Here is a 72,089-nt window from a genome sequence, read left to right on the forward strand (position 1 = left end):
AGCGCCAGCGAAGGCACAGCTTTTTGGGGGTACCTAGGCCCCAGAGCCAGTGGGGGCACAGGATTTTGGGGTGCTCTGACACCAGCACCTGGAAGCATGATCTTGAAAGGCTGGGGAGGCCTGGTGAACCTGAGATGTGATTTTTGTTTTGTTTTTCTTTGGACAGGAAGAGGGTGAGTTCAGGGCCATCCCCTGGCCTTGAACTTGCGGCCCCCCGGCTGTGGGGCCAGTGGCCTTGCCTCAGGGCCAGTGGGGGCTGGGCTTCAGATTAGAGCTTAAGACACTGGAAAAGGCTAGAGCCTCTGAGTCAAACCCTGTTTGGTGGGTTTTAGACGGGGAGGCCTAGCTAGAGAAAGACAGGAGTCAGGCCTGTGTAGGCAAAAGGCCCCAACATACAAAATACAATAGGCAGTCTCCCGCTCGCAAGAACATCAACAATAATTTCCATCAAGACGTGGCAGGAAAGTAGAAGGTGGGACATAAGAACTCCAAAGAAGACTCCAAGGGCGCCCCACGTAAGGCGCGGATTACTAGGGAATATGGTGCTGGGGGGGGGGGGGCAACCTGTTACACCACCTTATCCCCTTCTGCCAGAATGTGTCTTTCTCAGGTGGATGTACTACACTACCGTCAATAGTGCCTCTTCCTCATATGCTTCTCACGGAAAGCATGAATTTGACACAGGATACGCTTTATCTTCTTAGGTACTCAGCTTTCTTAGGTACTCAGCCTTAAAATCCTGTTAAACACATAACTAAGTTTGGGGAGTGTTCCCCAAACCTTCAGGGGTACTCACTGGCTTAAGATTGAGCCAGTGTGCAAGTGTCTTGTTTGACTGGAGCTAGTGTTCATAACCTGGAAGGACTGAGCCTAATTATGATTGTTCAGAAAGCAGGAGGCTGGGCTTCCGCCCAGCAGCTGAATCCAAACACAGAATCTGAGCATCCAGCTCACCAACCATTCACCAACCACATTTCTCAACCTCAAACAGTAAGAAACCTCAAGACAAAGCTGCCAAATCTCATTCAGAGTTGGAAAGAGACCTGTTTACATGGACTTAATTTTATGATGGTTTTTAGAAGTATTTCATTATTGCAAAAAAAGGACTTTGCAATGTATTTTGCTTAGACTTTCAAAATCACATTTATATAAATTGTCCAGTGAATGACACTTGTGAAAGGTTTTAGTAATAAATAAATACAAATGAATTTAAATGCCTTGATTCCTTTTAACTAATTAAACACAAAACTATAGTACTTGTGAAGAAAAGAATGTTCCAAAAATCAGAGGAGACCAGCATAATGTATGATCTTGTCTAAGTTAGTTAGATCAATGCCTCAACATACTCATCTGCATAGAAGAAGTGACAAAATGGATTCAATTTAATGTTAGGTTTACTGAACCGATTAATAATGGTTTGGTGATATTTAGGAAAAGAATTATAAATACAAAATATGTTAGTGAGATAATGAAAAATGTCCCTCAAAAATCTCTCTCTTAAAACATAATAGTCATTTTAACTCTGATCCAAAATAAATACCAATTTTAAACATGATCTTAATATACAAAACCAGAAACCCTTCTGAAAATTATATTTATCCACTAATGATACATACTGATCAGACTAAACTGAAGGTTCACAGATGTATATAATATTACCCACTTACATAGCGTTACATACTTTTTAATAAAAATATATATACAAAAATACTTTCATGAAAAAAGCAATTACTAAAAAACTATTTTAAAATATAATTTTTAAACATATGAGCTAATATAGGGAAACTAATCCAAATAATAAGTATTTAATGAAAATCAACTGTCTATGTCAGAGATAAAGTTGATTATGACAACAGGCAATATGAAGATTTTTCTTTTTAGGAGGAGATAAGGGGGACCGAAATCCACGTTGTAATAAGATCAAGTTGAAACCTGGCCTGCCCCCCATCCTGTAAACAGTTATAAAGATACAGTGTATATGTTCTTCTAGGATCATGATCCTAGTGCCACCATCCCATGTCAAAAGGTACACCAACCATCCAAGGTGGAACAAGAACTCTAGCACTATACCTAAAAATGCCAACTCCTACCATTGGAAATAAAAAAATACTTGTTAGTTATAATCTGTAGAGTACTCCTTATATTCTAATTTTTAACTAATCAATAGACCAAAATATATGTAGAAATGAGTGACCATAGCCCCTGCTGAAATCAATGACATTGATTGCCATTGTGTTGGTACAAGAATGGCTCTCAACTATCTGCAGGAGGTATCATTAATAACTGTTTAATCACAAATTCTACTCTTTAAACATTTTTACATGTATATTTTCAAGGAAATTTAACTGCATGAAATACTTCAATAGACAATAACAAGGCATCTTTTAGCTAGAGGGAGGAAAAAATGGTTAAACAAAAGTCAATCATTTTTTTTCCAAATCAGAGCAATGTGGAGAGTCTGAATTTCCTTGGATGTTGCAGAAATATGGTCCTAAGTCTTTCTATTACATCTTGTAATTTTCAAGCCAAAAGAATTTTCTAAGTTGAAACTATGAGGGTTTAATAATAGAAGCTAGTTGCAACCTTAACCATGGACGGATGATGACTGCACCAGAATATTTACGTGGAAAAATTAAATGGCCACTATATAAATACAAGTTTTGGAGAGAACATGATGCGTAAGTGGACTTTCAAGATGTGCCTGTGGAACAGATGGCAAAATCCTGTAACAATACAAAAGAGATACTTGTAAGTTGCCTTACAATCAACCTTGAATGTTAAGAAATTTCTAAATTAGAGTGAAGCTTGTACATCAAAAGCAACAGCAGCATACAGAAATAAATGCTTTCTGGTCACTGAAAGGGACCCGGAGGCTACTGAAAACCACCTGGTTAACAGTCATTTAAAGTAAATCAGGAAACATCACAGATATATATGTATTTTAACTATTTTATTGAAAGATGAAGGGAGGAACACTTAACTCTCCTCTCCGAAACAGCTGAATGGTTTCAGGAGCCATAAAGAGAGGGGGTGTCATTCAGCAAAGTGTGTGCAAACAAGTGAATAGTTGTTTCACTATGATTGCTCATCTGCTGAAGAATTATGCGGGTGCTTGGGACGTTTTGTTGGACTGGGTCCTGAGGTGAATCAGGCAAAGTTTGTGTTTAGTGAAGAGGCAACGGGCAAGGTCCTAGGCCTGCCCACATGCCCAGTTCACTGCTAGGGTTGCCAACTGTGTTGGAATCTATTCCTGGAGGTTTCTGGAACACCGGGATGCCCGCGACACGCAAGGCGAACATGGTACATCAGTTACGGATTGCGGTGCGCAGATTTGATGCCAGGAAGCCAAATACACATTACTATTACATTTTAAAAACCCCACTGGACTACTGTATCAATTGGATTCAATGTGCAATATTTATTTTAATGAACGCCCTATCATTTATATCCTGGGTGATCCAGCAGTCTCCCGAAAATTTCTCTCTCATCCTGGAGACTCCAGGCCAATCCTAGGGGGTTGGCAACCCCTATTCACTGTGTTAATGGGAACGGTCCCTTGTAATTGTGAACAGGCTTGTGATGCTAGTGTGGCTCATGCTTGTAAGGTCCTTACAAGGCCTGTCAGGTTCAGATGGAGGTGAAATCGGAAGGAATTTGACCCCTGCGTTCTGGGGCGAGCTCAGCCATGGAGAAGCAGGGCCTGCCCAGGCAGTCAGCGCAGCGCCAAGCAGCCTGTCCACGAGGGCTGTGACACAGGCTGTTTCCGTGAAGTGAAACCAGAGGTAACCACAAAGAGAGGGGACAAGCCCCGCGTGTGATTTAGTCCCCGTCACCTCCGCGCACGGCTCTTTTAAGGGAGCCGGGGCTGCCAGGACAAAAGGGCCCGCGATCCTGCGGGCGAGGCCGGCGGCCTCCCCGGCACTGACACGTCCTCACGCCTTTAGCACGCCAGGCCCGTCTCGCCAGCGCAGCCCTCGGCCGCGGCCTCACCGCGGGAGCCCGGGGGCGAGCTCGGGGCTTGTCCCGTGACGGTGCGCGGCGCGGGGCGGGGCGACGGGGGAGTCGCAGGCCCCCGCTGCAGCTGTTCCCGCGGGGTCGCTCCGCGCCTGCGCAACCGGCCCCGCCGCGGGGAGGGGCCTGCAGGGGGCGCGTGACGCTGCCGGGTGCGCGGGCTGCGTGCGCGGCAGTGGCCGCCGCCGGGGACGCGCCTCGCTGGCAAGTGCGCGCTCCCGAGCGGCGCGTCCTGGGCCGGCGGGAGCGGGAGCGGGAGGCGGCGGCGCGGGCGGGGCCGGCGGGGAGGGGCGGGCGCGTGCCGGGCCGGCTCTGAGCGCGTCCGCAGCGACTCGCCGCGCCGAGCAGGGAGGGGGAGCGGGACTAGGCCGCTTGCAGCGGGGCCGCGCAGCCCACCCCGGCGCCCTCAGGTGAGTGTGGCGGCCCGGCCCGGGGCCGCCTTCCCCTTCCCCTAGCGGAGCAGGCCCCGGCGCGGCCTGGCGGCTCGGGGCGCGCGCGCGCTCGCTCGCCGGGGGGGTGCGAGTCCGGCCCGGGCCTTTGTGCGGAGCCGCGGCCACGTGCGGCCCGGCCCCGGCCCCGCCGCTTTGTGCTCGGGCCCGGCCGCAGGCGGCGCAGGCTGCAGCGCGGGGAGGCCGCAAGCAGGGCCTGGCCTGGTCCGGCCCGCCAGGCCTCCTCTCCTCCGGCGCGGCTGTAGGGGGAGGGAGGGAAGCAAGGGGAGCAGCCCCGCAGCTGCGCCACCCCCACCCCGGCGGCCTCCCGGCGCGTTCCCGCTGGGGGGGGCAGCCCGGCCTCTTCGGGCTCAGCATCTCCCCGTCTGGCCCCGGTCCTCTCTCTTCCCTCCCCTCAGCCGCCCCTTCCGAGCCGCAGCCCCGGCCCCGGCCTGCTGCAGCCTGTGACAGACCCCGCGGCTCTGACGCAGCTGATCCCCCGGCGCCACCGTGTCCTGCCCGCCCGCCGAGGTGTCGCGGGGGGAGGGCTGCGGGGACGGGGCTGGGGCGGTGGGTGCCGGCAGGGCTGAGCTGAGGAAAGGTCCGGGCAGGGAGGAACTGAGGGAGGAAGCCCCCGCCTTGAGGAAGTCTTGCCTTGCTCCTAATCTTGAATCCGGGTCTGAGGGGCCTGAAGGTAGGAGGCATTTGCCTGGTCACCCTCCCTCTCAGTGCAGTTCTTGCCGCAGGACAAGCTGCGCTGTGCTGTGGACATCACTTGCCACTCCTTTGGGGGTGGTATTTGGATCCTGGCTTACTTGGTTAGAAAATAAGTTGAGAGAGTAGGAGGGGCCATTTCCTCGTGTGGGCTGTTGACTTTTTTTGTTGTTGACATTCAGTGAATAAATCCAAGGAGTGATGGGTTTGCTGTTTGTTTTTATGGTAAAACATTGGGTGCAGAAACTGACCTATAGTAAGATATTTGCATTCATCTCGGTGGAAGCTGACTTACCCACTTGTAAAGGTGGCTATAACAATGGAAAATATAGAAATCTTAACTTGGGCAGTTAGTAATTCATGTCTTAAGATTGGTTCAGGCCTAAAACTTTAGGGATATCCCCCCCCACCCCCACCCCCTTTCGGGGGGGGGGGGGCAGAGAAGATTTTAATACATGGAAGAACTGGCTGTAAATTACGATGACTGTTTTGATTGTCAGATCTTAAAAGTAAAAGCAATATGTTAAGTGTGTGCTGTAAGTGAAACTTCATGCTTTTTAGCTGTAATGAAAGGTTTAATTAGCAACTAAGGCTTGTCTCTTAGATATATCTAACTGTAATGACTATTTCGCATAATTTTCTATTGGAAAGCTGCAAACTTCTGAGGTATACATGTTATACCTTTCAAAGAAATGTTCACTTGTTTCATGAGGAAAACTTTAATTTTTTGCCTTACAGATCAAACAATAGAACTAGACCATGCAAAACAACACTGGGTAGGTGCATTTCCAGGTAACAGTAAGGTTTACCTGAAATGTCATTCTTTTAGCATGCAGTTGTGGCAAAATTGCTTTTAATTCAGTGACTCGTAATGTTCCTTACCTTTCTGGAATACATCTTAAACTCTTTTGTTCTGGTTACTAGATAGTGTCAGTGCCAAAATAATGGTGATGCATAATTATCTAATATTTATGTAGCATTTATTCTGTAGCAGTTGCCCGAGTTCTAATCCTGACTCTCCATAGTGATGTTCTTCATGGCCTCAGGCGAGTCATTCCAACTCTGTCTTATTCTTTGTAAAATGGGGAATCTTAGCTCATCTAACAAGAATGACGTGAGACTTGGTTAACGTTACTACAGTGTTTTCTTCAGATAAAGTGCTAAATAAATACAGTTCACCCTAGATACAGACATTCACTAATGTGAATAGTTTGTTTGGTGGTGGTATCATAATATTTTTCGGAGTGCATATTGAATTTGAGATTTCTTTATTTCTCCAGTGAAAATGTGTTCAACATCAAAATGGCAGAGTGCAACTTGCTTTAAAACTGGAATTGCTTTAAATATTGTACCTACTGCTTTAAAGCTGGTGCAAAGTGTGTGGGGGAAAGCAAACAGTCGGGCAGTAGTTGTTGAGCACTTCTTTTTCTGTGAGACCTGAAGTGAGAGTTTGTATCTGTGCCTGCAATAATTGATGACCTTGCTAAGGCACAAAATAAGCACAGTGGTAACACCTTATATTGCTTAGGTGACATTGATGATGTCATCTGCTTTTAAAAAAGAAACAGAACTTTGATCTTGGCAGGTATAAAGCCTTTTAGTTTACCTTTCAGGGTTCATTCTTTTGTTGTGGATGTGTTACTAAATGGATTTTAAATGTACAAGGGATCCTAAATTGGGTTCTGGGAGTGTAAGACTGCTACAGGGATTAAAATTGGTCTGTTTGAGTGTTTGTTTTGAATATTGCATGCTCTGTGTTTTGGATAATGTTGAAATAGAGGTCTCCTTTTGAATGGCATGCCAATGTTAAGGTGTATTTTCATCAATTGATGTAAGCCAGTTACAAGCCCGTTGGAGAAACTGCAACTTGTAGGTGGCCAAGCCTAATTCTATTATTTTCCTCCCCCTCAAAAGTAGTAGTGAAATCGTTTTTTGGTAAGTAATAGTGAAAATGGTAATAGGTTTGATCGAAAGATTTGATCTTTATAGACAGCTGTTTATTTTAATATATTGATTTACCCTTTCATTTCTTCTTGAGGCTGGAGAGCCAAGACCTGTATTGGTTACATTTGTATAACGCCATTTTACAGCCATGGTTACACAAGTAGAACTGAGGATGTAATTTGAAGACAGGTTGCACAGGTGTGACAGAGGGATAATTTGGCTAGCAGAGTAGTTGTTATACTGGTATATTTTAAGGTTGCAGTGTGACTTTCAGAGCTAAGGTTGAGCATAGGGCTGGCAGTTAGAAGAAATATTTCACTTGTAAAATGAATGCATTGGATGAAATCGTGATAGACATGATGTCTTGCATACACAGTCTTTGTCATTACTTTTAGGGCAGAATTCTTAGAAGATATGTCAAGCATTTAGATGATAAATATTTGTAATATGTTGTTCCGTGTGTAGCCTTAATTCTTCTCCTAATGCAGGGGCAGGCAGAATATGGTCCACAGACCAAATATGGCCTGCCAGGCCATTCTGTATGGCCTGTGGGATCTCTAAAAAATTTAGAGGCAGATAAATATTACCTTCTCTAGCTGCCTGTCAAAGTTGACAGAAGATGGGGGCAGTAGGACCCAGGGGAAGCCACTAGCAGGATCAAGCAGCTGCAGAAGCAAGGCCCAGCAGCTCCCACCCCCCAACAGAAGCCCTGTGGGGAGCAGAGGCTTCTGGCCTCGGCCCCTGGGTCTGTTCCTGCCTCCCTGTGCCAGAGGGTATTCAGGTAAGAAGTGGGGGGAGGCAGGGGAGGACTGTAGGCAATCACCCCAGTCCTCAGTGTTGGGCCAAGCCAGTTGCTGCAGTCCCGGCACTGTATCCAGGAGCCATGTGGAGCAGATCCTTCTACGGGTGGAGAGGAATGGCAGTAGCTGCAGGGGGGGAAACTGTGAAAGAGGCAGCAGGCAAGGGGGAGGGGCAACGAACAGGCACACTGAGCTCAGCGATTGCTGGGCAGAAGTGTGGGGTCTGTGTAGTGTGCTGGGGCCAGGCCAGGGCCAGCAGGGCCCAGAGTAGGGCGACAGGAGTGGATGGCTGGGCTGGATCCCCCTCTTCCTGCTGGCACAGCCTGGCCTGGCTCCATAGAGCCCTGCTGGCCCCTGCCACCCAGCTCTGGGCCCTGCCAGCACTGCCCCGGCTCACTACATGGGCCCCATGCTCCCACTTAACTGTCACTGCATTCCACGTGCCTGCTTGCTGCTACTTCCTTCTGTTTGCCACAGCTGCTCGCCTGCTGCTGCCACCACTCCCCTCCACCACCCTGCCAGTCAGTCTGGCACCACATGGTTCTTGGCTGCAACACCAGGCCACAGGACGCAGCAGGAGCCGGCCCAGCTCCTGCGATTCTCTGCTGGCTCCGTGCCGTGCTGGCTGGACCAGGCTGGGCCCTGCTGTGTCCTGCCGTCTCGGTCATGCAGCTGGAACATGGTGTCGGAGCAGCGAAGGGGAGGATAGGATGGACAGGGAAGTGGCAGAAGGGCAGCTGGGGGGGGGGGGGGGGGGAGAGCGTCTGGGAGCGGGAGCATGGGACTGTGCCAGTGGCCCAGGGCCTGGAGCCCAGAAATTGGGCTTGGAGCAGCACGGGGGTGGGGGGTGGGGGGGAGGGCTCTGCCTGCTGTGGAGGGGATGTGTGCAAATCCTCCCCTTCTACATGTGCCACAACCCTCCCCCAGCACGCTTTCCCCACACTCCCAGCACCCCACAAACCCCAAAGCCATCCACACCACATACACCCCTATAGTATACAAGACTAAGACTTCATTTTAAGCTGTTGTACTATCACGTCTATGTACACTGCACAAACGCGTGTAAATCAGGCCAAAATATTTTTTGAAATTAAATTAATGAATGTTGTAGGAAATGTTTGATTTTTAGAATATAACTTTGGTATTTTTCTGGTTCCGAGATGACAAACCCTTGCTGAAAGGAGTACTTCTGGGGGGCAGAAGAAGAGGAACTTCTGGTGGCAAAGGTCAGGGGTTAAAGTTGGGACTTCCGGTCATAAAATGGTGACCAGGGGGCAGGACACCTGTCAAGGGGCTGGGCTACCCTTGTGACCCTTGATGGCTTGCCAAAACTTGGTAAGTGGCTCTCCACCCAAAATAATTGCCTGCCCCTGTCCTAATGTATCCAGCTAGTGTATTCAATAGAATAGGATCCTGGAAAAGAGCAGTGTGTGATTAGTGTAATTAAATGATGTATTATAATATATATGCATAAGGGAGAAGAATTAAGGTTTCCCAAGTATTTAACTTGTGGCCTATTCAAAAGAAACACAAGACTATTTTTAAAAGTTTCTATGCTCCTTAAAGGAAAAATATATTATTCATATCTATAACAGCCTGGCAGTTATACACATGTCTATAACAGTCTCTTGCATGCATCATTGTCACAGGGTTTGAAATCTGTGTTAGCTATTACTAGGCAAAGGTTGTTGTCCCAGATGGGAAGATGGTTTTTGGTGCCACGTGCTGTCTGTGAAGAGTTTGGCGTGAACGTTTTTTTTTTTTTAATTTTGCTACTATATCTGCTATGGCATCTTCTAGATGTTCTTGGCTTGGCTTGTCTGCCAATGCTGTGGTAATAGGGCTAGTCTCTTTAGAGGGGTTGCGCTCAGTTTTTACTTTGGACATGTTATCAACATTTTCCTGAGCATTGCAAAAGGAATTAAACAGTAACTTTGGACAGTTGATAATTCAGCTAAACCTGAGAAAATTAGAGGAGACCAAAATAAAACACTTGCATAGTCCCACACCTTTCTCCCTGCTGAACTTAAAGGGCCTGCTTCAAACAGTGCAGATGTTAGAGCTTCACAAAGAAAACTGCAGTTATCTTTTGGAGTGAAAAATGTTAGGTGACCAAAATGCCAAGGATACTACTCCTAGTGTTTTGTAAGAGAAGGTTCTGAATAGGCAAACTTGGCAATTAAAAATCTTTTTGAAGTGGTATAGTTGGTAAGGAAGGAGCTGCATGATGCCTATTTCCCTAAATTGCCTCATGACTTGAAGAGATGCCTGTTTAAGGCTGGACGTAGTTCAGTATCCATCACTATTCAGGTCTTGGCTTTTTTCCTGCCAAGGGGTATGCCAGCTTACAGCACTTGTAATGAGGATACCTCATGTAACAGGATAAAGACCATCAACTAATTTAGCATAAAACTGGCTGCACCAGCAGATCACCCCTAAGGGAGGAGAAGAGGCAGCCAATGTTGCAATAGGGGGGGAAGGAGCAAGAGAACTGCCTCCAGTAAACAATACCTGCCACTGATGACAAAGAGAGGGAGGGGGAGAGTTAGCAGTACCTTCTGTAAGGGAGGGAAGAGGGACAGCAGGGAGGGCTGTGGGGTGAGGATCAGTGACATGACATAGGGCAGGGGAAGGGGATGCATTGGGTGTAGTGATAGAAGCTACAGTTTAGAGATGTTCCCTAACGGAATACTGAGGGAGTTTGGAGATGCTCCGTCACTGAGGGACTATCTGTTTAGTGAGGTTGAAAAACTGAAGGTCTGCTATTCTGTGATAAACAGGAATCCTAGTTTTCAGTAATTAAAAAAAAAAATGGCAAATTATCTTATTTAAAAACCTCAAAGTACATGATTAAAATGAAAGCCCTCCTACTCTCCCCAAACCCTCCAGCCTTATTGGTGCCCCTTACTCCCCCAGCCCTACTGGTGTCCCTTGCTCCCCACCCACAGCCCCTGCTTCCTCAGCCCTGCTGGAGGGGCCCCCAGGTGCCAGGGCTATGGGGCCAGGGACCTGGGCGTGCAGCCCCCTGCCTGTGGCAGGAGAGGGCAGCTGCTGCAGCTGAGCGGAGCCTGGCATGCTGTCCTGTTCCCTGTCCTGGGCCCCCCCCCATGGGTTTGGGTGTGGTGGGACTGGCTCCTCATGGCTCTGCACACTCCTGGGGGGCTGGAGGAACCCATGCCCCTCAGATCTATGTGTGGGGTGTGTGCATGCTGCCTACTGCAGGCTCAGGTTCCCACCCTTGGTGCCTCCAGGGCAGACCTGGTGCTGCAGGGCAGAGTGGAGCCACTCAGGAAAGCTGCTTGCTGCTGCCAGTGCTGTGCTGCCCTGGCAAGGTGTCCCCTGCATGTGTGGCAGCAGTGAGGGGCCCAACTCTGCACTGCTCCTGCTGTGCATAGAGCAGCGCAAAGCTTGCAGCGGCAAGCAGCTTTCCTGTGTGGCTCCACTGCCCTGCAGTGCTGGGTCACACCTGCTGGGCTGTGGAGGCACCAAGGGAGGGCAGCAGGGCAGGAGCCTGCAGCAGGCAGTCTGTCTTCACCCTGCGTGCAGATCTGGGGGTCATGGGTCCCCCCTCCCTCTCTGGTGTGCGCAGCAGTGGGGAGTTGGCCCTACCCTGAAGCCCCCCGAACAAACTGCCTGCAATCCTGTCCTGCTCTGTACTGGGGCCCTGCCATCATGCATTGCAGCCCTGGGCCCTAAGCCCCACACACTGCCTGGCTGGGCAGTAGCCCCAGCTCTGCCCAACTCCCTCCCTTCCTGTGGGGGGCCTTGATCCCCACCCCAGCTTACCCATGGGAGCTGTTCTCCAGGCTGCCTGATATGGTGTCCCCCTGCCTAACTGCCCTCCTCTTAGTCCCTCCCAGCCCTTTGCAGGCTGGAGCTCTGCCATCCTGTAGAGGGCTGTTGCAAAACTGCAAAATCCACAGGTTTCTCTGCTAAAATGAGAAATCTGTGTTTTACTCTGGTAAGGTGGGAAATTTGCGTTTTACTCAGTTTTCCCATGGGAAATGGAAAACCTGGATCCCTGGTGATGAAACTTGTTAGTTCTTCTCATTCTTTATGTGTTTGTTTGTTGAACTTGGTGATTACTACCTGGTATCAGGAGTGGCAAATGAGACAACTTGAAAAAATCTGAGAGCTAAGCTGAAAGCAAGGGGAGCAGTTTAGCCCTGTAGAAGGACAAGGGCCTCTGTAAGTGATCTTTCTGCTGTTAGTTTAAGGACATTAAGTCATGTAAGTTCTGCAACCTCCACCTGCTCTTCTGATGTCCGGCAATATGGCAGAGACCTGGAGGGTGTTCAGACAAAGGTTTGAATGGTACCTAGCAGCCACAGGGGAGAAGAGAGAAAGTAACAAGAGAGTCAAATTCTCTGTCATCTTCCATATTGTGGGGGAGAAAGCCCTGGGTGTTTATGACATGTTTATCTTTGAAGAAGGCCAAAATATGCAGTTAAGTGCAATACTGTCCAAATTTGAGGCATACTGCATACCAAAAAAGAATGAGACTCCTGAAAGGCACAGATTATTTTTATGTGCAAATAAACAACAGAATGAAGTACAGTTCAGTATGTTACTGAGCTAGGAAGAGCTGTGTTCTTGGGAACTTGACAGAATTTCTGATTAGAGATATGATTATTTGTGGCATTGCAAACACTGTGTTACAAGAAAGGCTATTGTGTGAGGGAACCTTACCCCTAGAAAGACTCTCTGAATGTACAGCAGAAATTGTGAAGACCCATGCTGCAGAGCTGAATGCACCAAAAGGAGTTGTCTATATCATAGGTATGAAAGAATGTTGCGGGAAGAAGTGGCTCATCCGTAGGTCGCCCTCTAAGGGAGGGAGAGCTCACAGGCAGACACACAGCAGATGTGGAAGGCAGCATGGCTCCAAATGTTGTGCTGCATTTGGAAAGCTCTGTTTCAGCTGTACCGAGAGGAGCTGTTTTGCCTGGTGTGTTGCAGATGCCAAGCGCTAAAACCTGAAGTGCACGCAGTTGAGGGCATCCCAGAAGAATTTTATATCGATATGGTAGAATCAGGCTAAATCAATGAGGGGACTGAATTTTGCCAGAGACAGTGGGATGAACAGTGGTGTCATTTAAATTGGACACTGGAGCTTACGTTAATGTTTTTAGCAGAGCGTGAATACAGGAAATTTTAAAATTTAATCCAAAAGTGAGTCCAACAAACATTGACAATAATTGTCTGTTCAGGAACAAATGTAACAGCCAAAGGGATATTGAATTTTCTGTATTCATGCTCTGGTAAAATACTGATCTGACCTCCAGTGTTCACTTTAAATGAAACCATTGTTCCTTCTTCCATTTTATTCTACTACATCTATATAAAGTTCTGGCATTGTTACTATCCAGTATACAGTTTTGGATCTGACAGCTTGCGAGAAAAAACCTGGTTAAGTATGTGCTTACAGTAGAAGAAGACCCAACATCCATGTTCTTGATGGTCATCCTCTTGAGCATCACAGCTCAAATTTGGGGCATCTCCTAAGAAGAAACCAGTTGTTCCAGAACATTAGAAGCACCCATGTCCTCATGGAAAGAAATGTACCTCTGGACACAAATGGAAATACTATCATAAAAAAAGAGGAAATTGGCCTTGGTGGCCTGCAGCTAATTAAGTTTGTGCTATGTGTAGAAGCACAGCTGCCAAAAGTGCAAGTCTGGTGGATGCCAATATAAGGACTCAAGTCTATCTAGACTTGGAGGAAAAGCTTCTCACCAAAAACAAACGAGAAACTAAATCTAATACTTCATTGGTCTGAGAAGAAAATGAAACCTTCTGAAAAACTCCAACTTGTTAGGAGCTGCAGAAGAGGGAAAATAGGAAAGTGAGTGGTGAAGACTCACTCCAGGGTGAAGTGCTAGTAATCTTTCTGTTGGGGATTAATGGATTTGGGGGTTAATTGATTTTTGTGTGAACTGACATTTGTAATTATTGTTAAGATGGCAGTTGTAGTGATAGATGCTGCCTAACAGGAGACAGAGAGTTTGCAATCTGGAGGTGGTCCCTCAGGTATCACCTAGTTAGAGAAACTAAAGGGCTGTGGAGGCTCGTTTACTGCTTTCCAGTAAAACTTGGTAGTTCTTCTCATTGTCTGTGTGGCTGTATTTATTGAACCTGGTGATGGCTACACTGGGCTGAGCTGCTTGCCACTGATTTTACCCCAGATTCAGGCTCTTCAGGAGCTGGCTCTGGCCCGTGGGCTGTAGCTTGAGCACCACTGGCATAAACTATCAAATGGCAGTAGCTTTTGGTTACTGCTCAACTGGGCCTGTTTTGAATAGGATCTAAAAAGTTTAGAGATTCAGTTTTCCAGTTTGCCAGTATATTGAAACATGTAGCCTCCTATACTTTTGTCTTACAGTTCCAATTGCTCTAGCATCTGAATCTCTTACAAGGAGGTTCAGATATATAAGAAAGACAGGAAAGTGTCTCACCTGTATTTTATAGATGGGGACCTCAGGTATAGCTGCTTGCCCAAGGTCACACAAGAAGTGTGTGATGGAGATGCATCCAGGTCTCACAAGCACTCTTATCATTAAATCATACTTTTTAATGCTACTGCAAGAAATTTGTCTGACTGCATGACCTTTAGGTTTCAAGAAATCCTGAAACTTTTCAGATAAGGTTGGTGGTCTTAAGAAGCCAGCAGTTTAGTTTTGTCTCCTCTTATTTATGAGGAAATGCCGTATTTTTACAGCATTAATTTATGGGAAGCATGCTCTGCAAGCCAGCAGGCACTAGAAGAACACTTTCAGGACTTAGAAAATCATAGTTACCTCAATAACCTCAGTCTAGTGAGTTAAACAGCAGCCCTGGTAATTCAGAGACAGGCAGCTAGAAATACAAGGTACATGTATGTAGACATTTTTAAAGGAATGAAATGCTTAAGAATTTAAAACTATCTGGGATGTGGAAATACCAGTATATCCTCTCATCTTTATAGCAGAAGTGTTCATTTGTTAAAATAGGAATTACTGAAGTGGTCTTGATATTCTACTTGTTGCATATCAGCCAGATATAAAGTGTGCTATTTCTTTTTGTAAGGAAGTATTTCTCTTCATTTCACAGCAAATGCCAACAGTTTTTCTGGTATATTTAGATGTATTAAGAAATGTAGAAACTTGTTCATGTACAGCTTAGAAACCTGTATCTTAAGAACAAGACATAAACTTGTATTTTAAATCTTTCCAAGTTGTCTTTTATTTCCCCTCTTTCAGTTGTATGAAAAAAAAAAAAAGATTTTTAACATTACTTCTAAACTATTATTTTTGAAGAATAAATGCTCTTCTGAATTGTTATTTTGAATTTATAGGCATCTCTAAAATTATCAGCTAATTTGTGTTACCTTGTTTGGTTTAGATTCTTTTTGTATTCTGAAGATAATAATAATGGCTAATATCTTTGATTAAGAATAGATGTTAATTGCAAATGTAAAATATTTAAATGACTTAAAATATTGTAATTTAGATTAGGCTGTTATACTTTAAGCTTGTCTTATGTTAATACCAGTCTGTTGCTGTTGTTAGGTTTATCTGTCCCATAAATCTCGGGGTCTGAGGATTCGACTGAGCACTGTTCCTGCTCTGTGGTGCTTGGGTCTGATGACTCTTAGCACCCGGGACCGCACCATCCAGCCATCCAGTTAGACCTATGAAGCAGTGCATTAGTCATCCCAAGTCCCCAGTTCCTTCATTACACTCGTCTCAGTGCTCCCTTCACTCTGGAACTACGGTTTATATTTTAAACCTTCAAAGGTATGTGATGCAGAGAACCAAAATAAGGAAAGAGGGTTGGCAAAGGAGCTTCTTAAATGCACACCCACTTCATTTTTAGACAATACAGGACAGAGATCTCTGAAAACTAGTAACACCTGTATGTAGTCTTGTTCTCACTTCTGCCTGAGATTATTCAGGGTTTTAGTTGGTATTATTCAGGGTCAGGTCCTTCAGTTCCCCCTGCTTAGCTGTCTGATTCTGGCAGTAGTTCCCCTCCTACACTGCCATTTCTTTGGGCTGGTATGTATGTGAAAAGTACTTGGAATTAATATAGGCTAGGTGTTTAAAATGGAATAGATAGTCTTGAATAACTCAATTTATTCCATACTGAGGTCTTTTTTTGGATTAAGATAGACACTCCTGTGCCACACCCTTAGCCCAAACACAAATATGATGATGCAATACAGTATGGCAGTTACAGCATACAGTGAAGGACATAATCAAGGTTACCATCAAAATGGCACATTCACTATGATTTTCACAAAATGAGACTGGGAACACACAGTTCCCAAACTTTCACATCTATTCAGTTTTCTTAAGAAATACAAGTTAGAAGTTTTAATTTTATTTGTCAGTAAAGAATAGCTTTATGGCTTCTAATTGTGACTTCCAAGAGCAAAGTTATATAGGTTGTTCTAAGGCTTACTCTGATCGCTAGTTTATTAGAGTGAATAAGATTCATGTTTCTTTGTTTTTTTTCCTGATAAGCTTATTCTACTTGCAAAATGCTTAAGATTCTTAGTTAAAACTGGGTGGAATCATGGTTCATACAATGATATTGGGGAATCTTTGTTTTGCAATTGTTGCCTTTATACATCATCACTGTGTACAGATACCCTGTATTGCAACCAACACCATGCCTGGCACTTTGTGTGGTAACTGTCTGCCTTTGTTTACAGAAATTATTTGATTAGATTTGCTACTGGAAGGTTATCCTGATTTTAATATTGTTATAGCTCTGTGTGTGCTCAGTGCATACAGGGGAAATGAGCTATTATGGGGAGGAAGTTTTTTAAATGTTTTGGAACAGTCTTTTATATAAAACTCAGAAGTGTATATTTTTCTCCCTATCAAATTTACCTTGATTTTGGCAAATTTTGTGTGGGTGGGTTCTGGCATAGCATATATGGTGAGATCTGTGCCTTTTAGTGTTTCTTGCCAAATAGTGTGGCGGCTGAAGATTATTTCTTTTAATATGTATATCAGATTGAGTGCAGAGTATTTGAGTTGAGCACATTTCTAGGGGATCAATAAGTTATGAACTTTTTGGCTGTACATTAACTTTTGACCAATATAAAGCTTTCAGATTTAAAAGTTGACATAACTTGTCTATTCTTTGTTATGGTTGTCACATTCTCAAGAACTTGCAAATTGGTTGTAAAGCGTGTTCTTGTATAAGTAGTAAAAAAAATAGACACACAATCTATTACAGAGCAGTGGGAGAGGGGAGAATGGGTGAATTTTTATGTTGATTTTGAAATAAACGTGTGCACAAATAAGCTTAAGAATAGCAAGGCATCTTTTTAGATATGATTTGGTAATGTCTTGATATAGAAATTCCTCAAATGAGACAAGGTATCGTCTCAATAAATGTATTGGTCTAATTAAGGTATCACCATAAGAAATCCTTGCCTCTCACAATGTATTGTGTTAGAGTTCATATCAAAGGATAGGGGAACCTTCATAGAACTGTTGATATAATAGAGAAGCTTTTAAAATGCTAGAGGTATGAACCTGTGTTCCCTAAATTTTGCCAGGAGATGCTGAAGAACAATAGAAAAATAGGAAATGGATATTAATATACTAGCTGTCAAGCTGCTTGGCTGAGATTTTATGAAAACATTCTAACCGTAGGCTGTAATGAACACTTTTAAGAAGAGTATGCACCGTGGAGATGTCAGATAATGGCAGTGTCCTCACTCCTCACTAAGGTAGTAGGAGAAATACAAGGTGAAGGTAGGTCAATTTATTTAACCTCCCATAACATACTTTGAAGTGTTTTAAAGGAAGTCTTTAATAAGTTCTCTTGAATTTCAGGTTGTGAAATAAATTTAAACTACAATGAATGAAAATACATTTTCCTTCCTCCCCCCCTTCTCATTTTTTTAGTTGTATTGCTTTTACTGGGTGTGGGATGGTAAATTAGTCAGGTCACAGACAGTATGGCAGCAGATGATCCATAATAACTTTGGGTGCAGACAGAAGTGACAATTCTTGCCTGATCTAGCCACAGAAAGCAGTTTATAGTTGTGACCAAACACAAATGAACAGCTTCAAAAATGGCTAATGTGGTGAAAATCTGATCCCTCTTTGCACGAGATATCAGATAGACGTTTCAAAATGTAGTGTCTTTTGTAACTTGTCTAGGGAGTTCCCAGCCTGTTAGTGTTTTCAGAATGGGGGGGGGGAAGGGAGCAGAGGGAGTTCAGTCTGGGGTTTTTTCAGCTCCTCTGGAGGGTATGGCAGGTGTATTGGAGCCCCTCTGAAGTAGGGAAGGAGGAGGGCTCCACTTCACCCACCCTACCCTTCAGCACCAGCTGTGGAGCCCCAAGAATAAGCTCCCTCTGCTGCCTTTTTCCCCCCTTCCATTCTGCAAACTGAATTCTGGCAGAGAGACCTGGCTGATGCTGTGGCTCCAGGCTCCCAGCCCACAGCTAGATTCTCCTTCCCCCTGGAACCAACAGTGACGTTCTGTTTACTCTGGGGTAATGTTACTCGAAATGCTTTGCAAAAATTGTTCTGAGTTACAGCTGGGACCTGCACTTCTGTCTGCACCCTCTGTGGGTGAACTCTCTTCTTTTGGCATAGAGGGCCACCATATTCCTTTTTGATTTAATCCACTTTAAATGGAGTAGGTGAGGCCAGGTAACTACTTATGGTCCTTAACTGTTTGTTGAGTAAGTGATATAAACAAAGGCTCTTCAGCAATCATAGTAGTGCTTCAAAATTTATATCCCAATAAAATAATGAAAATTCTTATCTTTCTGAATGTGGGGTCATTTTTGCTGCAGTTGTTAGTTTGTATTTCCTAATATCATATCTGAGCCCCATAAAATCTTGTGTGAGCTTTCACAATTGGTGTATTTTGTCCCAGTGAGAGAAATTTTCATTAGTAAAGCATGTACCTTCGTTTGACAGCATTGCAGTTGAAAGTAATTTTTAGTTAGCCATCTTGCCTATATGTTCTCTCTCTACACATAGTTGGTCACGCATAGGAAATTATATAGCTAAGAGGTACATGTTGTAGAAGTGACAAATATTGATTACTTTAAAAGAAATATGTAATAACCCATTAGCAGGGATGCATTTCTCTCAGACAAGGGAGAAAATACTTTTGAACCAGGGTAACTTCGTCACCATTGAAAATGAAGAATGGAAGTAGTTGGTTAATATTTATTGGGATTGAATTATAGAATTTGTGTACCTTATTTACATATGTAATCTGGAGTCGTCACATTTTTTATCAGGTGTCAATTAGCTTGCCTGCCAGGTGCTGCCACTCCCAAGGCAGTGGGATGCAGAGCTCAGCCCGCCTCCGCCCCACACACAAATCCAGGGAGCACATGCCCTCTGTGCCTCCCCTGGGGTGCACATAGTGGCAGGATCCCCTTTCCTCCTACCCCCTGTGCCCGTGGACGAGCCGCCCCGGTTCTCACTGTCCCACAACTTACTCTGGGGCCCCATTCACCCTAGCCTCTGCCCCTGCCACACTCCCTTCCTCACTGTGGGGGCTTTGATCTTCCTCTTTCCCCTTCACAGACTTGCCTGCCATGCTGGGCAGTGCTCCAGAGCCACTGGGCTGCAATCCTGGCTGCGTGTCTGAGTCTGTGCACAACCCTCCCTCCCTCCCTGCTGCAGCCACCTAGAGCCCGTGCCTGGGCTGCTCTGCGGCCCTCTGTACTGCCCCATTAGCCCTGGCCTTCCACTGCCTGTGGTGTGGGGTTTGTAGAGGGGGTCGGGGGGGTATAGGGTTTGTGGGTGGCAGATGCTTGTGGGTGTGGGGTATATGGGTGGGGGTGTGGGGATTGTGGGGGGGCTGGGGGTGGGGGAGGACTGCTTGGGAGGGGTGGGTCCTCCACCTGCCCCCTGTACAGTGCACAGCCTCCCCAGAGAAGCAGTGGCATTTGGGCAATTGGGGCCTGCTGCTACCAGAGCCCCTCTGCAGCGTAGCCCTGGCTGCCTGGGACCCAGCACTGCCTGTGCCACATGATGCAGATCTGGCCTGGCCCAGGGGTGTGTGCGCCTTCAGGCAGGACCAGGGTGCGCTTGCTGTCATCTGGGATCCCGGCACCCCATACAGGGGCTGTGCGCTGGGCTGTGTTCTGCCTCTAAGTGTCCCATACACTATTGAGCTGGGCAGGTTCCATGGAGGCAGGACTTGGCCTGGTCTGACGCACAGCCCGTGCATGCAGTGCCAGGACCCTGAATGACAGTAAGAGTGGCCCGGTTCTGCCTGAAGACACATGCCCCCAAGCCAGGGTCGGGCCTGTGATGTGGCACAGGTGGTGCTGGGTCTTAGGCAGCCAGGGCCCTGCTCCACTGCAGGGGGTTCTGCTAGCAGAAGGCTCTGGGTGCCCAATGGCCTCTGCTGGGGGTGCGCAGGCTATGCGCTGTGCAGACGGGGGACCCACCCCTCCCAAGCAGTGTCTGATTTCCCCCCCTCCGCCACCCCCCTCCATGTCCCTATTTAGTGGGGACAGTCCCTGGATCTGGGTCACTGCTGCAGCCTTGTGCTGCTCCTATTTGCTCCAGCACTGGGGCAGCAGGGAAAGGGGGCAGGTATAGAGATGCTCTGGCTGGGTGCCAGACTGTCTCATTGGAGGACCTAGCCTCCAGTGCTTCAGGATACGCTCCAGGGCACCCTGCTCTGCTTTTTTTTCAGCAGGGTTTTTTTGTTGTTGTTTTGGGTGTTTTTGGTTGGTACTGGAATTTCCTGGTATCAAATTTAGAGTCCACGCTGCAAATATGCAGCACAGGGAACATTTTTTTTCATTCTTGGTGTGCCTCTTGTGACATCTCAGACTTCTTTGAGTTAATGCAACAGTTGCATGTGGGCTCGTGTGGATGCACCCTATGACATGTTAATTTAGTAGTAATGGTAAGGTTTTGCCCTTTGCACCTTGTAAATTTTAATCAAGTTTGTTTGCTGCTTTTTTTTTTTTTGTAATTCAGTTACATGGGGTCATATTAACTGATTTGTGTCATGCTGTTCAGTTTGTGTTCACACAGCACTTTTTGTGCATCTGCACTTACCATGCAGCTGTGTTTTGCATGTGTGCATTCTGGGAAAATCTGGATGGTTCTCTAATTGCATGTCAACAGGATATAATACCTAGAGGAACTATATATAGTAGTGTCATCAGTCCATAGCGCAATACGCAGAACTATATGCTATTGGATAGGCAGCTGAGAAGGGTAGGAGTAGCCAAATCAGTTAAATCTGGTGCGGTTTTTCTGACCACTAGGTAACCTCCCTTCCCCTGCAACCGCCACCCAAAAAAAAATGGAAGAAAAAAACCCAGTCCTAGTTGCATTATCTAGGTAAAAAAGATAATGCACTCTTAGGCAGGCTGAAATAGCTGGCGTGGTTACTAGCTGATAACTACATAGGTAAGGTTTATCCGTGCAGCACAAGTAATCAGCCACACTTAATTAAAAATTGGCATGGAAAAGGAGTTACTTGTTGGTCTTTTCATTAATCTGATTAAATGGATGGGGTAAAGTTTACACTTCTGCTGTTGTTTTGTTTTGGTGTGTCTGTAGAGTTAGTGAAACTGTTGACATGTTTGTTGTCCACATTTAAAGTTAACTCCCATGAAGAAAATTTTCAAAGTTGAGATTTTGTAACAGTTATTTGGTATGGGGGAGAGTGGTGGGTCAATTTCTGAGTCTATGAAATTGCAGGATACACTGGTCTCAGGAGCAGGTAATGGACCACTCTTTATAACTGGATGACAAATGTAAGTGTGTAAAGTAAATTGGGTAGGTGGTGTGAAGAGGGTGGGAAGTACGTTTAACTCTGGATTATTGTGGATTTTTTTATATGTGGTAATAAGGAGGCCATGAGGTTTTTTTTAGTTATGTGGGTTTTAAGGGCAGAAAAAGTGATATCCTGAAGGACTGGAGAATTGGCACAGTACACAAACAAGAAATAATTAAAAATGGCTATGCAGCCTAGATATTATTATATGATTGGTTAATAAGGCACATTTTGATTGGTATTGTTCTGCTCAGTTTGGTTAATGTGTGGTCAGGTTTCCAGGAAGCCTCATGAACTAAATCTCTTTCAAAATAGTTTGAGACCAATGCAGTGTTTATGGCAGACCATGAAAAAAGGCAGTCTCCTTGAGTCACTACTGTCTGATGCACTAGAGCAGGGATTTTCAACCTTTTTTTGGTCAGGGTACCCCTGGCAGCCGGTCGAGAAGCGGAGAGTCCCGTGGCGGCCAGTCGAGCTGGTGGGGGCTATGTACCCCTGGTCGAAAACCCCTGCACTAGAGCAGTGATGCTCAACCTCCAGCCTGTGAGTTCCTTAAGGGTCCGGAAATTTGGTGGTGGGTGAGCAGTGGCAGCATTGTGGTGACTCTGGAAGTTGCCAGTTATTGCCTCCACTTCCCTGGCAAGTATGGCTGGGTCAGTGCTAGAGGTGCACCAATACATCAGTCCATATCGATATCGGTACTGATAAAAGGTCAGTTGACATTATCAGCAGTCGACTTCTTTTTTTGGCTGATGAACCCGATAAATGCTGCATGCGTGCACGCAGCCACGGCATGCATGTGACCAGCTTGGCAGCTTGGAGAGCAGCATTCAGCTGGTAAGTCAGTGGGGGAGGGAGGGTGGCAGATCAAGGCCCCTGCAGTGAGGGAGGTAGTGTGGCAGGGGCAGACGCTGCTCAGATGGGGCGCGGGATGGAGCCATGAGTGACTCGTCTGAAGGGGGTGTGGCTCCCGCTGCTGCATGCACCCACCAGGGGAAGCATGGGAGGCATGTGCCCCCTAAATCTGTGCACAAGGTGAGTGCAGGCTGCTGCTGTGGGCTGGGCTTTTCCTTGTGGAAGGGGTTGGGCTGGGGCTGCGCTCAGAGTGGGCGGCGGCGCTGGATACTGTCGGTATCGACCAAAAAATCTTTATTGGTGCACCCCTAGTCAGTGCATGAGGCTATGCCACAAGGCAGAGTGCAGGGCTGGGTTGCTGCATAGTGTGACTCTGTGGGCTGGTCCTGCATCACTCATCTGGCCAATGGGAGCAGATGGCTTAGCACCACGGCGCTAGTGGCATTTACTTCTCACAAAGACCATTGTTTCGGGACAGGCCTGCCCAACTGGTAGCATGTGAGGGGCCAGTAGCCATGTGGATGAGGGGAGGTGCTTTGCAGATACAACACAGACGCCTACATGGTGGGGCACAGCGCAGCGTACCGCCCTGCGATACGACTGGCATATGAAGTGTGGACCCTGGTTGCAGGGAATTTGAACAGCCCTGTTTTGCACTCTTAGGAGACCTACCAGGATAGCAGTGGAAAAGAACTTTTTCTCCCCATTTTGAAGTCTAGCTTTTGTATTCCCTGAACTCAGGGTTTTAAGAAAATCCAAATATGAATAGGAATGATTCTATATATTAAACTGTTCTAGATGGCAACTTCCTGAAGCAGCTACCTCTAATGCGTTTAAAAGTAGTCTGTGTTTGATTTTTGCCCACCAGTGAGCTTTTTAGAAAATCATGAATTTAAAATTTGGCAGACACATAGGGCAAAATCTTATTTCACTTTGTGCCCAAATGGCATTTACCCAGCCATGTGACTGCCATTTTTGGCACTTTATGCAGTTTGTGTTCCTGTTCCATGTTGCAGTGCGGCTGTGCAAATGTCCACATAGCTACTGAACATGCACAGTTGGCTGCACACTGGGCAGGCAGGGTCATGTCCACAGGTACCTGAGCCCAAATTGCAAAACTGTTCCTTCAAAAAACCAGAGGATGCACCAGCCAATATGTCACTTGCCCAGGAAGTGGGAGATTTAAGGTTTAGGCCTTTCCCCTCACCCAGATGGGATTTGAACCTATTTTTTCTGACTTCCAAGTCAATTGTTCCAACCATCAGTCCACAGATTAGGCATTATCAAATCCCCACTCCAGCCCTGCATTTGAAGCTGAGCCTCTTCTCTTTTCATTTACATATTTAATTTTTTTTTTTTTGGATAGTATGTATGGAAAGCATATGTAAAGGAAGCTTCTGTCTTGCTGGGAATAAAGGCACAGGTTAGAACCCAGGGTCCCCTCCCTCCCACAACATCACTGAACCACACACCCTCTGGCTTGTTCTCTTCCTCCTGGCCCCGTGTCTTCCTGTATTTGAAGTCCAGGGGCCAGTTCCAACAAGAATGCTGGAGAGTCCCTCCCCTAAATAATGCCTAACCTACAGCCTGCTGGCTAGAGCACTGTGCTGGGAAGTCAGATACGTATAGGTTAAGACTCTGTCTGGGTGTCACAGGTCTTCAGCTTTGTGATCAAGTGCCTTAGCTGCTAGGCAGTGGGCTAAAACATAGGAGGGTCCTTCTCTGGTATCTGTGTCATCACGGATCATAGTTTTTTTGCCTAGCTATAAATTTAGTCCTTATACTTGATTTGATGTGCAGATGCAGAGCCTTATACCTGCCCTGCCAGCACATACCTTAGTGCATATGCTCAAGCTGTGGACACTTGCACATCCACGTTGTGTTTAGAATAGTATATAACTACAGTGGGTTGTAGAGGGTATTTTGTTACACCATGCTTTTGGGTTTTGCCAGTTGCTGCATGATACTAAAAGCAATTTTCTCCTCCTGTCACTATGGATGTCAGGGTTGTGAATTTTCTGTGGGGGTTTTTTACTTTTTTCAGAAGCATTGAGTGTTAGCTCTATCCAAGGCTGTAGATTTGATCAGGGTGTGCTGATCATCCTTCTGGGACTAAAAAACCCACAGGTTCCTAGTTTGAGCTCCTTGCTCCTCTACACAAGGTCAGACCGATTACTATGTTTGGGGTCAGGGAGGAATTTTATCCCACAGTCAGATTGGCATAGTCCAGGGGTTTTGCTTTCTTCTGTAGTGGGGGTATGGTCCTCTTCCTTGGATTTTTTAAGAGTGTATTTAACTGCAACAAGGAACAACTTTTTTAGGGCATTGACAGTGCCCTTGATCCCCTGCTTCATTTGTGGTGTTTTTGGGATTGTTTGTGGAGTTTTCAAGACTAGGTTAGATAAATACTTTTGTAGCATGGCATAGTTGGGAATGATCCTGCCTTGAAGTGGGGTAGGCAGTCCACAACCTGGGAAGGTCTGACCTGGCCCAGGGGATTGGGTAGCACGCAGGTGCACCAAACCACCTGTGCCCTTAGCAGCACCTTCCTCCACAGCCCTCTTGCTGCTCTCATGCTTTCACTTCCCTTGTTGCAGAGGGGCTGGCTATGTATGGCAAGTGCAGGTGGCTTGAGCTTTCTGGGGGGCAAAGATTCACTGTCTTTTAGGCCTATGCTGTGGCTGCTGACTCCTGGACTAGGTGACCTTCTGAGGACCCTTCCAGCCCTACTTTTCTGTGGCTCCATGTAAAGTGAAGTAGGATTCTGCCCATACTTCTACGTCAGGAATGTACATGATTGTTGTAGTGGGGAAGCTCCTCTAAAGATATTCTGACCCGAGACCCCATGTTTATGGAAACAATGGTGTGAATTTTAATTGATATCGTTCTGCTTAGTTTGGTTAATGCATGGTCAGGTTTTCAGGAAGACTTCCATATGACTTTTCATGCATATTTGAGAGCATGGTATTCTGGCTTCAGTTTCTAGCATGATTTTTCATCAGGTTAATATAGACGTCTTTTTCGAGATTTGACAGGACCCAGCCTTCTTTTCTGCCAGGAGAAACTTTTGTTACATATTTTTCTTATTGAAGTGTGTATATTTAGTTTGCTTTTGGGGAACTCTCACTACCTACTTTAAAGGAACTGTCTGAATATTTTGGCAACTGCTCAGAATATGCCAACATCTACCTTACACTCATTTCTTGACTCCTTGAAAAATAGTCATTTGTCTGTTGCAAAGAACTCTGAAGACCCCTGCTGTCAGAATGTTTTTGACCCTGTAGATTCCTATTTTAAAATCTTTGGGTTGTTGTGCAGTGATTCTCAACCTTTTTGGACTCTAACTTTTCAGAATTTAGCAGCACTCTATTTAAAAAAGCTATTGTAATTGTAGTATGAATATTTTATAAATAATATATTGATCCAATTAATAATTGATTATTTTATTGCATGATGATGTATGCAAATAATATAAGTATACTATGCACCCCCTTAGGCCTCCACAGGGGAGCACTCCCTTGGCTCTGCCCTGCCCAGAATATGTTTACTCCTGGCATGGTTCGTGGATTCCCTACATATGGCTTCAAGCCTCGTCTGGGAACTGTCAGGCCAATTTCTCCCCTTAGCTACCCCAGGGTGATTCCCCTGAACTCTAGGTGAAGGGCTCTACCCCTGGGCAGAGCCTGGGAATGCCTTTTGGCCGGACCTGGCTCCACCTGGCCAACAGGGAAAAGGTGCCGGGCTTCACATGTGACAAGTTGGAGGATGTCAAGAGGGTTGGAAGAGAAGGGGATGGGGCAGCAGAACATTACAAGGCCTGAAAGGTGGCAGGCCTTGGTTCCTCTGCCTGGGGCAAAGTAAAGAGGGAAGGTTCACTTGTGTGGGGGGACTGCTAGAAAAGCCTGAATCTGCAGTGGGGCAGGCACTGAACCCAGAGTTTGGTAGTCCATGACTTGCCTGGAGCTGGCTGCTCTGGTGGCCTTGATAGAGTTGATGTGGAGCTGGTTGCCCATGTTCTTCAGGGACTGCAGTAACCTCGTCTGGACCTGGCTGGGCAGTGGTAACAGCCTCAGAGCAGACTGAGGGAAGAACCCATGCCCCACCTTCCTGCCACAGAGACAGACACCGATGCCTGCTTACTTGGCCACAGACGAGCATGCACAAGGCCACCCAGGGGAGGGGCATCTGTGGCAACCTTAAAAGGATCTTGCAGTATCCCAGGGTGCTGTGGGGCCCTGGTTGAGAATCACTGATACTGTAGATCATATGTAGTACATCTAATAGTGCTAATATTGAGTGGTGCCCTGTGGCACTCTGCTGTACCCTTAAAGAGATGCCACAGCACCATGGTTGTGAATCACTGTTTTAGTGATCTCAGAGAAACAGAATTATAGGTAAGCAATTTCTTCTTATGACTGTACAGACAGACTGAAATCAGAGAGGCTCAAGCAGAAATGTTAACTCTACCATCTGCCAGGTATGTATTTTGTTTTTTTTTCTGTTTTTCTTCGGCTTTGGTTAAATTTGTAGCTTTAATGTATTGCTTGTTGTTGTACACCAAATATGCACATGGGTATAAGTTAAAGTTCTGAAGGCAATCTTACTTTTTTGCATTTTTCTTGACTTCTTGGAATTACTTGTCCATTCTTAACATTGTATATATGAGATTACAAGACAACATTCTTTAGTAAAAAAAAAGCTTCTCTTCATTAAAAGCAGGCAGTATTTTTCCCCGGTTTTGTTTACAGTTTGCACTTCTACTTTGGGCGGTGAAAATTCATTAAATAGTTCACTGGAACATTAACATTTCTGAAAACTGGAAGAATGTTTAAGAGCTTCAGTAATAGAGTAGACTAAGGCCCCTGACAGTTCTTCAGTTTAAGAAGTGATGGGATTTCTAATCCATGATCCTACCATGCAGGACATGTGATTTTGGGTTTGGAGATTAAATCCCAGTTGTGCCTTACTTGCTGGTGCAGGGGAAAGCTGGGAGCCCAGGCTCATGATCCCCAGCACTCCTGTATGAGCAAGATGCAACCGGGATGCTGACAATCATCTGATTGTCAAAACCCCAGATGGAGGGCACAGAGACCCTGGGATTGGTTGCTGGGAATTGGTTGCTGCAGTCCAGTTCTGGGGTCCCTGTGAGATGGGAACTAGTAAAAATGAATGTGCTGCTTGGCTGTGGACCAGGCATGGTTTTTTTAAGTTATGACACACAGGGAGCCTGGCAGCAGGCTGCTGCACCCTGATACCAGGCTCTGTGTGCATGGGGAACTGTATAAATCCTGTGCGCTCCCCAGCTGGGTGACACACGGGGTTTTCACTTCTCCCTAGAATGTGGCTGCAGCAACTGATGCCCAGTTTTCCTTGTGCTGGGATCTATGAAGCCACGTGTAGTGCCCAGCTGGGTGGTGCACAGGTTTTTGACAGGTCCCTGGGCACAAGTGGCCACGTGTTCAGTTTAAGGCATGATAGAAATGAGCCACAGAGTTATGCCAGTATCTTTTAAATATCATTTTCACAATTGCTTTTTTTTTTTTTAATATGAGGTCATAACTTCCCTCCCTTCGTTCTTTACAGATAAGTGACTCCCAAAACAGTATCCTTGAAACAGTCTTTCTGTTGCATGCCTCTTCTGTCTGATGTCTTTTGCACACTGGCCACATGTTACCCTGTTATATTCCTTTAGGAACTTCAAAATTTATTATATAAATACAGCCCTTGACAGTATTTAAATATCAAAGTGTAAAGACTGCATGGCCCAACACACCCTTTTAAATGTTTTCTACCTTTATCTCACTCAAGTTGCTTTTTAACTACTATCCAAAGTCTTTTGTACTACCAAATTGGATGGCTAAAACACAACTTATTTTTGTCTTGAACTTTAATATTGTTAAATGTTTAGCAGTGTACAAGATTGTTTATATTTGAGTGAGGAGGTGGGTGGGAGGGTGTATGTGTGTTGGACCTCTGGAAATTGCAAAACCAGGATTATCTTGGTCTATGCATGTGTAAAACTTCCAACTTTGGAGGCATAGCCTGTTATGTTTCCTAGCTTGCTTCCTTTTTCATGTTGATATTTGTACTGCAGTTTAGTCTTCAGTGGGAATATTCCATCTTTCTATCCAACCTCTAGCTCCCTCCTCCTGTGCATCTGCTTTAACTGCTTTCTCTCTGACTGCTTCTTTACATGTGAATATATACATGTTTCTCAGTTTAAGGGGAAAGAAACTGAAGTTCAGCTTCCATTTTGCTTAGGGTGCCTAAATGGATCATTCCTGAGGACTTATTTTCTCTCCCTTAGTTCAGTCTCCCATTTGTCCCCTCTACCTCATTGGACATTCACCCTGCCCCTTAATCTGGTCCTTGTTTTTCTTTCTTGAGGTGCATGAAGGTGTGTAGGGGTGTAGGTTGTAGCCGTGATGGTTTAAGGACATAGGCAGGCAAAGTTATTTGGATAAATCCGATACCTTTTTATTAGACCAACTAAAATAGGTGGAAAAAGATCTCAGATTTGCCTGAAGGTCTGTAGGGTTTTTTGTTTTGTTTTGGCTTGCTTTTGACCTTTTTAGTTCAGGGCTTGAAGTATAAAAAAGATGTTGCAAAACTAAAATTATTGGGAAGCTGAAAGAAAAGAGGATCTTTTAATTAGGCTTTTAATGCCGTTGCCTTAACGTGTATCTAGATGTCTTAACCAGCAGCAAGGGATGAATCTTTAAGCTGTTTGCCTTTTCTTGGTAGGCAGGTGATGTGCTTTTTGTTAACTTTGTCTTGATCACGTTACTATAACACGATTGGAATAACTTGTTTAAGGTCCTGCTTATGCTGGGATTTAAGGGGTGATATGAACATGTTCTAAAAACCCACAAAACCTGCTGAGGGGCTGTGCATCTCTTCTGGGAGAAGCTGCTTTATGCCGTATTGAAGAGCACAAGAGCTACTTTAAAGAGCTTTTTAATTCATTCTCAAAGTATACAGAGGATGTAGGGTCCGAGCTGCTCTGGTCTGCTGGAAGGCTCCTTGAACACCAAAATAATTGGCAACTTTCTCAGTCCTTAACTGAACTGGCTAGATACTGTTTTCCCCTTCCCTATGCGTGTTTGGGTGTGTTATGAGTACAGTATTAATAAAAGCCCTTCCTTCTGTTACTCAGACTTCGCTGGATTCGATGCTCAGAGGTTATCATGTCGGTGCTATCTCATTGGCCTCACTTTCTTATCACTGGATTGGTCCAGCTTTTTACATCTGGGGTTTTTCTGTCCTACCTCTGAACTCCGGCTGTTCTCTCCCTGCGACTTGGGCTTTGCCTGAAGTCTGTGACAGCTTTTATTTAACCAGTGATGTGACTGGGGGGTGGGGAAGAAGCGTTCGCACTGTTCTGGACTGACACCGAATCAAATGAAATGGTTCGTGAGGTGGCTGCCCCGATCCGAAGCAGAAATAGGAAGCGAAGGGGGAGAGGCCCCTCGGTGCAATGGGCGCGGAGTTGCCCACAAGTAGCCGAGCGGGCCGGGCTCCGGGTGTCGCGAGCCCGGGAGGCTGCGATGGGGCTGTCCGGCCGCGGGGCCTTGCAGCGCCCCTTCTCCGCGGCGTCTCCTTGGCTGTGGCGGGCGATCGGCCCCGCTGTTTGTTAGCTCGCCGGATCATGTGAGCCCGGCGGGGTGGGGTGGACGCCGCCGCCTCTCCCTCTTCCCCCCCCCCCCCCCCCCCCCGGCCTGTGCTGCCAGGCCGGAGCTAGGAGGAGCTCGAGTAGCGCCGGGAGCCGGGCCGGGCCTCGGGCAGCAAATGGCTTTTGCACAGCGGGCCTCGCACGGGGCGCGGGAGTGCCCGGCTCCGCTGCTCTCTCGGGCCCCGCGGCCGCGTCCCGCCGGCCCGGCCCGGCTGCCTGCGCCCGGCGGGGGGCGGCGCGGCCGGGGCCGGGGGCCGGGCGCCCCGTAGGGGCGGGAGGCGTCGGGCGCGGGGCCGGGAACCATTTTGGGAGGGAGGCGGAGGTGCCCGGCGGTGCGGACGCTGCTGGCTGCGTGAGGCGGGACCCGGCTCGGCTCTGCTGCCGGGGGAGGCCTCGTGTTTTTGTTTCTATGGGGAGACGCGATGAGCTGTTTCCCTCCTCATGACGGGGAAATCCGCCTTCAGCTTTCTGTACCCGTGGAAGGGCGTCCTCTCCGCGTGCCTGCCTGGAAGTAAAGCCGGCAAGAGGAAAGGTAGCAGCGAGCTGCGCGGCGGGACGTGGAGCCGGGGCAGCCCCAGGCTGCTTCCCGGCCGGCTCCTCGCCCGCTCGCTCCCTCCCTCTCGTCAGTTCTTTCACTGCGTTACGGAGCGTTGTTTTTCTTGCTACATGTTTACAAGGTGGTTTGGGCAGATGCGAGACCACCTACATAGCTGGAAAAAATTGTTCTCCGCCAGCTTGGGGCACAAACACCCTTCGGGCGCAGGGCGAGTCTGCTACAGCCAACACCCCCGGCATTTGTACAACTCATTTCTTCCCTTTATTTGCCCCCGCTGCTGTTAGTTCCACTTGAAAGTGTTTTGAGTTATGTAGTTTGCTCGGTAGAAACTACGCAAAATATTTCTGGTGATGACTCAGTATCTCGGTTTGTCGGTGTTGCTTAGAGACTAATTCCCCCGCCCCCGGTGAGTGGAGACTCCTGTGGTATCTCATGCACGGGACAAACCAAAATAGCAATTACATTTTTTCTTTTCACCTGATCCCGATTTGCTGTGCAGCTTAATTTATATCCAGCCTCGTGTAACTGCAAAAGTTGTTTGCATTTGTTTTTATTTTTCTGCACAACTTCTGGCTGCTTTTCCAGTTATATTTAACTGTTTACTTCAATCTAGAGAAAAATATAGTTGGTTAGCAGAAATGTTAGTGCTAACTAACGGGCTTTAAAAATTTAAACTTGGGAAAACAAACTTGAACTTCTTGCTCTGTTCATTGTTTTGTGTAACTTTTCAGCTTTTTGTAATGGGAATGGAGGTCAGACTAGTAGGGCTTGCAGTTTGGACAGCGCGGTGGCTAATTAGTGGCCCGTCAGGCTTTCTTGAATTGGAAGCGGTTGGCTTCAGTAGTTCCCCTTGAACAAATGTGGTTCTAGGTTGCCTGTTTAAAACAGTGCGATAGTTTAGTCATCTGTGCCAGCATTTCTCAACCCATGGGTCATGATGCAAAAATGGGTTGCAAGACTATATGAAAGGACTGTGAACAAACTTTAAAAAATGGATTATCCTTTAAAGGAGAAAAATGTGCGAAAATGTGGGTTTTCCCTTTCAGGTTGCCAGGGGCTGCTTGGGGCTCCCCTGCCCCATACTTGGGGGCTGGGGCCTGGGGGCACTGGGTTGGGACAGTCTATCCATGTTTACCAAATGGGTCCTGGTACAAAAGGTTGAGAACCACTCTATGTAACTTTGACTTCTGTTCAGTTTTATGAACTCTGTTTGTGATATGCAGGATTTGTTTTCTTTTATGTTGAGAGAGTTTGAACGGGCTGTATATCCTGTTTGTGACTGTATACCAAGGCCTAAGAAAGGAAAGGCTATTTTTTTCTCACCTTGTGTATAGCTGAGGAAGGAAGGAAGAGTTGCTAGATGGTTTCCAAGGAGGATTCACTTGCTAACAACTACCATTTACTGCTCATTTGCTCTCCTTTCACCCCCACCCAGAGAAACTATGGCAGTGTGAGAGCTCAGCATGTTTGAGGTGTGTAGGATTTCTCCCTGGGGCTCATGACTAAGATTTGGTTTGTGAGTAATATTGATTCTTTGTGGATGGGGCTGATAAAAGGTGACAAGGGAGTTGTCACCTAGCCTGAGTGGTAGCAGGTCTCGGGCACATGCAGCTCTTAAGAATAGTGGGAAGCAGAGACCTGCGACTCTTACAAGACTTCAGCATATGAGTGCGTGCCGGTTTCTTTTACAAAAGCCTTTGTGTTTTTCAGCTGTCCAAAGTGGATTTTGGAGGGAATGGATCAAAGCAACTGGGAGGCTTGCGGGGGGGGGGGGTGGGGGGAGGTTGATGGGTGCTGATTCCAGGGCCAAGATATTGGACTGTGGGCCTGCTTCCAAGAAAAGTGATAAACCTGAAATCTTCATCTGAAGAGTCTTAGAGTGACAGGCCAGAAGCAGCGATGAGTTGCTCCATACCAGCAAAGGGAGCTTGGCTACTCAAAAGCATTTAGAGGTACTGGATTCTCTTGCAGTGAATTGATCTCCATTTAGAGAAAGGAGGCCAAGGTCAGGTTGAGAGAGAGCGAGCTTTAATTTCCCTCTCTTTAAGTAAAAGTGCCTCAGTGGGAAAATAAATCCAAATATGTAAGTCTTATGGCTAGCTAATAATAATATCAACTTAGAGCCCCAGAGGTCCACTACTGAGGGCCCCATAATGGTAGTTTTGAATGTCTGAGAGACCCATAAAAAGGTAAGGATTGTTCAGTGCTTCAGCATGTCAGTACAGTACACATCAAGACCCTGCTGGTTAGTGTCAACCCAAGAAAAATCAAACCCTAAGCACTTGGGGCGGAACTAGGGCTGTGGGAGCTGTGTATGTGAATCAGATAAGGTGCATGGGTAACAAGGAAGTGGTTCTTAGATGAGACATTTTCCAAGCTCTGGCTATCTCGGGGACTTGTTTCCTTGCCTTGTTCTGTCTTCATGGTGTGCAGCTATCAAAGGTAGATACTTAAACATGTGCAGTCCAGACCTCAGTTATATTGGAGCTGAGTGGGCTTGTGATAACAATGCTTTGCTTCTAGGTTTCTGTAGACTTCTCTTGCTATGAAAAGGAGAACAAGAATCAGGTTGAAAGGTTAGAGAGCTGACACATGCTGAGTGTTTACCATGAAATGGGCATTAGTGTTAGATGGTCATTCACTCTCCTTCCCTTACCTGGTGAGGTACAAGGAACTAGGCTGTCATAGGTTTTTTTGGTTCTGTTTTGTGTTTTTCCCACTGTAGTGTTGATTTCATCTATATGAATACGCACATTTGATGAAGCTGAAGTGTACTTCTCTTTGCAGGGATGTATTTGGTAGCTGTGTTGGTCTGAGACAAAAAGAAACAACTCTAAAAATCTTGGTTCAGAGATGATACCTTTTATTAGACCAACTAAAAAAATTGCAAAACCAAATTATCTTTCTTTGCTCTCATTTGTTTTTTCATTGCATGCCTTTTTATGTTCCCCGGTGTAGATATTGTTGAATCTCTGAAAATAAGTACTAGAAACTTAATTGAATACCTTTTTTTTTTTTAAAAAAAAAAAGTTTGAATCAAATGTTAATGCTAAACCCTAACAAGAAAAATTTAAAATTGGATTGGATGGATTTTTTTTCTGATATATTAATAAGCATTTGTCTTGTTGTTCAAGGGACTTCCTGGTTTTTGACCTAAAAGATTTCTTTTGTATATGTTAGGAATCCTGGCTTGTTTGGTTTTGTGTTTTTTGGGTTGTTTTGAATATTTTCAAGGTAGTCTTTTAATATAGCTAGACTGGGTAAATGCCTTTCCACTGAGGTTGCATCAAAGTGACAAGTTTCACTTAACAAAAGTAAATTTCATAAGAAGTGCTTTTGAAGTTATTAGAAATATTTCTGCACCTACCTGAACAAAGAATAGAATTAGTAGTTTTCCTTTTTGACTACTTCTGTAAATAAGGTAAAAAAACATTTTCCCCCCCCCCAATTCCACTTTCTGAATGACTTCAGTGTGTTTTCAGCTTGCTGAAATACAGAACCCAGGAAGACCAGGGAATTTTGAGATGGATGGGAACCAAAGGAAGGCCTAGACCAGTGGTTTTCAACCTTTTTTAAACTCCAGGCAGTCCTCAATATGAGCGCCACTCAATTCACTTGTAACTTGTGAATTGAGTGGCACCTGGTCTCAAAAACAAATGTGCTTCTCTCCTTGTGGGAGGGGTGCAGCTGGGAGGAGGAGTGACTGGGTAGGAATGAGCCCTTGTACTTTGCAGCACCTTTCGGAGGCTCTCAAGAGATCTCTTCAGCTTTTTTCTACCAAATTGAGAAACAAAAGCACTGACAAAAGGTTTGGATATTGAGTTTAACTCAAACTATCTGTCATGAAAAAGTAATAATATCAAATCTATGATGTGTCTGACAATACAGCCTTCCTGGTGGTGGTGTTAGGAAATCAAAGATTAATAAAGACCTGTTACCAAAGGTGCAGTACAAATGCAAAACTTAAAAATCTTTTGCGGCTTTTTTTCAGAGTGCCTGTACTCTGATAACATTTCTTCCTCTTCCTCCTCCCCCCTCCCCAACAAATGACTTTTCATTTTCAATCTAGAAACTTTAATAGAACTTCTCATCTACTTTTCACATTTTAAAGGGCTGGCTGCAGTACGAATTCTCACTCCTTTCCATTTACAGATTATAGATGATATTCCTTAAAATGGAAACAGATTACATTTGCTCCAAATAAAAATTGATTTTGAAACGCACCTGAGTTTGCTATAAACAAAATTCTCTCTTGAATCCTCATAGGGAAGACTTAGAATGTGTCAGTTCACCTGTTTCTGAATAACTACTGAATACTGTTTTTTCCCTTTATTACAGAAATGAGCCGTCAGACTGCTACAGCACTCCCGACAGGTACTTCAAAGTGTACTCCATCACAGAGGGTGCCTGCATTAACTGGCACTACAGCTTCCAACAATGACTTGGCTAGTCTTTTTGAGTGTCCTGTGTGTTTTGACTATGTGCTGCCACCTATTCTTCAGTGTCAGAGTGGCCATCTTGTTTGTAGCAACTGTCGACCCAAGCTCACATGCTGTCCGACTTGCCGAGGCCCACTGGGCTCCATTCGCAACTTGGCTATGGAAAAAGTTGCCAACTCTGTACTCTTCCCATGTAAATATGCCTCTTCAGGATGTGAGATAACCTTGCCACACACAGAAAAAGCAGACCATGAGGAGCTGTGTGAGTTTAGGCCTTATTCATGTCCATGTCCTGGTGCTTCATGTAAATGGCAAGGTTCTCTGGATGCTGTAATGCCACATCTAATGCATCAACATAAGTCAATAACAACATTACAGGGAGAAGATATAGTTTTCCTTGCTACAGACATTAATCTGCCTGGTGCTGTCGACTGGGTTATGATGCAGTCTTGTTTTGGCTTTCATTTCATGTTAGTGCTGGAGAAACAGGAAAAATATGATGGTCACCAGCAGTTCTTTGCAATTGTACAGCTGATAGGAACACGCAAGCAAGCAGAAAATTTTGCTTATCGACTTGAGCTTAATGGTCATAGGCGGCGATTGACTTGGGAAGCAACTCCTCGCTCTATTCATGAGGGAATTGCAACAGCCATTATGAACAGTGACTGTCTAGTCTTTGACACCAGCATTGCACAGCTTTTTGCAGAAAATGGCAATTTAGGCATCAATGTAACTATATCAATGTGTTGAAATGGCAATCAAGCATTTCCAGGCCAGTGTTTTAAAACCATTGCATTTAATTTTTGCAGAACCTAGGGTAACCATCTGACTGCCAGACAAATTATTTGGTAGATGGAGGCTAGACATACATGAAGGTAATAAAAGGAAAGGCTGTTAAATTACAGGAAGCAGTTGCATGTAGTAACACTAATATATTTAAAATAAGTCAACAGTAAACCACTGAAATATATATACACCCAAAATGGGCATCTTTTGTATTAAGAATTGATTCTACAGGAAATGTTGTAAAATAATTCTAAAAACTTGTTTGTAGATTGATTGTACTGTTGAAAAGGATACTGTTTCGTGTTTTTGTGGGTTTTTTGTTTTGTTTTTTTTTCTTTTGACTGACAAGCCATGTTGAGCGGTCTGGTCTCTGGCCGCTGCTTTTTTTCCCCCTTTGTAAGTCACTACATAGTATTGCTGCTGTTTGTGTATATTTTTTGTGTATTTGCTAATTTTTATTAACTTCTAGTTTTTCATTAAATAAATATGACTTTCTTTTCTGTAATTCAGGTTTTTCTCTTTTTTTGTACCTTTTAAAAATTAATTACAGGTGTCTTATTTGATATGCATAATTGCTTATGGTAAAAATTATAATTCTGTATATTTGGTAAATTTTGTCTCTTTCCAGTAGTCCATTCATTGGTAATACTGTTCTTAATTGAGCTATTTTGTGAATGTATTAAATGCTAAACTAGTAAGTATGTTGGAAGAAGTACCAGGAAAAAAAAGCTCCTTTAAAAACAGGTCTAGATTTTTTTTTTTTTTTTTTGGATTTATAATTCCAAACAAAGTAAAGAATTATTAGGGGAACATTTAAAAAAAATGAAAATTCAGGCACAGTTTCAGATTTAGAGAAATGTAGAGACTCAATCTCATCCTTGTATTTATTGTTTTTGCAGTACAAAGAAGGCATTGTCTTATGCAGTATTTGTAACTCTAAAAACAGGCCATTTGCTTAAAGGCAGTATCAGAATAAGATGTTCTTGGTCTTTTATAATTGTCATTAAACGAATACCTGGCAAATTAAAAACTCTTGGTTTTTTCCTTTAGCACAAATTTGGGGAAACAATGTTGTTACTCAGTTTCTTGTTTTCTTTGGTTGTGGTTGTTACTAGAGAAAACAAACTTCCTTCCCTCACCCCTGCCCCAATCATACTAAGCTTGTATATCATTTTAGTGACATGGTGTTGGCTTACTTCCAAATGACAGTGTACATGCAATTTGCCTATGTTTAAAGGCGTAAACAATCTTCTGGTCCCTGTGCAGGTTGTATGAAGTCATGGAATTTATTTCACTTTGACTGTGTATTGCTATGTCTGTGTGAAACACGTAGCAAGAACTGATACAGGAAATAATTCTTTTCCATATTATTTGACATTTCAAACTATTTTTAAAGTATCTTGCTAAATGTAGTAACTGTAAACAGCTGTTCTTGAGAGGAATAGCCTTCATATTGGCTACTTTTTCTAGAAATTTACTGTGTTGTCTGTCTTACCAGAAATAGATGCATTAAGGAGCTTTGCTTTTTACTCTAATTATTTTTGGTACAGTGACAACATGATGGGGTAAGTAGTTTTGTAAGTAAGCAATATGAATCTGCATTGGCTTCAGACTGACCAGACCAGCACAGAAAGAGTTTACTTTATACAATGAAAGTCAACTTCAGAAATGCTTTGTGGTGATAAACTGTTTGAGGAAGCATCCCTGAGAAATGTACTGGCATCTTATGCCAGTAGGGGAACTTCAGAGTCTATAATCTACACTATTATTTCAAGTGAATACTGTGTTATGTAAAATAAGCAGTTGCCTTATTTTAGATAACAGCTGATTGTTGTCAAAGCAGGTACAAGATTGATTGGCAGGTTTAGAATTAAAACCATATTTAAATAATGCCTAACTAATGATACCTTTTCTTTCTACATCTTGCCAGGGTGTTGCTGATTTGCTGTATAGCTGGAGTTTGGTTTGAATAACAGCCTAGCTAGTGTAATGAATGCTATGTCTAGGAACTTGCCTAAAACTCGTGGTTTTCTAATGTGCTGCTGAAGATTTAATACTTCTCTATAACTGTAGCACTTGAAATACAAGCAAAAAACATGTTATTTGGAATTTAAGATATTTTTAATTAACGTTCTTGCTTGTGCAAAAATAGGAACACACTGGTTCCTAAAGGCACCTGCAATGATCTGATACTGAGACAGAAGAGATGCTTCTGAGCTGAATGCAACTGGGGAGATGGATTCACTTCATCTCCATCAGTAGTTACTGAAATATTAAGGAACAATTTTAAAAAAGGATTTTTCGTCATATTTTACAGGTAATGTATGCTATTAGTGTAACTAATACTGCATGCTGGGTTTTATTAAAATGTAAGCTAGTATGTACTCAGTGTGGTGTAAGAGCCTACATAGTATATTTTCAATGTAATTTATAAGACATAGAAGTGAATCAGATGCAAGGGATGTTTAGACCCAGATTCTCAAAGGTATTTCAACACTTAAATATTTTGAGGATTTGGGCCTAATAAGTGCATGCTTTTGTGATACAGTAAGACTTACTAATGACCTATATTTAAAACAAGTGTACTGTCTGCTATCTAATCTAAAAATAAATGATACATTTAAAGTGCTGGAAATGCTTTACTAACACTGATTTTACTTCAGAAGAGTGTATTATTTTGTTATGGTAGAAAAAGTGTACTCATTTACCTCTACTTAAAACAACAGATATACAAAATACTATTTCATTCAATTTTAATTAACTTTGGGGACAAAAGTAGAATCACTTGTCACTTCCTTTTATTTAAATACCTATTTTTGGAGGGGGACTTTTAAAAAAGAAAAGAAATCTCAAGGGAAAAACTCGATCAAATGATCCAGTATAACATTTAATTGGCTTCTCCCTGACATTCTGGTGTGCATTTCTTTATTTAGGATGTCAAGTTCTTGGTCATAATATTTATTTCAAACCAAATTAAATTTACATTTTTGCACTGTTCCCTGTGATAGTACTATATTTGAAGCCATTTTTTAAATTTAATGTTATTGAATTGATTTAATATTTGTCGCAACTTTTCAAATCTAGTCTGATTAAAACTGACTGTTAAAGTTATGCCGTTTTCCATGCATAAGTAGACTATCAAATAATGCAGTTCATAAAATGACTTGAAGTTTGAGCAGAAGAAAAAAGCAAGCCTGATTATCTTGTAGTCTTAAGTCTACAGTCAGAGGCAACTGCATTGTGCAATTTCAGGCATGAGTATCTATTTACAACTTGCATTCAAATAACCCGCAGTGCAATGAAGTTATGACTTTGAAAGGCCTTTACTATTCAAGTTGAGAATAGGAATCATATGATAGTGGCAAAGAATGAACAGCTGGGTACTAGAGAGCACAGAAAATAAAGTGCAGTGAAAGGTACAGATGGAATCAAGTTAGTTAAATGGGTAACAGCAAAAACTCATTCTTATAGTAAAGAACTGTTCAAAATATTATTATTAAAGCAAGAAATGCAATTTGTCTCCTAGCAAAGCTTTCTAGCTTCCTGCCTGCGTATAGCCAGAAAACAGTATTTACTCATTCCAAGTTCAAAGAAAATGCTTTTGCAGTTGAGTGTTTGCACAGCTAAAGTAATTGTGTGTTTAAATTTCTTGCCTGGCTCTTCTAAACCAAGTTTTGGCAGTTGAATGCATTTGTGCAACAAGTATATGTGCGGGACTCAGCACAGCATTTAGGAATTGGAAACAGCCCTTCATGTAGCTGTTCTACACCCTTGCCTTCTAAAGCCGATTTCAGTGGCCATGTTGCTACAGAAACTGATATGCCAGTCACCATATTCAAACTCTTTATAAGCACCTTTGTCATAAAGCGAATAGTTGGGCTGATTACAAAAATGCATTGTCATAAGAAGCCAACACTTTCCCAATTTTAAATGGGTAGTTTCTAAAGTGCCTTCAGGTTTCATACTGCTCTGTGGTCCCAAAAATTGGCTCCTGCTAAGATAACAAAAAGGAGCTGAGTCTCAAAGTTAGAGTAAACTTTTCTATGCCTGCCCCTCTGGTAGCATAGAGAGAATGTGGAGTATGTTGTGTAGTGCAAAACATTCTTAACATCACGGACATTAGAAACTAACTCACTTAAGTATTCCCTGGCCTTTTGACATCTGCCCACTTTACAAAATGTTAGGGCACAGACCATTCCTCTGAAGGGATTCCCCAAGTAAATGGAATGATGGATCTTCATATTCTGAAGCAAGTATACAGGTAAAGAAAAAATTGTACGTTATATCAGGAAGCATTAGATTGTTTACAGCTGTATTCCAAAACTTTAGGAGGGTTTCTTAATGCAAGACAGGGAAATGGAGGGAATCTGTGGAAATGAATGTCTTAATTTCAGCTTAGTTGCAAGACTACTACTGAATCAAAATCAGCTCACTCTGAATAAAAGAAGGCTGAACAGACTTCCTTCTATCCTGTGCATACATAAGTAAGAAAACTACGGTGTGCATGCTTCACCTTGCTTGCCAACTATGGAACAGTTACCACCCCATGTAACATCTCTCTCATATTAGACCACTATTGTAAACATTTGTAGCCACCAAAAATGTATTTCACAACTAGCCAATAAGAAGTAGCTCTAAAAGTTCATTTTCTTTCTTTCATCTACTGCCAAACAGTAGAAGACAAGTCAACAGCTTAGAAATATCTGCATTACTAAAGGGATAACAAATACTTCCCAACTTACCTTGGATAGGAAAAAAAAAATAAGGCACCTCATGTGATAGTTGAGATTGTGCTACCACTTCCTGGGGCTGGGGATATCAAGCATTAACTTCCACTTTGAACTGCATATATACTTTTTCTCTATACTTGGATAAATATTCAGAACAACTTACTAAATTCAAAGCTCAGACTCATCTGCTTTGTGAAATCTCTCAAGTACTTCTCTGCCAGAGCAGCGTGGCTTTTGAAAAATGAGAGATGGCAGAAAAACTTAACTCTTGTTGCAATGAGAATAATCTTTCCTTTTTTTATTGTTAATTTTTAAATGATCGATAGTCCCTCAGCCTACTTTCTACTAGCATGCTCACCTGGCAAACTCACCTGAAAAACTGTCTACTAGTGCATTAAAATCCCTATTCTGGTGTGGGACCACATGAGGATTAGACAGCCCACATGCTGGTTTCAGGGAGGAAACTTACCTTTTAGGTAATGTTGAGAGGATATTATGAATTTAAAAGTTGTTCTGTATAGTCTGACATGCGCTTACCAGAATAGAAAAAATGTTGGGAACCAGGTACTTTGCTTCCATTCATAGCCATGCTACCTAGGTGGCTTTAACTTACAACTCTGAGATTCTTAGATGAAAACACTCAAGTGATACATTTGAGATTGAACATGTTTCTTATTGGCAGAAAAGGTATGACTTTAACTGTTTATGGTTTTGAATAAACCGCTCTTCTGCTGGCCTGTTGCTAGATTTGGACTTGCTGCCAGCATCTCCTTCCTTCTGACATTGGTTAACTGTTCTTCTTACCCTTTAGCAGCACCTTTATTCTACAGGTGTTCATTAGGTGATTGTAACTTGTGTGTTTTGTGTAATTTCTGAGTATGATTATCATCTATATGAATTTCATATCTACTGGCTTTTCTCCTAAGCTGTTCCACAAATAATTAAACAGTAGTAAATGTTTTTCTGATCTTAACTGGAAGAAACAATACGTTCTTTTTCTGTAGCTAAAATTGTCCGTATTACACTTCAGTTATTTTCATGTTGGATATTTTTGTGTTCCATAATATTCAAGAAATTAGCTCTAGATTGCAAGGGTACTCTAGAAGACCCTAATTAAACGTGCCTTTCAGCTGGTGGGGTGTTTTTATGTATACTCATTAAAGCTGGCTTATTGCTGTAGCTGGTATTGCAACTCCTATGAACAACTGGGGAGTGTTAAATTTTAAGAGAGTTTTAAATGAAGGAAATCTGAGCAGAGTGAAGGGGACTGATGTTAGCTTTATTTTAATTTTTTCTTTGAAAAATTCTTATTTTGTGACTTAATCTCTAGTTTAGAAATCCTTGCAGAAATGCCTAATAAACTTTCACATTTTTCTGTAAAATTGTTTTATTCTTCAAGAACAGTTTATGATTGTCCATACCCAAAATAATTGGAAACAGGTTTAATTTAGAAAAGTTAAGTTTAGAAGGTGTCAATATGCAACTGAAGACTTACAGAGAAGTAGGGCAAACCATTCAAGTCTTTTGAAAAATGTCACTATCTACTTGGGTGCACAAGTTGCATATGTTAAATTTATGTGGTAGATGGATACAAATCTACTCTAATACTAGTAGCCCAACTGAAGACTGAGTTGAGGTTCCTGTATATTACTGTTAGCCTCAATTACTGTTCCCATGCTGTGCACCCTTTGTTTTACTGTGATTTAAAAAAAAACAACTTGCAATTGGAAAGTTGATCAGCTTCTAAATTTTCATATACAGGCAATCTGTTTTTAAAGTTTACTATTTAAATGCTCAAGTGCAGTCTTAGCTGAAAATCCCCCATCAAATGCTGCATTAAGAACTTCATCAAGGCAGCTCGCCATAACAAAAGTCAGATCCTGCTGCACATTCACTGCAATCCCTTCCAGATCTTTTTCATTTCTTTGTGGAATGATGATTCTCTTCAATCCAGCTCTATGTGCTGCTAGGACTTTGTCCTTAATTCCCCCAACCTATTAAAAACACAATTGGGAAAAGGGAAGTTATTTAGGTATGTGTTTTTTTCACCAAAGACATGAGGGGCGTTTGGGTTGCTACTTTTAATTTCCTCTACAGCAGAGGTTCCCAAACTTTCTTATTGCATACCCCCTTCCATATTTACCAGCTGCCTGCTGGGAACCCCTGATCTAAAGCAAATAAGTACAAAACCTTCCCGCTGCCTATATAAATGGCATGTACAATTTTTTATTGGAAACATTTTTCTGCTCTGGCTTAAGAGCATAACAAGATAAAAGTACAAGAATCTCAAACAAGGGAGAGCTTATTACCTTTGCCAGGTGAGAGCAAAACAATGCTTCTAAAAACTTAAGGTTCATATCAAACTAATGGGACAAGACCTGAAATATTCTTTCCTATGATTCTGATTGATTCCTGTGCTGAACTTCCAAAAATTCTCTTTCTGTTTATATATCATTAAGTAGTTGCCTGGTTGATTATTCTGTGACTCATCTGTCAGGACCAGGGTTCCTAAATTGCAGATGCAGTATAACCTCATAAATCCGCCATGCTCGGCACCAAGCACCTGCTGGAAATTTACAAGTGGCAGACTTTTGGAACCAGTGAGGCAGCTGGTTGCAGAGCAGGGGTGGGGAGCAGTGGCCAGTCTAGGAATGGCAGGGGGAAGTGCTGCATGTTTGATATCTGGATTTATGAGGTTATACTGTATCACTAAAATTCAGAGATCTACCACCACAAAGCTCACACCTTGACTTCCTTATTTCTTTTCCTAAGAACCCTGGCTCATAAGACCCATGCAAACTTCAAGCACATATGCAAGCAGTAGAATAACCAAATACAGATAAGTAAGTAGAGTTGGTTAGTATTTCTCCAATGTTTGCAGTAATGTTGGTATATAGTGGGTTGTATGGTGTTATTTCCTTAAAAAACAAATCTAGTTTTGTCAGGCCAGTTCAGGTTATTGAGTTAAATGAAAACACTTGGTTTGGGACAAAGTCCGTAACCTCTGTCCTGCTCAGCTGCTATTGTGCATCAGGGGAGTTGTTTTTAAGGTGCCTTGTGATCATTCTCCAGGCTCCATGAAGTATTGTGGCATCTAAAATATATACATTATAGGAGGTGGGGGGAGGGGCTAATCCATACAGAAAAGGAAGGACCAGGCAAACCAGCAGACAATTGCATCAAGCCAAAAGTGAAAAAAAAACAATTTGGGGATATTAAAACAACAATGGAAAGTTTTATTTTGTGGTCAGAACTTTAAGAACATTTTGATTTTGTCTTTTTTCCAAAACGTGAGAATTTTACCTGGCTTTTCTTACGTAACCTAAGTGCTACCTGCTGTTCATTGGTGTAGCTTAATGGAGCAACTTTTATTTATCCCAGGGTGCTGTAGAGCAGATGTTTAAGAAACATATAGAAGAGATTCCCTGGATACAAATCAAACCACTTATTACTCAGGCACTTTTAATTTTAAAAAATTAAGTGACCACAAAGTGGAGCACTCTAGAATCGTAAAATCATAACATTTAAAAAAGAAAAGGCCCTCCTTTGTTAAAGTAAGGGCAAAGCACAGGATTCATTAGTTCTTTGCTCTGATATTAAAGAATCCTCTTTAATATCAAACAAAGGAGCCCTTGTTCTGTCAGTGCTTGCTACCTACTATAGTACTTGCTCCATATGAGCATCACATGGAACGAAGCACTGTTTGCAAATTTTAGAAAGAATGGACAAGTGCTTTGTCACAAACTGATTTAATATTGGCCCAGTAAAACATACTGTGCCAAATGTCTCCTGTTCTTCAGTGTTATAAGGTTCCGGAAGTCAAGCCAGCCTACTGTTACGAATAAATGTTGTATTACTCCACAAATATGATCCTTGTATCCATCAAAATCCTGCTGCATAGATCCTTCTAGCCTATCACTTTGCCTAGGTCAGTTATTTGCATTAAACATAAGCCCGTGTTCACTTTCAAAACCTAATCTGCACCTTCTGTCATTCAGTATCACATAGTTGACTCCTGCTTCTAACTGGCCCATGATGCTGACCTTAGATTATCTCACACCTTCACATTGCTTCATGTGAGAGGGAAAGGGTCAAAGGTCCTCCTAAGCCTAGAAACCTGTACAGCACAAAGGAGCAATAGGACCAGCATTATACCCAGCCAGAGACATAACTAGCCCTGGACAAAACCCTGTTCTGTGTGAGAGTGCATGTATGTGACAAAGATGGTGTGTGGGAGAGGAGGGGTTAGTCTTACCTGCCCTGCAGGATTCAAAGCCCCCAGGGGCTGTTGCTGCAAGTACAGCAGCACTGTGGAGTTCCTACATCCAGCTGCTATTGCTATAGCTGCAGCATCATGGACTCCTGAGGAACTGCCGTTCTAGTATCCCTGGATCCAGCACAGCTAACAGGTTTGCATTAATACAGAGCAAGATCTGAACACATTCGTCATATATATTTTTATATAAGACATATATTATCTCCTCTGCATAACGCAATGCTTTAACCACTTAAACTGGTTTTGAGCAGTTCCCTGGAAAATGTCTAAAGATCTCTCATTACCCTGAAATTGCTATGACACCTACAAAAACTGACAATGGGTTAGGCTACAATAATAGCACTGAGCAGCAGCTTCTCATTTTTTCTGGGAGCAAGGACTGTAATTGTTCTGTTTACACTTTACCTAGTACAGTATGGCTTGGTGTATGACTAGGGCTCCTATAGTAATACATAACTGATTTTTTGAACTGTACTTAGTCCAATGACTTGAGGTTTCTGTAGTTGTAAATATCACTCAGTTTCATAAAGGACTGAACTGTGTCTAAACATCCTTGTAGTTGATTAAAGCCAGATTCTTTCTACACTGTGATCAGCAGTAGTAAAAGGCAGAAATGCATCAAAGCAGAACTTTTATAGTGGCTTACATCACAACTATGATGCCAAAAAATGTGCATGTGGTAACCACAGTAAGCATTTTTGGCATAATAGTTTACCTAGCACACTAGGGCTAATTAGTAAATGTAAACTGATATTTTGAATTTAGGAGTTATTGGAAAATAAATCAGATTTATTTTTCACCGCTACGTTCAGCTTACTTCCCCACTGAAATCACCTATACAAGGGATACTATTAACAAATGTAAATCAGCTTAAGTCATGGAACAGTAACAGTGTACACTTTGATGTTAACTAGGTGTTCGTTTCCATGAAACCGTGTCAATTCTACTGCAAGACAATGGAGGATCCACCTAAGATGGAACTAGGTTACCAGAGCTGCGCCTAGATAAATTAGTTCATCATGGACAGTATAAAGGAAAATATTTTAGACAGGTTAGCACTTTTCCAAATGATACTTACTGGAAGAACAAGGCCTCTTAGTGTAATTTCTCCAGTCATGGCTACGTCTGAACGCACCAACCGCCCACTGAAGAGTGAGGCAAGACAGGTTACTATGGTTACACCAGCAGATGGTCCATCTTTTGTGACAGCTCCAGCTGGGAAGTGCAGATGGATGTCGGTGTTGTCAAGGAGATCAAAACTTCCAGAAGCTTAAAGAGGAGAGAATGTGGAAAATTCAAACCTGTGTTGTTCCTGGGCTTTGTTCCAAAAAGACCACTGGAAAACTAGCATTCCTACCAAATACATTACTTGACAGTATATTAATACACACCACATGGATCTTAGAAAAAACTAATGTTTGTTAAGCCCACAGTTTGCTATCTACACAACACAAATCATTGTGAATAAGTTAACATTGAAGACATTTACTTTTTTTAAAGAGCTCAAGCAAACAATCAGAAGTAGGAAGATGACAACCACTATCCTTCAAGAACAGACCAAAATCCCAAACAACACGTGCATATTTGCCTACAAACTGAGCTTACCCTTTAGTATGTGAGAACTTTCATTTTTAGCTTGCCCAACTGGGTTATTCATGGGTAACAAGGTATTTCTGCAGCAAGCATAGTTCAGCAGTAAAACCCACACGTATTTAAAGGCAGCCATGTAGTCTATACCTATATAGCATAAGGTTTTGAACTGTTTATTTTTCCATAGGAAACTGAAATAATGTAAAGGCCTCAGGGTCTTATTTTATATCTCAAATATTACAGAACTGGGCTAGCAATGGAGAAGAAAAGAGTGAAAATGAACTAGTGGCAAAAGAGCACTTTGTAGCACAGTCAATGCAGGTTCTGAACCCCACATACTATTCACACAGTAAAATCTATAACCTGGGTCTAAAAATGCTTTTCAGTTCCATTTAGTTCACCCAGATTGAAGTATTAGGGTCTGGGCTCTGAGTTTAATTTGGGCTGGGAATCTTTCCACTTTGCAGTGAGGCTTCATGCAAAACAAACATTTGAGTATCCTTTTCTAGTTCCACCTCAAAAGCAGGCAGAGACTCCTACAAAACTGACAGGGAAAGAACCAGTGTCTCAAACAAGAAACATGGGATATGCCCCCAGAAACAAGCTGAATACAGGAACAGTGAGAATGCAATGGGTAGAGGAGCTGTGCTGTGGGAACTTCTACCTTCAACCTTGACTAAGGCTGGAGTTCAGGTCCAGATGCCAATTACTTTGATTTAGTATGCAGTACAGACACTTTCAGGGTTGAAGAGAAAAGTGGAAAGCATACCATTTTAAACCCTATAGATATTTTACAAACTAAGGCCACCAACAGAACACTGAACTGAAGCCTCAGCTGTGGCCAGAGCTCAGCAGAAATTAGGACAGAAAGAAGCACAAATGAAATATTACTCAGCTGCTGGTTTACTGCTTTCATCTTTGGCTTTAGTGGGGAGCAGCCCTTTTTCCTTTTAGGCAAATATAGTTCTGTTTCCTAAATAACTGCTTAACAGAAAGGCAAAATACCTTTTCATGTTAAATATTCATTATTAAAAACCCAACAACATATTTCTGAGGCATCAGGGAAACACACAAGTACTGCATAGGAATTAAAACCAATTACTTATATGCATCTCTGCAGCGAGTGGTCACTGATAGGTATCCATCTCTATGTTGTCTTAGGTCTATACCAACATTCTTGTCTCGCATTTTTCACATACCATTAGTTAGCTGGTATTTCTTCGCATTGCTGCGCAGCCAGCTAATTGCAAGATGTGCTGATTCCTTCATGACATCCCCCAGCTGTCCAGTTAAAGTAAGCTGACCATCGCCATCCATGCGGCTTGCTTCTACAAACATGATCTCACCGCCTAAGGGCGTCCAAGCCAAGCCTATGGCTACTCCCGGTTGACTTAAACGTTCAGACACCTTAAAAAAAAAAAAAGAGCTTAGGCTAGAACAAGATTTTCAAGATAGAAAACTAGTGAGATTTTTATGAGTTTAAAAGCTCCTAATTAGCATCCATAATGCTAAAATTCTCTGTGCTCCTCTGAAGGCATCTATAACCCCTTTGGCCTGAGTCCTAGAGAAAGCTTCCAGTCTTCTGTTTAATTCCATCCTGCAATAATTCTCCAAAATGTGAAAAATCCAGCAATAGAGCCTAGTAATAATGGCAGTTCTGGCCTATGGCATATAAATGGACATGTCTACAAAGGTCAATACAAGTCTCTCCTTTGACATCAATAAACTGACCCAACGGCAAATGCATTTCTTCAAATATTAGTTCCAGGTTAGAAATGAGCTCCCTGACATTTTTCATACACCTCAGGTACATCTGACCTGGCCATTCTGGCAAAAGAGTTTTGTTAGAACTGAATTTTAAGCTTGAATATTATCCAAAAGCCAATTTCAAAATATTCAAAAGGGAATACCAGCAATTTGTGTTATGTTACATGACAGGAAAAGTATCACTATACATGCAACTAACCACAGCACAAATGTTACTCACAGCAGACCTCTGTAAATTCAAAACAGTGAACACATCTAAGAATATTACAATGTTAGAATATTAGACTGTGTAACCAGAGAAAGTACAAAATTTGTCACAAATTTTTCATTACAAATGGTATGCCCAGCGATTTTACTGAAAAAGGCCCTGCCCTTCAGGAACTACTAAATGCCTGTGGCCTACTTATCTGAAAGGCTGCCTGTCTCCCTTTGTCACCCAGCCACTGCAGATACCCGAATTAAATCACATGCGAGAGAGGGAAGAAGACGATCTCTTGTGAGGCACCTCTGGTATGGAATGGTACACCCAGTCTAAAAGGCTTCTGTTTATTGAACCTGACATGACAGGTTTTCCTGTCCACAGCTCATTTGTTTTCCTGACCTGAGAGAGGCCCGAAGGACCCTTCTGGGAGATTGTTTTCAATTACTGGGTTGTGCATTTATTACTGGCCAGAAAGTGGATATGGGGATAGTCTCTTTGTGATTTTCTGTATCATGCAGTACCTGCAGCAAAAGAACAGGGGGGCTCTTTTGTATAGACTGAGTGTATAAATTTAAAGAAATAAAAAATAAATAAAGGAGGCATACAATTTTCCTTTCCATGTTAATATACCTCCTCTCTCCAACTCCTTCTGTATTGCCACCAAATACTTAGGGTGACAGCTGTCTCAGCTCCAAGAGATCTCATTCTATACTGCACACCTTTGTGTAAGAAACAGTTTTCAGAGGTTTGCTCTCCTCTTAGGGTTGCCACTTTAAAACAAATTGTGGAAATTATAAAGCCCCATGTAGAACAAGGTCTAAGTGTGTCAGACGGACGTCTGTACCAAATTATGAATGCAGTATTCTGTGACTTCCAGTCTGGGTGTTAAGTGCTGTTCATATTCCTTGTAGAACACACCTGGCCAGTCCAGACAAAGCCCTATTCAGAAGCAGCAAGACGCACCTCTCAGAGAAGACTCGAAATGACACAGTTTCAACTTTAACCACCTCAGCCAGCCCGTAGGAACCAGCCTGCCTGTGAAAAGTGACTGAGGTTCCACATCTTCAGTCACAAAACCCATGGAGTCAAAGGCTTTGATTATGTGTGAAAATAGCTTTGCTTGCTGAGAACATCTGCCACCGCACGCCAAAGACCAGGCTGGAGAGTGTCTTAGACATCTAAACGTAGGAACAAGTCATCTGGCTCTGCCCTGACCATTAAGTATTCCAGTCTTTTCTATCAAAATGCCCCAATAGCTGTTAAAATACTCTCAGGCGTTTCACAGCCATACATAGGCCTTGCTTTCTGCAACAAAACACAAGAGCATGGACTACTTGGATCCCTAAGGATCATGCAGTTGCATCATTACAGTTTGTATCAGGTTTAGTTGGTGTTAATACAGTTCTTATGTATTAAAATCTTAAATCTTGTGATTAAAAATCCAGGATTTTTAAACAGTTTAAGTAAGATGAAACGGCTGTTATGCTGCTTATTTCACAAAGCAGGACTCCTCCTATGGAGGCAAAACTGACAATTCAGCATTCAGGCTGGACTCCACCACCTCATAAAAATACAATTAGACTTGAAAATGCAACAATTTCTTGATGTTCAACTTTCCAAGCCCCCTTTCCAATTTCAAAAGTGCAAAGCAACTTTTGTGAGCAAGTGTTCACTCTACAACCGATGCCACTAGCTACTGCCAAAAGGATACGTACAATGAAAAGCTGGTTCAGTTTCCAATGCAGTCGCAGCCAGCTGAAAGGTATGACACAAGCTCTCTTCCACATGAGCAAGAATAAGAGTTAGTTTCATAGTTGGTAGGGTCGGAAGTGACCTGAGGAGATCATCTAGTCTGACCCCCTGCCGTGGCAGGAAAGAGTACTGGGGTCAAACGACCCCTGCCAGATGTTCGTCCAGCCTTTTTTTAAAGACCCCCAGGGTAGGAGCCAGCACCACTTCTTTTGGAAGTTGGTTCCAGGTCCAGCCGCCCTGACAGTGAAATAGCTCTTCATAATGTCTAGCCTGAAACCACCCTCTGCTAGCTTGTGTCCGTTGTTTCTTGTAACTCCTGGGAGCGCTCAGGGGAACAGGGACTCTCCCAATGCCTGCTGTTCCCCCTTGACTAGTTTGTAGACTGCCACTAGATCCCCCCTCAGTCTTCTCTTTTGGAGGCTGAACAGGTTCAGGTCCCTCAGTCTCTCCTCGTAGGGCCTGGCCTGCCACTCCCTGATCATGCGAGCGACCCTCCTTTGGACCCTCTCCAGCGTATGTTATGTTAGTGTAAGACAGTAACATACATTTGGGTACTTGATTGCCTTACACAAGCAAACTTAAATGCTCATGCTCCTTTGCAGGGTGCTGTTCTTTCTGGTTTTGTGATGTTTTGTCTGATGCTGCCAGGTGCTCTAGACAGCAGTAGAGTGGATTAAAAGACAACTCTGCTACTTGAGACTGGCTCCCGCACTACATCCTGCTTACATCTCCTGAACAGGAGATAAACTGGCAGGATGCAAGGGCATAGCACAGCATTTCCCGAACTTCTGGGGTTTACACTCTACCATAGCAGAGCCAGCCACTCTTGCACCCCTTGCTTCAATGGTTTGATGCTTCTGTACATACACAGCATTTGCACATTCAAGCAGTGCTCTTAGCTGCACCACCCCCTTAGGCACCTTCTTCACCCCCACGTGGTGGCACACCGAGCTTGGGAAATGCTGACTCAGTGACTTTGGACTGAGGGGAGACGTTATGCTGTTTGCACTTAGGTCAAATGGCTTAAATAAGAATAGTTGCTTCATTTCTTAGAATGTGGTTTGTACATAAGAAACCTGATTTTCCCTTATTTGGCATTCTTAAAAGGAACCAGGAGAACAGATTCTGCTGGAAACTCTTCAGGATGGAAGTCTAATGGAAGCCTTTCAAACCTTGAAATTCTTTAGCTACAATACACTACTACTCTTCAGTTGGTACGAGGATACTCAACTTCAAATGTATTTCTTTCCACAGTAGGAAGGCAACTCAACTAATAAACAACCAAGGATCGTTTGATCTCTGCATGGCCTGAAGTACTTAAGAACTTTCCAACATTTAATTTCTCTTGCTCTGGATACAGACCAGCTGTGTGACACTCATGCTTTCGACCAGCTCAGTCATGCCTTTAAGCATCTCAAGCAGAATCTTGCACAATGAAGCAAAAGTACTTCTCCCCATCTGCCTTCTCTTTACAGCAGTAGGGGGCCAAACTTTTCTGCAGGCATGCCACAAATAAAGCCTGTATCCTCTCCAAGTGCAACTCTGCTCCCTCCCTGACCTGCCACATGCCACACAGGCTGCCCATGTCACTTGCAGGTGAACCAGCCCTGTCCTAAAGAAGGGTGCATGCTGCTGGGACTAGGAAAACAAGGACTTCTGTTCTCAGTGGTTCTACTTGCTGGCACTGACACTCCATATACTTCATAACCCTCATTCCTGAGCAAAGCCTCGTACCCTATCCTCACACTGGGATAAGCATCTTCCGAGTTTACAAACAAGGTAACAAATTGCATTACATGAATTTAGGTAGATCTAGGAATAGAAACCATGTATCCAACAACAGACACCCCAAGTGACACCTACTTTTCACCCACCATCCTTTGGCAGAAGCCAACCACTGACTATGGAAGGTAAACTACCTGCACTATATTCCTGAAGGAGGGTCCTATCCAGATCTGGATAAGGTCCATTGGCAGAACAGTGGGAGTAGGAAGCTAAATCCACACAATTTTAAGCTGAATTTGATTTTGGTTATTACATTTTTGGTAAAAATGTCACACAGAGCTTGGTTGCTTTGTGGATAAAGACTTCGGCCATTTCACAATTGCTCCTTTTCCTCACACAATGGCAAAGGAATTCAAATGAGGATACAGGTACACTTTCAAAAATAACCAAAATTAACTAGTCTCCAAAATCAGCTGATGGCAAATCTGTTCAGAAGTGGCTGGGCCTCCTCTGGTATGTCAGGTGGAGAAGAGAGAGGAAATCCAGCTCCATAAATCAACTACTTCTTCAAGGTAACTATCCCAGGCAGAGACGAGACCAACCTGTGTTCTAAGCCGCTAGGGCATAACCGGGTTAACAGCCATTACTATATTTGTTTTGGGTGTGTAGGCAGGGTGAACAATTAAAGGTCTTAACATTTAGATGGAAGATTTTTTTTTCCTTTTTTGACTGTCTGCAGAGTTAAAGGAGAAGAAACATTAGCAGACTGCCCACAGTTTCAAATGTGAAAAAGAAAAGAAATGAGGTGGGGAAAGCACAGGAGCCAAAATCTAACCTCATTTAATAGACTGCTGCCTTCCAGCAAGAGTGGGAGTGAAGACTGGGTGTGGGTTCAAGAAAATTAAGCTCTGTCCTTTTGCATTAAGCAGAAGTATGGAAACCCCTCGAGCACTTAAATCTTTGCTCAAAAAAATACTGGTGGAAGAAATCAAAGGGTCAATGCTCTGGGAGTACTTGGCTTAAGCGTGACCATCAGACTGATACATTCCCCTCCTGGGCTTTCTTCCACCCACTAGGTGTAAGTAGGTTGGCCAGAGAAGAGCACTGCCATTGATGCACTATCAGATCCCCTGACATTTTCAGCACTTTACCTGCTTCATTTCTACACTGGCAACATGGCCAAAAGCAGAGGGAATGATACTGAGAAAACATTATATTGTTGTAACAACACTGCTGTAACAGGTATAAAAGTAAAAAGATGAATAGGATGTAGCAAAACACCACAATAAGAATAGCACATTAATAAAGAACTATTTGAACTAAAGAACAATAACCTTGACTCTTGTGTTTGTAAGTACTGCTTCAGTTTTGAAACCCATTCAAAACTGGTCTGGTTACAGTGCTCTAAGTAGCCAATGGTTCCTTTCAGCCAGGGATGGTCTCTACTTTCCTTAATTATCCCATAGCCAATTTTTCCAAACATTTATGGGTTAAAAGCATCTTGTTCACATTTTAAAATTCTTTCATGTAATAAAACAATAGTAGTCCTCTGACTGCCAATTATCCAAATGCAGGATGTACTGTCAACCATTATGTCGTGTGGCATAAATGTGAGAGATGGAACTAAAAGAAAGAGAACTGTTCTAATAATTGCAGGAAAAGTCGAAACAAACTGAAAGGGGTTTGTATCAATGTTCATTCAGTATGTTTTTCATTAGCCAAACAATCTGAGTTTTGGTCTCAATTAGTTTGGATCAGTGACTTTCCTACTGTGTTGTTGAGACTGTATCAGACCATGATTCAGACTTATGTGACCACTAATTGAGGTTTTAATTGGAGTTTGAACCTGTGAGATTTCAAAAGATGTAAATATTAAGCAGCAGCCTTTCCCATGGTCAGTATTCCCTATAACTAGACTGCTTTATTCTCTCATTATACAGTACTCTAACATTTTCACATTCACCTCCATTTTGCTGTTTATTACCAATGATCTACAACAGGGATTGTGTGTTTTGGCATGCAGTAAAAAGTTATTCCACATGCTTAATACCAGTCTAAATGTGCCAAGAATGCTGGGCTAGATCCTCAATGGCCACAGTGAGTATTAGTTGCTGAGTACTACCACCAAAAGGATAGTCTGTAGTCTATTTTCTTAGGAACCAACTCTAGTAAATAGTACTCAAAATGGTATTAATGTCATAATGTGCTCAAAAAATACTAATGTGCTGAAGAAATTTAAATGCATCTGCACGATATACTAAAGACGTGATTAACAACCAGATAAAATATTTCTGTTCACTTGTTAGAACCAATCTAAGATCCTATTATGCCTATATTTTGTGCATTTAAATCTCTTGTGTGAACCATGGTATACCAAACTTCAGAATCTTCCTCAGTTATAACTGAGGGTAGGATTTGTGCAGGTTGTCTTCAGATACAGGAACAGTTAGGATTAAAAAGCAACAGAGCGCAATTCTAAACAAATTGTTTGATCTTTTATATTCCAAGTCTAATGTATTTCCTACACTTAGAAACCTCTATATTTTAAAACAACCGTTGGCCAAAAATGACTTTTATCCCTTGTTACTTTTCAAGTAGAATACACTCATGGAATAACTTTAAAGATTAGAATAAACCTCTGTTTTTATTATTTCACAGAAAAGGCTTTTTTTTTTTTTTTTTTTTAAAACCATACTCAGTCCCAAGGCTGTTTTCTCTTTGATTACAAACCCATGATTCCTGCCAAGACACAGGATTAAATGTAAACAAACAACCTACTTCAAAACATTTTCCATGAAACACTAAGCCAGGGGTAGGCAACCTCCAGCATGGGTGCCAGAATGTGGCACGTGAAGGCATTTTGCTTGGCACGTGTGCCTTGGGGTGGGTAGTGGGGGACAGGCTGGGGCTATGCTGCCTCAAGGATTGGGCCCCTCGCAGTTCCCCTCGTTCGCCTTGGCATGGCAATATCTCACAAATCGAGGTTGTGGATGTTATTGGCACTCTGCCCCAAATCCTTGCCAAACCCTGCACTAAGCTATCACTTTTTACAGAGAAAACAAAAACAGACAAAAAACTGTTTAGAAGTAATGCAACAGAGAAATACTGTTTTAAAAACAATGAGCATAGTTAAAAGGCCATTACACACTAACACCTCCCTCCCCTCATTCAAGGGAAGAAATATTTATGTAAAAAAAATTCTTCTGAGGAATCAATATGCAAACAAACACTATATATTGGCTCATGTCACCATGTTTAAGATAATAGAATTCCCACAATTAACTCCAGCATGTCTAATTTACATCAGTGTAGCTGACAAATACATACTGCATTGAAAAGCTTGTCTAAGTTTATCCCAACCATGCACTGAGTATAATAAAAGGTTCCACCCACAAAAATCCTTGCCTCTTGGATATTTCCTGGACCATCATGGCTACAATATCACTACTGCCATAATGCGTGTGCCGAGATATTTTCAAATTATTTGTTAGCATTTGGAAACTATCTTGTTTCTCGGGAGAGTCTTGATCTTCACCCCTTGCAAGACTAATCAAGCAAGACTTCCTTCCATGCAAAAAGTCATCGTAACATCGTTGTCTTAGGTAGTTTCCTTCAAAAGTGCCAGGATACAGAAGACCACCATTTTTATATGCAACCCAAAATATTTTTAGTATCTAGAACCATACACCTTTCGTGGTATGTGACAACTTCCATTGGTATTATGGCCTTCCCTTCCCAGTTCAGTACTCTATCATTCTACTAACTCCACCCTCACATTTCCACATCTGCAGAGGAAATAATTATTCTGGTGAGGTTTCACTTTGACATTGAGAACATTTTAGTAACTAAACTGAATCAAGCGGGGTTTAGGGAAATAAGTCTTCCAAACTGGGGCTCGTGAACATATAGTAAGAGTAATATAATGCTTCCAAACTTGGGGAATGGTTGAAAGCTCTGAGACTATGTTGTGCTAGGATGCATCACAACAGTGTGATTTTAAGCTGGTGTTAAAAGTAGTTCCAAAGCCTCACTACAAGGATTTATTCCAGTGAGGTTACTCACCTATGGCACCCTAGGGAATCAAGGTTTTGTTCTTTAAAGGCATTATGCAATGACTGTTTGTTTGTTGCAAATTAACTAATTCTACAATTACAAGCCAAGTTCTCTTCTATCCCTCTCTATTGGGAGATGTCAGCTACAATGATAGGGATACTTTATTAAAATAGCCCTATTTTAAAAAGTATTCTATGCTATGCTATATGTGGTTGGGGGGGGAGCAGATCAATCCAATCTCTTTAGATTTTCAATTCCTCATTGCCACCAACTGACCTAGAGACAGTGAAGGCAATTCCTATTAATCTTATTAGAGATGACAATGCAGGTCAGTGGTGAAGCTCTTAAGGCCAGCTAGACAAAAATGCACCATAGGTTGACCAGGCGTACCCAGTATGGAATGATTTCTCTGAGAAGCACTATACTTCTTATTACATAGGAAGTCACAGAGTCTTTTGAGAGAATTCATTAGAAAGAAAATTTCACTGTTATAGAAGTCAAGGGGCCACTTGAATTAAAAAAAAAATTAAAAAACACCTGAACCAAAGTATCTAGAAAGGTTCTGGAGCCCACCTAATACTTACATACCCTGAGATGGTTAATGACTGCTAACCAAGAACATTATCCGTTATCTTGGAAGATGATCATCTCTCAGTTACATTAACTATTAGTTTGTTTCATAAGCAGTAACTTGTATGTTTACCAAGGATACATCTGCATTTAATTCAAATTGCATTACATGGAAAACAAAGAGAGAGACATATACATTCCAGCCTGATTAAGGACTTAAAGTTTTAGATTCCTCTCTAGTTCTATAGAGTTCTAGTTGGTTACGATACCCGATTTCCATGCATTTTCTTTGTCACACAAAAATTAAACCCAGTCTTTATACGGCCAAGTTGGAGGCTGGCAGATTCATGAAAGGGAGCAGAGGCACAAGTTTTAACAATTGTGCACACAAAAGAACATGTGCACACACACGCCCACTTCACCCCCCGACACACAGATGAACACCCCCCCCCACACACACAACCCATTTATCCAAACTTACATAAGAACACAACTGCATATCAATACGCAACTGTATCTGCATATTTGTGCTTGTGGTATTAGACGCCAAACTTTAAAAAATTTACTTCCAATATTTATCCATGAAAAACCTCAAAACTTTTAACACACTTGAAGAAGCTTAAATTGCCAAAAAATATCCGAACTGCAAACAGAGCTGTTTGCAGCTGATTCCAACTGATAGCCAACTCTAGAACTGGTTCCAAACTGGAATAACCTCTATGGAAGTTACAGGATACGGACACTTCTCTTCTGGAGAACAAAGCTTCTTTAATGCCACACATTTTTCTCCCCAATCCCTGCAAGCCTTTCAGAGTCTGCGCCTCACATTACAAGAAGAGGAAAAGGAAGGTCAAAGGGAGACCACTAATAAGCTTCTCATCTTTTGTGTAAGTTTCCTCTTTTATCCTTGTTTCCACTTCCCCTAGGGATGACTCCTTCACTGCTCCCCTCTCCAGAATGAAGGAAGCCAACAGGGCATTTCACATCTGTCACTGTTTGCTTGCCTCCCTGTGGTACAGGACACCAACTTATGGATTTCATAGACGTTAGGGCTGGTAGGGACCTTGAAGATCATCAAGTCCAGTTCCCTGCCCCAGGGGCAGGAGTTCTATAACCACCACCTGCTATAAAGTCAGTTTACCTGGATCAAAAGGTGAAACAGAAAACGACTAACGCACAAAAACGAATCAGTAGTAGTTGGATACCATCACAGCAGACCATCACGAGGAAAGAAAGCAGTCTTTATGGAACAGGAGGGGAAGCTGTGGTGGTCAACATTTTTTTTGATAACTAGGCGTCAAGTTATTTTAAGACGTCTGAGAACTACTGACATAAAATGGAGTGGTGGTTTTTACACCTACAAAACACTGGCTGTTTTTAATTAGGAGCATGGGTTCATTTTATGGCTCCTGCCTCAGAGACCGGACACTTGACTTCTACTTTGGGCTTCTTGCCTGAGACGAGTAAAAATAAAATTATAAAAAACTCTTAGAATAACAACACATCCTCACTACAGCCACAGGAAACTTTACTACCATGCAATCATACTATTACATTATTCTACACAACCAATTAACATACTTACTGAATTTTTTTAGGTGAAAAATAAATCTTATTGCAAGCAGACCAGATCAAAAGATGCAAGGGAAGTGGCTTTGTGAAGGGAAGGAAGCAAGGTCTATCAATGACAGATTTAAGAGAGATATAAAAACCACACAAACTTGGGTCACCAGCAATAGAACAGGAGAACTAATCACAATAGACAAGTTTGAATGGAAAGAAATGCTGGAAATGGAGACAATGAAATCTGTTACCTCCATTTCATACATAGGTGGCCCCAGGATATCTTTCAAAGCATGGAAATCAATTAAAATTGGCATTTCAGGTGGAAGGGCCAGATCAGCTGTATCACTGATGGACTCGGTTTTTGCATCTTCTGTGACATGATCTCTGCTGTCTAAAAGAAGAAAAAAATGAAATGAAGGACATTACCTATCATATTGCATTTCTCACACATACATACATACCTTAACACACTCTTTTATGAGCCCAGAGAAAAACTCACTCTCAAAGGAGAGAAGCACAGAGAATTTTATAAACAAATCTAAACTATATAAGTCTGTCTGTCATAAATCTTGTTTTGCTAGATTTAAAAAAATATTTAAAACAAGATGGTGTGCCCTAAAATTTCACTATTAGGTTTAAATATTTTACAGTGGCTCTTAATCCAGAGGCAAGGGCAAGATAGATACTATTAAAAAAGCACTGCAACAACTAAATGGTTTAATGCTTTATATTTGGTATCTATAGAACGAAATGTATGAGGTTTGCTTTGATTTTCACGTTTTCGTAAAATTCACACACAACAGTACATGTGAAATATGATCTTTGGGTTCAACTTGTAGAAGCACTGCCCTGAATGTGGAGGTACAGCAGTTGATTTTCTTAACAGTACTTTGTAAACATGGTCAATGCTACATACTATTACAATCTCTTTCTCAAAGAGGTAAGATCTTGAATGTTTCATGGTGATGCTTACCATGAAACACTAACGAATAAAACTGAAATATTTTGGCCAGTCTTGGACCCACATGTTCTTCCTACCTGCCTACATCAGCCACAACTATCCTATCTTATTTTTGCATTAAATATGATCTGGCTTAGTAAATACTAATCAAGTTTTATGTCATTTGTTGCTCAGTAGCTCTTACTTCCCATCTCCTTCACCTCAATCCACAGATTCTATTCCTAACTTTCAAGCAGCCTGCTCAGGCACTGACACCTGCCAGTCAGGGACAGGAGCAGCCTGCTACTTGGATCACTAAAGAAGAAAGCTGCTTCTGGAATGCAATCGGAGCTCACGAGATCTTGACCTGCTAGCTCTCTCATGTCATAGGCATTCAGATGGATCCAACGCATCTCACCATTCCTACTGCAACACATGAATGCTCAAATAATGCTTACTCCTCAGATTCTCTCTCAAGTAACTGTTAAAAGCATTAATCTGCTTAATCCTCCATTCAGAAAATCTACTTCCCTGCTCTATACATTGGCTAGTTGGGCTCAGGGTGTGTCCTGACAAGCACCCATGTGCAGGGGTGCATGTTTCCCATGGACAAATAGCACATATGTACCACAGCTATATGTCCCCAGGGCATGCCTCTGCGTGCACGCTCTGGTATCTGGCAAAGTAACCTAGGTGGGGTAGGGGAGGCTCCAGCAGCCTTACCTGGGGGCCTCTCAGGGCAGCAGTGGCACAGAGCCAGCTGCTCGGAGTCAGGTCAGCAGCCAGAGCACGATTCTGGCAGGCCAGGCTCCAGTTTCTGGCACCACACGCTGCTGCCACATGCGCCTCACCTTTTTTCCCCCATGGCTGTCAGTGTCAAAAAAACCTACCATGCTGCTAAATAACAGCGTGGCAAATGGGTGCACATGTGCCGCGTGCAGTTTGCGGGGCCTCAAACCTCAGGATTTCAGACCCTGCAAACTGCTTGTGTATGCTCATCCAGAGCAAAACAATTAAAAGTTTACATCAAATCTAAGGGCGCACTGATTGAGAATTTTTGGGCCTATACTGATGGCCGTATCAGCCAATACCAAACCGATTCCGATATGCAGCCAGGCGGCATGGAGAGCAGCGTCCAGATGGTAAGTCTGTTGTGGGGGAAGGGGCGAGGGGGGAGGGAAAGGCGGGGGGGGGGCAGATTAAGGCCCCATGTTGAGGGAGGGAGTGGGGCTAGGGCAGGGGTAGGTGCTGCACAGCTGGGGGTGGGGCACGGGGCAGAGCCCTGAGTGGCTTGTGGGGGGGGGGAGGGGAGGGGAGGCAGCTCCCACTCTTGCATGCACCCTGGGAGGGCATGAGGGGCACATGCCCCCAGATCTGGTGCGGCAAGGGCGGGGCTGCGCTGAGCCCTTCCCGGCTGGGGGTTGGGCAGGACTGTGCTTGGGGTGGGTGGCAGCAACACTGGGAAGGGGCTACAGGAGGTGCTGCAGCTGCCCCAAAATTTGCTGTAGGCCCCTCCCAGTGTTGCTGCTGCCCACCCCGAGCGCAGCCTGGACCAGCCCCCCACTGGGAAGAGCCTGCCGCCACCCTGGCCACATCCTGCAGCAGCAGCCTACCCTTGCCCCACACGCAGATCCGGGGGCATACACCCCCAATGCTCTCCCGGGGTGCGTGCAGTGGCGGGAGCTGTCACCCCCCCTACACACCCCCCCGCCTCTCTGTCCCACGCCCCAGCCGAGCTATGCAGCATCTGCCCCAGCCCCATTCCCTCCCTCACTGCTGGGGCCTTGATCTGAGCCCTGCCTTTTGCCTCACAACAGACTTACCAGCCAGACCCAGCTGCTCTCCACACTGAGGAGCTGTGCTCCTGTTCTCCTGTGTGCTGTGCTGCACTGTGGCTGCACATGCACAGGACATTTCATCAGTAGCATTATCAGCCACATCAGCCAAAAAAAGCCAATTGCTGATACAGTCAATTTTCCTTATATAGGTGCCGATCCAATATGGGACTGATGTATCGGTGCACCTCTAATCAAATCATTTCAGCAAGATACTGACTTGGTTCACTTGTTTTACCATGTCATCAATCTCAATTCTATTATACCTTTGTTGGATGTTCCTTCTCTCTCCAAGTTGCCCCCAATCAAAACACTTATAAACAAATACTTGAGGAACCAAGAAAAAAGGACTGCTCAAGGTCAGAACCCTAACCTTAGATTCATGAGAATAAGGTGCAATTCCTGTCTTCACTTAGACTTTTTATGTGACATTGGATATGTTATTGCCTCTTTGTAAATGTAAAATAGAGATAATATTTCTCTATTTATTTGAGATGTGGTGAAGCTTAACATAGTATGACCTGTTCAACCACTATTGCAACAGGTACCACAAAAGCATTGGGCTACATCTACGCAGCACAGCATGAAAACCCAACTATGGATGAACTTGCACTGAATGTGGTATATCAACTGAGGCAAGGTACTGCACTCATGCAGCTAAAACTGTTGCTGGAACCCAAACTGGCTTGCTCAGTTAGCTCTGATACCCTAGCACCAGACTACATTTGTGTCAGGTAGACCTACCCAGAGATTGCTCTATTTGTGCATACATTATTATTTGCACTGAGCTGCCTGGATGAATAAGTCAAAGAATTTAAATATAGTAAGTGCCATTACTGCTTTACTTGTGCTCAGCCCCCACAGACACTTGCATACAGAAGTGACTGTATGCAGAAAATAATGACAATTCCCTATCGAGTTTGGTCCAGATGTTCAAGACTCATTACAATTCTCCTTAGAGCCCTGGGCCATGGTTTAGTAGAACATTTATTAGAAAAACAAAATGCTAGAAATATCTAGGTGTTTCCATGGCACTGTGGCTGAACATTATGTATGTGTTTGTGGCAGTGCCTTCATGCCCTTGGGCTGACATCATGCTAGGCACTGTGCATGTATATATATACTGACAATAGCTTTCTTCCCCATAGGATCTTGCAGACTAAGAATTTATTTAAGAATGTGTGTATTAGCAGGTAGTATAAGGAGTTTCAAAGCCTACCTTACAATCCAAGCAAACTAGTAGCTGTTGCTGGTTTGATAGTAGAATTCTTTGCTCTGAAATATCTACCCTCTCCCATTCAAATGGGTGGAGTTTTTATTATTGTAGTAAGAGACCTACTGTTCTTCCAACATTAGTGCACTCACATAACTTCTTCAAATATTAATCAAAGCTATATATGAGCAGCTCATGGTGAGGGAGGAAAAACAGGCCTAAGTTTATCGTTTTCTTACTGCTGACCCTTTGTACACAAGCAGCACAGAGTTGGCTCCACACAATTTTAAGTGGCAGAACAAAGGAGCAGATGCTCTATGCATTTCTTGAGCTGTTTGGATGGGGATGATAGTAAAAGGTAATACTTAAGTTTCATATACTGTCTGCTTTTAAGCAGATAAATAATGATGAAGATATATAATGAGGAAGTGAGAGTATTCAGGGAGTTTAAATGCAACTTGTTTTTGTTCTAAGATAGGGTATTTTATGAGAGGAGATATGCCCCCCAACCAAGCAAATATAAAATTTTCCCTAAGTGTAGTTTTGCCTGCTTTTATTTTACCTAGATCTTTACGTACAGCTGAGGCTGAGAGGCTTCTTGTAAACAAATCACTAGTTAGTTGTTGAAGCCATCTGCCCTATCTAAAAAAAGAATCTTCTTCTTTATGTTTAAATAACCTATTTAGTAAATCCTATTTTATAATCTACAAGAATGACATATGAACTCAACACTTCCTAATCTTCTATGCAATTAAGCTCAACTCTGACCTTCTGTTATGAAACTGAGATTATTACATTTATGTTAAATGTTCAAAAACATAATTACAAACAATACTAATATTTTTGCTTAAATGATATCATCTCAGCTTATCCTCTTAACAATGACAAGTGTGTGCTGAATATGAAGAATCCACAAAGCACCAAATAAGATTTGCATTTGTTAGTAACATATGAGCACCCACACAAAAAGGCACAGCTATAAATCATAAACATAGGTCAAATGACAATCCACTTAACTGCCTAGAAATATTTGTTCAACTGCATTTTAATAGCTTATTCAAGAGAATAAGGTAACATACGGTCAACATTTCTAGAATCATGAATTTGGGATGTGTATTGGGCAGAGTGAGGAATTGAGGGAATAAAATAAAAGGCTTTTTATAAAGGACCTATATGCAATAAAAAGGCAAAAGCTACAATAAAAGCTTCAGACTGTGCTGAGGCTATACTTCTGTATTACTACTACAGCATTACTTACTTCAGAAAGAAAATGTAACAAGTAATTTAACATAAGTTAAAAAGTCAACCCATTTTAGATTCTTCAAAGCCAAACCAGAAAGGCAGAGATTTTGCTTAAGATTCTTAAGCAATTCTCCTATTACATGACATATTCTTCCTTTCATCAAACTTTGGCTGAACTACATGCAAATAATTCAGTTTAAATGTCCAGAAATTCACTTAAAACCATGGCAGAAACACTAGAATGTATAGTTTATGTATATTGTGTATATTAGATGTATATTAAACAATGCCATAAAACTAAGAGAAATCTGAGTTCAGCTTTCAAGACTGCAGTTTTTTTCTCGAAGCACAATGAAAGTGGAAGCTGTGTATAGCTTGCTCATTCTATAACAATATCATATCATGTTCTAGTAAAACAACGAGTTAGAACTGAGTATGGCTCAACCAGATTGTTTTAGAAATGGATTTTTGTTTATGTCCACTGGACAAAAACAAGACAGAAAACATAAATATAATTTAAAAATTGTTCTCGTTTTCATTAGCATGAGGCACTGCTTTAGCGCAATGTTACAAAAGATGAACAACAAAGAAAACGTCAGCATAAAGGAGGTTTCAGGCTTATATGAAAGAAGAAAATGGCACATTCCCTTCTCCTTTGGTAATTTACAATATTACCACAAAAGCCACAGAGCACAACAGACTACAGACTTAGTATACACCCACACTTCTCTATGTTAACTAGTAAATTCACAAAATAGATTTTTACATGGTAGTGAAAAACTGAAAGAAACCAGTGGGTCATTTTCTTCTTCAAAATATAGGGAATTTGGTGGGAAAGTAGTTAATCAGGGGTGGGCAAAATATGGGCCGCAGGCTGCATTTGGCCCATCAAGTGAATGGATCCAGCCTGCAGGCAGGCAGTGGCTCCAGCTCTGGCTCCGGCCTGGGCTGCCACCTGCATGGAAGCAGAAGCATGAACCTACCCAAAGATGTAGCATGCCCCACCCCGAGTCTGGACACAGCCGGCAGCTTCCAGGTCAGGGCTCTGGGCACAGAAGGGCAAGGCGTGCTACAGCTGCAGTGGGTTCAGGCTTCCACGCTTGTCACACCCCACAGCTATAGCATGCCCTGCACGCCTGTGCCCACAGCCATGACCTGGAAGCTGCCAGCTGTGTTTGGACAGATGTGGACATGGCTGGGGGAGGTACAACAGCTGCAGATGGGTGGACTCCAGTCAGAAGAGGGGGCTGGTGCATGGTAAAGCTGCAGGTCGGCTCAGGCTTCTGCATGGGGGGAGGGGAGAGGGTGTGGCTTTCAACAAGTCACCAACACTCTTCAAGTGGCCTGCCAACCCAAATAACTGCACATCCCCAAGTTAAATACTTGTATGTCTCATGATTCTTTAGCATGAGACCGTTTTACAGGCAATATTCTACTGTATACAGATAAGACAGTTGCATTCATTAGGTATCTATGCAGTTATATGCACACAACTAGTCTCTCCCAAAACCATTCAATTATCTTCTTGAGAAATGTATGTGGTGATATTAGGAAAACCACAGAGATTTAGCTTTGGAAAAATGAGCTATCCCCAAGTTCTCCACATGCACATGCTTTAAGTCAGGGACAATATCAGTGTCAACAGTTACCCTAATACATAAAATATGTTTGGTCAATTCATTTGGCCACTGATTCTCAACCAGAGTGATGTGGCACCCTTGGGTGCCAAGTGATCCATTGAAGCTTGTCCTTGGGTGTGAGGAGATAAGCAGATAAGTGCAGGCTTTGGTTTGTCCCTGCCTGGGTGATCCCCCACCTCCACTGTTGGGACCCTCTGCAAGGAGATAAGCAGTATAACATAACTTAATTGTTTTAAGTGGGTGCCATTCAAGTCACAACAATTATAGAGAGGTGCCTCAAGTCCAAAAACATTGAGAACCACTGAATTTGGCATTCTGCACAAATAAAAAGCACTGTTGATTATGGCCAAGAAAGCTGTCTGTTATTTTCATTAAAAAACAAACTTTTACATTAATAGGATGAATTATAAATGCATGGAATGACTATCCTAGAGAATGAAGGCTTCCATTTAATTCCAAACCAAGACTATTGTGCAACTGAGATCTATGGTACTGAACTAGGATTCAAAGGATCTGAGTTCAATTCCTGTTCCTAGCACTGATATCCTGGAAGGCCTCAGGCAGTTCAGTTAGTTTCTTTTCGTTTTCCCCAGTCCTGAACAGGGAGCTCTTTGGAGCAGGGATTAACACACTTTATGTACATAATCCCTGCAGAGCACCACTGGGCCCTATCCTCAGTTGACACCTTTAGGGACTACTTTGTGATGCAAGTAAATGCAAAACTTTTAAAAACCAATTCTGTAAAAACAAGTTTTCAACTAAAATACATAAGGGATGCATCTGCACGTGCACTTTACTGCAGAGCTGACTAATTAGCTCCACAGTAAAGGATCACCATCTATACATGCACTAGGATGCAGGAAATTAATTAACTCTGCCATGAGATAGTATTGTCAGGGACTGTTGGGCTCAGTACTATTTTACAGTAGAGTACTAAACTGTGCTGCAGCGCAAGTATAAATGGTGACAGGGGCTGCCTGGGACACAAGGGTGCTACAGTGCAGAGCCAGGCAGCAAGCAACACCCTGCCTTGGAGCACAATTCAGCCTGAAACAAATATATTGCAGATTTTTACTATATGCTTCATCTAAGAATATTTTTGCTTTAAACACCAGCCTGAGCTTGTCATATAATAAAGTACTGACAAAGCAGATAACACATTAAGTGAAAAGCAGCTTGTAAACAACCAACGAATGACAGCATTTAGGCTTCTCTGGCCTATAGCAGAACTGCCGCCCCCCCCCCGAGATTTGGGGGGCAGGCCAAACATTACATTTCTGCTGATTCATTAAGTACACTAACCACAGTGCAACTTCATTCAAAACACACAAGTGCCTGCAGCCATAGTGTCTTGGGATTTGCTCTCATCAGATTGCATGAGCCAAATCCCCAGCACAGTGTTAAGGCAGGCCCTGGGCTGCTGGACGCATTTTTTTGGATACCATGTAAAGCAGAGGCCCTAAGTACTTCCAGCAACAGCAGGGTTGTTCTATCACAGGAGTAGGCAACCCCCAGTACAGGTGCCAGAACGTGACACGCAAAGGCATTTTGCTTGGCACGTACACCTCAGGGTGGATGGCGGGGAAGGGGCTGAGGCTGTGCTGCCACAACAAGGATCAGACTCCTCATGGTTCCCCCTCCATCTGCCCCTGGTTTGCCAACATCTTACAAGTCGAGGTGTTTTTGGCATTCTGCCCAAAAATGTTGCCAACCCTTGTTCTATCAAGTATTCTCAGGCTCCATCTACACTAGCAAAACAACCCTGTTTAATATTTGGGACTCAAATGCTTTATTACCAGGTCAAAAACCACAAACTAAGATGAAGCCGATCACCTAGACTAAATCTCATAATAGTTTGCCCTGGCGTACAGACAGCAGCTGTGTTGCAATGGCATGAGGCAACAGCTAGATTTGAAGTCTTGCTTTCATAGGACAGACATAAAATAGTCTTCTGTTAATTAGTTTTGGTCATTACATTCTACCTGCATAATGTTTTCCTTCTAGTTTGAATCAGATGAGACAATGTCCACCTCCAGCCTAAACTGTTGCAGAGTACTGCAATGCAACGGTAAGCACTTACTGCACCGTGTCCTACAGCAGATGCACCCAATACTTGGTGGTGTGATTCTTACGTGCCAGAAAAAAGTAACAGTTCTTTCTGCGTAAAGAGACACTGCATGAATGCAAGAGTGCCTTTAAACAGTAGCTAGATGCTTTTTCCAAGGAGATGCTTGGAAAACAACTGCTGGCTGCTGCTGACCTTTATTTTATTTCAATCACAACTCTCTAGATTGGTCATAAAGCCGAGTGGCTGTAGGAGCGAGGAGACAATACCAAGTATTCCACCCATACCTTTCTAGAAAGCTCTACATTTAGTTAGGCAGCGTCTCCTTCCATCAGCTCTATGAGTATCCTCCACTTTCACGCTAAGTACATACAGTCAAAAAGCCTAAGGCTGAATCAATTCAATCTTCGCAGGTTTTTCTAACGTCATAGATTGAACTGATAACAAAGTGAACTAACGTTCACTTCTGAATCAGGAAAGGCAGCCAGATGCCTGCAGTGGCCCAGTCTGGAAGCTGGAGGGTGCTAGAGCACACCTTCCAGCCTGCCGGCCACTGCCAACTGCACCTGAATGCAGCCAAATGGGGCCCATCCCCGATTGGCTGCCAGCGCAGCAGGGGGCAGGGTGGCCAGCAGTCCCTCCAGCCTGGGGTCCAGCTGGCACAGGGCATCAGCCCATGTAGGGGGATCCCCACACCTCAGCGGGGGTTCCCCCACCTGGGGTAGGGTTCCCTGAGCCCTGCCACTGGTGCAGAGAGAGAATTCCCCATTCCATCCCATCCGTTTGTGCAATCTGGCACCAGCTCGGCCCTGGGCTGCAGGGGAGAATTCCCCCTCTGCACCAGCAGCAGGGCTCAGAGGGGACCCTACCAGGGCCAGGGGAACCCCCACTGGGGTTTTGGTATGGGGATTTGGGGCCATGGGAACCTCCACACCTCTCCCATCTGCATGACTCATGTGGGCCCAGTGAGGGAAACTCTAGCACACCAGGGCTCAGGGCCAGGGGGAGGCAGGCAGGCTCTGTTCCCCTCCCCACTGGGCTGACAGGCACAGGCAGAAGCAGGGCTGCAGAACAGAGACTTTGCTGCCTCAGCTCTGTGACAGCTTGGAGGCAGGCTGAGCCCAGCCCTGCTCAGCTGAAGTCGACAGCTTGGGCCAAGGCTAGCCTGCCCACACTGCCAGGTGGGGCGGGGAGGTGCAAAGGGGGACTGTGAGTTGACTTGAGTCTGGAGGGGATCTAGGACAGAAGTTTAATAGACTGGTTTAACCTAAATCAGTTTTGAAACAGGTTTATGTGCTCTGAACTTCTGTTCTGTTACAGGCTTAAACTGGTTTCCAATCACTTAAACCAGCTTGTGTGTAATGTCTGTTCCCAAGACTTTGAGTTTAACTAATGAAATGCAATTCCATGCATTATATATTATTATTGAATGTGCACTGCCTGAGTGGGGGGAACCTAAAACATATACTACTAATATATATTTATTTTAAAATTAATGACATATACTAAGAAAATACAGTTTGGTATACATATATTATCTGTATAAATATTATAAGGGTATAAAAGTACTATTTTATAAATGTCAACACTTGCAAAGATTAACTGTAAGCTCCACCTGCCTTCTAGACTCCCTTTCATTACACAGTGTTTGCCTGCTGCCAGTTTATACCTCACAAACACAGAGACAACTGTTCACAGCTCATTACTTTTGGTCCTGCTCCAAATTGTGTGTCAACCAAAAATACTAGAGTTTCACCCTGTTTTGAAGCACTTAGCTTGCAATTACTTTTCTAGCTGGCAAGAGTTGCAAGACCAGCACTAGTTTTAACATACTAAATAACTCCCTCACCAGATTACTTGAACTTTCTAACACAGCTCCTTCTTGTTCTCTATTTTAATAGTAAATAATTCACTTTATAATACAAAGAATTCTACTATTAAGGTATATTTTAACTGTTTCATTAGAAGCCTTATGAAAATACACTGAAACTCTATTCCTTCACTCATCTATTAAAATAGTACTTTAAAGCACATTAAAAAAATCATGTGGCAATTTTTTAATGTAAGGAGATCCTAGCAGAAGGACACTGCAGGAAGAGATACTTGATCTAATTTTAAGGGGCAATACAATCTGGTCAATCTGTCATTCCCAGGGTGACAATGATTAATTATCTGACACTGACTAATTATCGATATTTAATTTTTTTTTTTTAACTTTTCACAAATATATTTTGCATACTGTATCACAACAGGAAAGAATATTTTTACATTCATAACAAAGAAAAATATATTATAAAAATTCTGTGGACAAAATTGTACACATAATGGCTTCCTGTGTCAAAACCCTAAGATTATACAGATAAATACTTAACACACAATTTCTTGCTACAAAATTTCAGAGTGTTCGGTCTGCAAGAATTGCATGATTACGATGGAATAAAATATTCAGTCACAGACTTATGCTTTAACTCATCACTATAACAGAAGATCACCATAGAGAAAGGAAGTACTGATCGTTTATCTCTTGTTGAGCCAAGAAAAGCCAAAAACCTATCCAGTGTGTTTTGAGTATCACCTGGCTTGACAGGCATTTTGGAGAGCATTTTTAAGCAGATTAATTGACAGGAGAAGTCAACTCAGACTTAGGGGGCTGGATGACAGGGCTCCTGATCTAAAGGACTGATTTTTATTAGGGGCAAATTGTGAACCCATGGTAGGGAGTCTGGGGACCTGGATGCCATTTCCAGCTCTGCTTACTGGTTTGCTGGGTGATCCTAGGCAAATTTAATCTCACTTTTCCTGTGCCTTACATACTTGCCTGTAAATGGGGATAATGTACTGACATCTGTAAATAGCTTGAAGTCGCAATGAGGACAAGTGCTATAGCAAAAGCTTGCTATTGTGTGTATAGTACACGCTTATATGTTCTTTAAGGAATGTAAGTACGTGGTAAAAATGAAAGGTGACAAAAAAGCCACACAGAACAGAATAAATCCTAAAGGTCTGGCACTTTTTAATAAGTTTTCTACTACAGCCCAACTGGAAAGAGAGAATTCTACATGGAGACAGGATGTTTGTTTCCAGTTTCATCATCCCATCTTGCTGCACAGAAACTCAACCTCTCTCCCCCACCCCCCTCACAGAGTTATCAAAAGTTGACACAAAACAATGACACAAAACAACTTTAAAACACAAAATAAGAGAGAAGCCAGAGACTCGAAGCAAGTTTTGCAGGGGTTGGTATCCCATGTTTGTTTGGTTTGAGAGAATGTGGCGCAATGCCTATAGCTGGCAATAGCTATAACAACATCATCACTGCCAATGGAAAACGAAGGAGAGAAAAAGCCTAGAAATGAGGTAAAAGTTCAGGCAGATTGAGTCACTTAGACTTAAATTACAACTATAAAACAGCATTCTCTTCCCTCCCTCCTTGATTGTTAAGGTTTGCATTTGCTACAGAATGGTTTCTCCTCTATGGTTGCTGGCAACTCACCACCTTGATTGGCCAGATTTTATATTCGGGATGAAATAAGCAAAAAGGTTTGATACCAAATGAAGCTTTAAAAAAACAAAAACAAACAAACAAAAAAATCACCCCAGCACAGCATTACTGTTATTGGCTTGCAAGGTTCTCTTATCAGAAAAAAAACCCAACAGTAGATTAGGTTGGCCAAAAACAAAAATGCAGGGGTACACTTACTAAAAAAGGGGGCCACCGAGGGTACACTTATTTAAAAAAGGTTGAAAACCCCTGCTCTAAAGAATGCAAAGAACAAATTTACTCAAAAGATTTTGCTGCACTTGAGGGGCAGGGCCCATGTTATTAGGATCCTGAAAAACATCAATGTACATGGAAAAGCCCATGGCTCTCATTCAGAGCAGAATGACACAGAAGCCAGAGTTTTTCTATAAGCAAGACTATTAACCCATCATATTATAGTTTTACCATTTATACAGATCTAACAGGGCTTTGGTAAAAAAAATACCTACCCACACTTCTCTTCTGACCTCTGGAGAATCATCTAATATTGCTAGACATGAAAGACTAGCTCTTTAATTTACTGAACCTGCTAGCCCCTAGAAGGTTATTTTATGCAACAAACTCTTAAACTATCAATGTTTAATTGGACTGAATGAACTTTTCCATACCAAATAAAAGACAAGGCTGGATAAGGGAGTTAAACCATATTAAAAATGTGTCTTCTGTTCACAAATAGCAATAACTTATTGCTGTAGCAATAAGTTAATTGCCCTGAACTTCCATGCACTTTAGTACAGCAATAACTTTTCACAAAGGTGCATTAAAACTGATTGTTAACAAGTTTACAGTGGTCTGGGTCACAAGGAACAATAAATCATCATCTGCATATAGGGGGAGGAAGAAGTGACTCACTCAGTGGCTACATCTACATATGTGCTTAACTGAAGAGTAGACTAATTAGCTGCAGAATAAAGTCACAAATGTAGTGACAGTACCATCTTATGCCAGGGTAATTTATCGTGATTAAAGGCACATGTAGACTCTGACTGCATGCAGCAAGTTCTAAAGAGTTACTGAAGATCTAGGGAGATCAATATGGACTGGTACTTAAAGTCTGAACAACAAAAAGTCCTAGTACTTACAGAGAGCAAAGGAATAAAATTTCCATCCCAAATGTAACCCTCTGAGAAGTAATTATCTCTAGATTTCCAGCTCTTCCTTCAAACAATTAAAATCAAGCGCAAACTATTAATGAATTATCATTTCTTAGGTCACTATCTGAGTTCATTATTCATAGGAACAACCCCCTAAATTCTTCACAATTATGGTGCCTCCTTGGAGAAGCACACAAAAACCCTAACACCTTTCAATGTCCATAAGCAGTCTCATATTTCAGCACGTGACCATACAACAGTGCCACTGAGAATTAGCTAAGAGCTGGTAGACAATCACACATAATGG

At 43.0% G+C, this 72,089-nt stretch overlaps 2 protein-coding genes across 7 annotated transcripts in view; one reads left to right on the forward strand and one right to left on the reverse strand.

The window, feature by feature from the left end:
- The first annotated feature begins 4,334 nt into the window (after positions 1–4,334).
- On the forward strand, positions 4,335–36,486 carry SIAH1 (siah E3 ubiquitin protein ligase 1). 6 transcript variants are annotated; one of them, XM_059713804.1, is made up of 4 exons: positions 4,337–4,421; positions 15,445–15,672; positions 17,548–17,649; positions 35,095–36,486. In XM_059713804.1, the coding sequence occupies exons 3-4, from the start codon at positions 17,598–17,600 to the stop codon at positions 35,943–35,945; spliced, it is 903 nt and encodes a 300-aa protein (XP_059569787.1). In that variant the 5' UTR covers positions 4,337–4,421; positions 15,445–15,672; positions 17,548–17,597; the 3' UTR covers positions 35,946–36,486. The 6 variants fall into 6 exon arrangements, with proteins under 6 accessions (XP_059569788.1, XP_059569787.1, XP_059569789.1 ...); XM_006262187.4 differs by lacking the exon at positions 4,337–4,421 and adding an exon at positions 5,886–5,929; XM_059713806.1 differs by lacking the exon at positions 17,548–17,649.
- A 5,483-nt stretch (positions 36,487–41,969) lies between these two features.
- Positions 41,970–72,089, reverse strand: part of LONP2 (lon peptidase 2, peroxisomal) — a 77,534-nt gene continuing 47,414 nt past the window's right edge. The window contains exons 12-15 of the mRNA XM_006262185.4: positions 58,461–58,603; positions 47,777–47,984; positions 46,066–46,256; positions 41,970–42,705 (exon numbers count right to left, since the gene is read on the reverse strand). Of these exons, the coding sequence (XP_006262247.1) occupies positions 42,484–42,705; positions 46,066–46,256; positions 47,777–47,984; positions 58,461–58,603 (764 nt within the window). The 3' untranslated portion in view covers positions 41,970–42,483. The remainder of the gene's footprint in view (positions 42,706–46,065; positions 46,257–47,776; positions 47,985–58,460; positions 58,604–72,089) is intronic.

The sequence above is a fragment of the Alligator mississippiensis genome, chromosome 10 (assembly GCF_030867095.1).
Source record: "Alligator mississippiensis isolate rAllMis1 chromosome 10, rAllMis1, whole genome shotgun sequence".
Lineage (NCBI taxonomy): Eukaryota > Metazoa > Chordata > Crocodylia > Alligatoridae > Alligator > Alligator mississippiensis.

Bases quoted from the DNA above. Each gene is read 5' to 3' on its own strand.
- SIAH1 (XM_006262186.3), top strand. From the start codon at position 30,642: ATGACGGGGAAATCCGCCTTCAGCTTTCTGTACCCGTGGAAGGGCGTC. The intron at 30,733-35,094 runs GTAGCAGCGAGC...CCTTTATTACAG, and splicing joins TAAAGCCGGCAAGAGGAAAG to AAATGAGCCGTCAGACTGCT.